Here is a 55,477-nt window from a genome sequence, read left to right as displayed (position 1 = left end):
CAAACCAACTTTGTAGGGTTGAAAGCATTTCTTGTGAAACAAGTGCTTGCCTAAAAACACTAGATCTTTGGTTGTTAACAGTAAATCCTTTTAAGTAAAAGGAGCAGAGAGCATCTTACATCTTCACAAGAACACTTAAACTAAATCCATAAAGCTGTGTGTCAGTTTCAATGGAGTTTGTTCCATTTTTTTGGGAGAACAAGTGTAAGTCAAGTACATTGTTAAAGAATTCCTGGAGAATTAGACGCTCACCTCCAAATCAAGACAACTGTAAGCACAAACAATACATAATTCCTGGCCCACATTTAACACTTCTGACACTGATGATTCAGTACCGTAAGAAGTGGATTTTAGACTTCTTCACTCTGAATTTTGTATTTTGTTTACACAGCCTTTAAATACATCTTTGTTGAGGACTGGCTCGCTGCGCGTAATCACATTGATATCATGCAGCTGCAAGATAAGGAAATGGCGGATTACCGCACCCAGCTGGTCTAGAGAAACAAGAGCAAAGACACGTACGCAAGGCTTGTCTGGGAACTCTTGTGAGAAATCCCAGGCAATTAGAAACAATGATAGTAGAGGGCATACTGCCCTGGGAGTTATAGTTAGATTAGAAATGGGAACTAGCGGATAGAAGAATGCGGAACTAACAGATAGGGCAGTAGATGACGCTTACCAATAAGGAGCTTGGCTTTTGCAATATGTATGAGCTAATTATTCTGTACACGATAAAAGACAATTGAGCTATCCATTAAAGCTGAAGCATACTTAACACTCATATTGAGCGTTTGTGTCTTCCCTCCGTCGACAACAGATGGCGCCCGAACAGGCCTTGCTGGACGAGAACCCTGAACGAGTAAGCCGGTATTAGGCGACGGAGTACAAGGGGAAAGCCGGTTCTGACTACGTAACCTGGAATCCGCGGAACATAAGATTGGGGCGAGCAGAAGGCGACTCGGGAAGAGCGCCCGGGACGAACCCATAGCGGGTCCCGCCGGAACGCCGCGAATGGAAGCTTTCTACGGGGGCAACGGCACCGTGAGTAAGCATGGAGAAACAAGCGGCAATTAATTTACTTAAGTGCTTTTTAGAAAAGCGTACGACACGCTTTGCACGGGGGCAACGGCACCGTGAGTAAGCATGGAGAAACAGGCGGCAATTGATTTACTTAAGTGCTTTTTAGAAAAGCGTAAGACGCCAGATATAGATTGTCATAAAGAATTACAGGGGTTAGTGGCCTATGGGGTGGCGAAGGGCTGCTTTGTTAACCCTGACACATTGTTTGAGGAGGATGAGTGGCGTAAGTTTGGTGATATATTGTTTGAGGAAATGATTAATGAGAATAAGACGGCTAAGAAGCTGGCAAAACCATGGCGGGCTGTTACGAACGCTTTAACGATATATCGGGTAGAGCAGAAAGTGGCAGCCGCTGCGACACAACGGCTGCGCAAAACGATGAGGGCAGATGAAGAGACCAATCCGTACCCCCTCCCTCCATCAGTCCGGCAATTCACTATGAAAGCCCCCGGGGGAGGGGAGGAGGGAGCACAACCCAGTGCGCCTCCTCTACCCCCGGCCCCCGGGGGAGGGGAGGAGGGAGCACAACCCAGTGCGCCTCCTCTACCCCCGGAAACTCCCGAGGAAGAGGCGACAGGGGAAGGGAGAAATAAGAATCCATTCTTAGAAGATATGAGGATCGAGTCAGGAGGGTCGGAGAGGGCAGGACTTTGGGCGAGGATTGCAGGGGAGGCGTTGCGTGAAGGCGATGTCGGGGCGGCGACAGAGCTTGTAGGCGCCTTCCCCGTAGTGTACTCTCCGCCCAACGCCCAGGGCCAGATAACTGTTACTATGACAAATCTGGACTGGAAAATACTGACCCAATTGCGTGCCACGGTAAATGAGTCAGGAATACGTGGGGAGCCAACGAAACAGATGTTAGACTATCTGTGGTCCACTAATATACTGCTCCCCGGTGACATTCGTAATATCATGAAGCTAATACTGACGCAGCATCAGATTCTGCTGTTTAATGCCCACTGGCATTCAGCTTGTCAGGAGGCAGTTGCGGTGCAGCGTCAGCCCGGAGATCCATTATACGGGGTCACGCTGGAGGAGCTTTTGGGGGTCGGTGCATACAATCGCTTGGAGGCCCAGGCCCTAATGGGGCCGGATAAGGCAAAAGCGACCATGACGCTAGCTAGGATGGCACTGGACCAAATTAGAGAGCCTGGAAGAATGCCCTCCTATATGTCCATCAAGCAAGGGCGAGACGAAGCGTTTGGAACATTTATTGATAGGGTTGCCGCAGCTATACAGGTAGCTGGGTTACCCGAATATCTCAAAGGCCCTATTCTTAAACAATGCGCCCTTCAAAATTGTAATCAAACCTCTCGAAATGTTCTAAATACGCTGCCCAGTACCTGGACTATAGAAGAGGCTCTTGATCGATTGTCGCGGATACCGATAGGCTCGCAGGCGCTATTGATTGACGCTATTCGAAAGGTAGGGGAAAGTATTACTCAGGGACTGCAGGCTAGTCAGTCGCAGGTATTCGCCGCCCTTGCCCCCCTGCAAAGTGGAAAAAGACCTCACTCGTCGAGAAGACCTGCACTACGCTGCTATCGGTGTGGCATCGCGGGTCATATGAAGAGGCAATGTGGGACGGCTAATGTGTGGTGTCCCTCTTGCCGATCTGATACGCATAATGAAACCGCTTGCCGGCGGAAGACCCAGGGAAACGGGAAGACCAGCGGGAACCGCCGCCCCGCGATGACACAAAAAGCGGCTTTCCCCTCAGCAGCGGCGGCAGCTACGGAGACTCCAACCGAGACGAATCCTTTCACCTCCAACCAGCCACCAGAGGGAGCCTGGGGATTGGATTTGGCAACCGCAGTAAATGTGACTTTGATGGACAATAAGCCTGTTGGGGTGAAAACAGGCGTTATGGGACCTGTAAAAATTAATAATGAGCCTGTTGGAGCACTTCTGATCGGAAGGTCATCGGCGACATTAAATGGGGCTTTAGTGTTAACAGGACTTATTGATAAGGACTTTACTGAGGAGATACAAATTATGGTATCAGCCATGTTCCCTCCGCTACATATACCGAAGGGAACTCGATTGGCTCAATTCTGCCTGTCTCTTGCCAAAGCGACTGATCCCTTCCGCACCTGTTTGTTCGGGGTCCCAATAGGGAACAAGGAGGAGCTGAAACAACTGTTAGCACCATATTCCGCAAGTACTGATTTGTTCGATCTTTCGTCCAACCTCTCCGACGCCGTTGTGGCGGCGCTAGTGGCTCTGAACACGAGCTTGCCATGGGATCCCCAAGAACTGGATTTGTTGGGATCAGTGGCGGTAGGGAACACCAGTAATAACTGGACACAGACGTGCTTTATGTGGAATAAAGGAAAACAAAGTATGACTCAATGGACTAATGTGACCTCTCACACAAGGGGGTTCGAAGCTAATAGCAGCTATTGCGGGTACAACGACACCACCAACACCACTATGGGGGCATACGGGAACGAGTCAAGCACATGGCCAAGGCAAACTGCTAAGGCCTTACCACCTGGTATATTCCTGATCTGTGGAGATCGAGCCTGGCAGGGGATTCCAGCAAATGCACACGGTGGGCCGTGCTATTTGGGACGCCTGACCCTGTTTGCCCCTGATCTACATAGTCAAGAGCTGCGAAACATTACTCGACAATGGAAACGCCGGACGAGACGCAGTCTAAAAACCTTGGGGAGTGACTGTGATGATCAGGTCGAGCTCTGGGGTCCTGCTGAAAGGTTCTTTTCGGCGGCACTTGTACCTGGAGTGGCGGTGGCTCATGCTATGGCTAGTCTTGGGAAACTAGCTTGTTGGGCTGTAAAACAAGCAAATGTAACCACGCAGATACTCACAGAAATGGCTCAGGACCTGGATAGCCTGAGACATGCTGTATTACAGAACAGAGCAGCGATTGATTTCCTGCTGCTGGCACAGGGCCACGGTTGTGAAGAGCTCGAAGGAATGTGCTGTTTTAATCTCTCGGACCATGGCGAGTCAATCCACGAGCAACTGAAATGGCTGAGAGACCACACCAAGAAGATAGTGGTCCAAGATAATTGGCTTGATGAACTGTTTGCAAATTGGTTTGGGAACATGGGGGGTTGGATATTGGGTCTGATAAAAGAAGGGCTACGCTTACTGCTAATAATTGTCCTAATTATAGTAGCGGCGCGAGTAGTATTTAGTTGCCTAATAAAAAGGCTCGAGCAGTTAACTAGTAGGGTTTTTCTAGCAACAGTAATAGCATGTGTAAGGTGTAATTGCCCGGATAGCTCAGTCGGTAGAGCATCAGACTTTATAAAAAAAAAAAAAAAAAAAAAAAAAAAAAAAAAAAAAAAAAAAAAAAAAAAAAAAAAGGGGGTCAATGCCACACGTGCTCCTTATTGCAATGCATCTCTTTGCTGTCATTATACAAACTATAATAGCATCCTTCCTTGCGCCAGGAGCCGCTCTGCTCGGCTGTGGGATCGACTGTGGAACGGACGCCCCTAGGTGCACCCCGAGCATTTTTTCCTCGGAGGGGTCTCCACTCTCAGCCGCTCACCACGGGAGCAGACAAGGACCTCCTGAAGCTGCACACAAATTATTTTAAGTGATATTGTCTTGTGGTATGAATGAGAAGTGCAAGAGGCCTCTCTGCATGATTGTGTGATTGTGTGATTGTGCTGTGCGAGTAAGAAGCAGTATCGCTGCGAAGCAACATTCCTAGCGCTTAGTGGCTTGCTGACTGATGTAGATTCTAGTAGGCACACTACTTTACAATCGTAGTTCTGCATGAGATTTTTTGACCCTGTTGCTTATTGTACCTTGCTTATTGCAGTGTGTGCGGTGATTGATAGAAAAATCTATAGAAAGCTTTTGGCACAAAATAAAAACGGGGGAATTGTTGAGGACTGGCTCGCTGCGCGTAATCACATTGATATCATGCAGCTGCAAGATAAGGAAATGGCGGATTACCGCACCCAGCTGGTCTAGAGAAACAAGAGCAAAGACACGTACGCAAGGCTTGTCTGGGAACTCTTGTGAGAAATCCCAGGCAATTAGAAACAATGATAGTAGAGGGCATACTGCCCTGGGAGTTATAGTTAGATTAGAAATGGGAACTAGCGGATAGAAGAATGCGGAACTAACAGATAGGGCAGTAGATGACGCTTACCAATAAGGAGCTTGGCTTTTGCAATATGTATGAGCTAATTATTCTGTACACGATAAAAGACAATTGAGCTATCCATTAAAGCTGAAGCATACTTAACACTCATATTGAGCGTTTGTGTCTTCCCTCCGTCGACAACACATCTTACTACTCACAATCAGTACTAAACACTGCCTGAACATCTATCAAAGAGCACACCATCTGTTCATTACATTGCTTATTCTAAACAGGCTTACTTACCACCACAGCACTTAAGATTAATTCCTAAAGCAATGCTTTGTTTTCAGTTTGTAAAGCTCAGCAGTTGTACTATTTGTGCAGGATATTAACTACAGGATAAAGTTAAGAAGAAATGCAGCCAAAATTCCACATGCCTGGGAGGAAAGATTCCCCCCCTCCTCATGTTAAGTTGGGCATGATAGCACAACATACCTGTTTTGACCATACCAATAAAACTATGCTGTCTTGGTAATAGGAGTAAGCACAGGGGGAGGACAGTGACAACAAAGGAATTGGTTCAGGAAAATCTTAGTTTTCCATTGTATGCGCTGGCAAGGATGACCAACTGCACTTACTTCAGAAGTTTGAGTTCAATGACACTGCCTGTTTTATCCAAAGGTTGGAAAGACTCCACCACTAGAACCGACCAGCACTGGGAAGCTTCCCAATTTACATACAAGACAGACTTCCCCAGGTGAGAGCAAGCAGTAGGCACTGTTGCTTGGAATCAGTGCTGAAAGGAGTGGAGAGATGAAGAAGTATGGGAAAGTGAAAGTCTAGGAAAAAAAAAAGATCAATAGCAGGGAAGTAGTAAGAAGATCAGAGAATCCAGAATTGACACCAAAAAGAAGGGTAGTAGTAAGATGAAGACAACATACGACAAGTCATATCATACGACAAACCATGTATAGAAGGGCACCAGCTCCAAACTGTTGACTCATAGCAAAGAGGTACACCAAAACAACTAATGAGTACAGCAAACAAACACTACAGATTTCCCCCATCCAGCATGACTGAGGCAATGTACAAAGCTACACAGACCCACATAAATGAAAACTTTCTCCAGGTTATGTAGGATAAAAGACATCTACTCGCAGATATTAAGGATTGGAGTACCTAATAATGAGACTTGGTGGTGTTCTGAATTAAGACAGCTCAAGTCTCTGCGCGTGTAAAACAGGCAACTGACAACCTGACATAATGCACAGATAATTAAAAATCGACTCTATTGAAGAGCTGTTCATTGTACCAGTTACTCTGCACTAAATGAAGGAGCCTGTGGGAAAAATAGTCCAATAGCATATTATGTGCAACAAGAATATTAAAACTGCACAGGGAACTTTATTACAGAACTGTTTTCAATGTTGATATTATCAACAGGCCTAAAAGCAAAATCCTAGAACACAATTCACGTAGAAAGAGCTAAATGTAAAAAGCTACAGATTTACTCTACAGTGAGAAGAGCTATGTGTTTTGAATAAACATTTTAAATGGAAACAAAATTATTTGCTATTGCCCATTTCCATGGATTTGCTTCGTTGCTGATTAGAAAAAACACTGCCAGGAAGGAACACAGAAACGCTGTCAAAGTGGCTTGATGGGTCCATGCATTTGTTTGCTGTGTAACCCAATGGAGTTCAGCAACACTTGGCTTAGAACAACATCATATTGACATAGCACATTTTTCCAAGGGGGAAAAACAACAAGCTCAATCAATATTTATATACCATGCCTAGTACTGTGGATTTTATAATGTAAACTCCGAAGATTCATTTAGCATTTTCTGGGGCCATGAACCTTATTACAATATAACCTTACTCCGGTGAGTAGCATGACATTTTTGCCCTTGCACTCTACCGTTTGAAAACAAAGTCAAACCAGCATTTATCAGTTTAATTAGTAACATGCTTGACATTTCCTACTTAAATTTCTTTTCTGGCAGAAAGTGAGTAGAAAACATTTACTTGCCCTTGCACCGTGACCAAGAGACTTAAATAGAAATGAATCCATGTCTGCAAACTTATCCTGACACTCAAATTTCTTAACTCATTACACTGAAGTAGAAATTTATAGTTAATGAGGCTTTATTTCCCCAATGAGTTTGCAAAACTAACAGAAACCCTCAACCCAGCAATTTTGTTGACACTTTCTGACCTTCCTAAGCAATAACTACATTTTATGCAAAAAGGCAGCCAAACTGCATGTATTCTGTACTGAGCTGGCAGTTATCCCTACAATATCCCTCACTTAACAAAATACGTAAGACACAGAAGATAGAGCAAATTTTTTTTTTTATTCCCCTAGTCTTCACAGAGACCAGAACAACGTCTGTAAATCTTACTTGGGCTTAATTCATAAAAATACATATGTTATAGGAACAGGTTAAAATAGATACAATTCATCTGATGTATAATTGCAACTGAATGTACAAGGCGATAGACATGAGTAGACATTTATTATACAACTGAAAACCTAAGGAAAGTCAGGTGTTTTAAGATCTAGCCATTACAAATTAGATAGAAATAAAGTCAGTAATGCTACAGAAGAGGATTTATATGAGATAACCCAAAACTCTTGTAGTTATACCAAAAAATATATATTAAGGAAGTAATTCTGCCAACTGCTAAAAGACATGTTATTCACGTCATATGTAAACTAATGAGAGGAAAGTGTTCTGCCACTCAAAAACTTCAGTTCTAGTCTTTCATATGAAAGTATACTTAAAAATTACCTAAATATTTATACTATGAACAGTATATGAAATCCCATTGGTGTACAGCAGAAAACAGCAATGCTGACAAGTATTGCATGTACCAGATTGGACTATTAAAAAAGTGCAGATCTTTTTAAAGAATGAATAAAACGATGTGGGCTTAGGAAAGTAGTATCTAATATTTACGAAGTATTTGTAGATTCATATATTTCATTATGAGCATGCTTTCCCTAATTGATGCTCCTTTTTGAAAAAACACTTTTCTACTTGCTCAGATTAATATCTCCTCAAAATTAGAAACACCTCCACATATTTACTACATGAAGTATTCACAATAATATGCTGATAAATACAGCTTGCAGTGTAATGTGTTCTAATTGATATAATCCATTTTATTTCTGTGTTTGTGCCTTAGACAGCAGGAAGCATCACTGCACAAAAGACAGATGGTATTTATAAGAGAAAGTGAACAAGATTAAGTGATGAAAGTGCTTAACATATAAAGCATACTTACCTGACTGCCAATAACAGAATAAACAGACAAAAAAGTTGAGCAACTCCCATTTTTCTATACATATTTTGGAAGGTTAATCACCAACAAAAAGGTGCATTCAGCTCCCAATACAGATGGACAGATGGATAGTATTTCTACCAAGACCACGAGAAGACCTTGTTGGTATACAGCAGTTCAGTGTTTTCAAACAACAGCCTTCACAATTAATTTTTTGTTCTCAATTGATTGTTAAGCTACTTCAGTTTTAGATGATTTTTAAGATGGATAGCATGCTAGCTTCAATTTTTTTTATTTTACATATTTATTCATATGTATTTTATACTAAAACTTTAAGAGACAGAGCCCTATAAACTGAGGTTCACTGTTTCTGCACTTAACTTGCCACCACTTAGACTGTGAATCATTGCAATCATATTGGAATGTTTGTTCAGTTCTTCCTTCTGTAATTTTACAAGTGCTTCTTTTTCTTCCAAGCGTACTTCCAATTGAGATTTTTGAACTTCCAGAGAAGATGCCTGCAGGAAAAAAAAAAAAACAAAATGTTACTATTTCCTCCATTGTTAACTGAAAAAAAACTGTACAGTATACAGCAAAAGCTAAGTGGACTGGCGGTGAATTTAAGCAAGCAATTAAAAAGCACAGTTTTAAAATTATAAGCTTGTTTCAGAAATTCTTTTCTCAGCTATACATTTGGTGCACATGAAAAGTTACAGCTACTGTTGCAATTCAAACATTAAATACCAAGGGGAAGAACCAACCCCCACATTATCATTGTTCTATTTAAGCAAGAGAAGTGGAGAAGTGCTAGTGGTTAAACTATCCATGTTTCATTTCAATCCACACACTGGTAAATATTTATTAAGAACAAGTGAAATATTTGCTATATACAGAATATCGTTCTAGGGATTAGACTTGGCTTCCAGAGAATGCCAATACTGGAAATACTTTGACAGACTACACACTTCGTTGCGATCACTGATTAGTTTGCATCGAAAATGAACCTCTCCGCATTGTGTGTTTACTGGGAGCCTTACCTATAGGCAAGGATATACCAGCTCTGCTGAAGTTTCTGGGATTTTAATTTATATATTTTAAAAATATTACCCTGTTAACTTTGTGGTATAGCCAAACTGGTCTGTCTCTCTCATGTTTTGTGAGAAGACATTGTTTTTAGAGATGAAAAATAGATATTTTATTAGAATTTCAAAGACCAAGAAAATCAGATGTATTTTGTTGTATATATACATACATACATAGCATCTTAATGCAAGGATGCAAGAAACAGGAGCAGGAAAAATAAAACAAGAAACTCCCCCCTGCATTTTACAGTAGCCAAAACTAGAAACTGAAGAGGAATGTTCTGTGTTCATTTATTTACATTTATTCACCACAGTTTTTCCTCCAAGTATTATGTACTCACACACCTTGACTTATACAATCCTCTTAAACCCTGACTGTGACTGTTCTCTTGAATTCAATTTCTTTTCTCAGCAATTCAAAACTAAAAAGGTACATAATTAAATCTGAGAGAGTTTGTTCTTCACCACCACAGGGACTGGTCTAGTTTCTTCGGTCACTTTACCACTGAAATATTGATTATCCAGCTCTATCAGAGATATAGATATCTAATACTCCAGTCTCCAGAGTGCAGATGCAAATAATGTCTTACCTTAATACTCAGTTCTTTCCTTGCTTGTTCTGTTTTACTTAATTCCTTTCTAAGAATATCTACAGTTTCTTCCACGTTGTTTTTTTCTTTCTGTTGAGCTCTCAGTTTTTCTTCCAGAACTTTTATTTTCTGTTGCAAGCCTAAAGAAAATCAACACATTAAAAGAGGGATTGTCAGACTTAAAAAAGACATACAGCACTGCCTAGGAAACAAGTATATACATATATTTTTAATACTCAATATTGCTGCTAATAAGTGAAGTACTGAGTAGTGCCACCTATTGCTAAGTTCTAGTAGCTGTTTTCCAGCATTTGCTGAAGAGTTGAAGTGAACTCTTGTAATTTGCAGTTCCTACAGAAAATAGGTTTAGTGAACATGCTGTGAAGAGATACTGAAAGAACATACGATGCTGTGCACAGATTCGGTGAAATCCATATAGTCTGGGAAATCACATTTTTATATCCTTTCAAAGATGTGTATATATACACATTTGTTTAATTCAACTGTTAAATTGCATGTCCCTGGCTACCTTTAAGATCTACAAGTTACTAAGAAAAATATAGCTGCTTATCTATAGCACAAAACATCTATTTAAACCAGTTAGTTCTTTAGGTTCAGTGATCTTTACATAAGTGACTTACTTGCTATTTTGCCATCTTTATCCTGTAGCTGTTGCTGTAATTCTTTTCTGTGATCTTCAGCTTCAACCAACTGTGCAGCAGTCCTAGAATTACAGGAGAAATTTTACTTATCAAAGTGATATATATTACCATTTCTTTGTTCTAAGAAGCTAGAATGATTTTTGTCTAACTTCTAACTGCTGTCAGGAGCTTCAAATCAAATCAACAAAATTATGAAGGGTGTTAGCACAAGTTCTCTCCTTTTTTTCCCCTCATGAAACCGTTATTTCCCTCCTTTGATCAAAGACATACAGTGAAAGCTACTGAAAATGTTCATTCCTAAAGCCTAGACACCAGAAATTGGTGCTCTTGATTACAGCCACAAAGCATTCAAGATACCTCAAAGAGATAGAACTGAAGGTAATAGAACTGAAGTTGTCTTTCAGCCAGAGTCAGAATTCACTGACATTAGTGATTGATGTATGGGGCTTTTAGCTCTTAGTATGTTCCTGATTTGACAATATCATTGCTAACACCCGTTTCATGCAAGTGTTATCATCTATGCAAACACATCTATGCGCAAAGATTTTCTAATAACATTCTGAACATCTACAGACTGTCATGTAACACTCAGCAAAAACTGAATTTTGTAAGACTTCACTGTAATCCATATATAGGTTATCTGCAGTCCTCACTAGTTAAGACTGCAGGAACTAAATATTATCCTAATTACCCTAATATATAGGTGCTCTCATCCATCCATTATAGCTGTAACCCAAGTACTTCGAACTCCACAAAGTCAATTTCCTTTCACCATTACTAACAAGCATATATCCTCTCTCATTTGCCTCACCTACATGACACCTATTGTCACTCTTGCTTACTTTATCTGCTTACTATATCACAATTTCTAAACTGCAGCCTCTGGCAATAAAGGGGTAAGAGGGATATTTCCGTAGTCTGTTTTATTTGTGGTGTTTTATTTGTGGTAGTTCAAGAATATCTATGCAGCAACCAGTAACTGATCCTCCCCATTTGCCTTTAAAAAGGAGCTCCCCCCAATTACACTGAGCTGCATACTGCACCAATAAGAGTTAGTGTCCACATTTATTCAGAAGCAAATAAATCCATCTGTACGAAAAATTTTCCATTTGAATCAGAACTCAAGGCAGTAATCAAAGCAGTCCGAGTCACTGACTAGGCAAGAGCCTGGAAGGATAAAGTGAACTTTGCAAGTCAAACCAAGAAAAGCGTTTTATTTCTGCAGTGAATTTCAGGCTTGCCTGTAAGCATATTTTAAAGATACCTTCTGCAAAATTAAGTATTAAATAAAATTTCTCCAATAGAAGCCCTATTCTTTAGATACATGGGTGAAAATTACATCAGACCTCTAATCTTAAGCCATTGAAAATAAAACTTATGATTTGTCCTCAAGGTAGAAGTAGTGCTAATTTTATGGTCAAGGAATAAAGTTTTGCACCAGAGACAGAATACCAAATCAACACTATTTCTAATATAATTTTTAATTTAGTAGGTTCTCTCCCCCCCACCCCCCCTCCCTTCTTCAGTATCTTAAAGAAGCACTTAAATCCTCAAGTACTTCTGCTGATATCTCACAACATTCTGCAGGCTAAAAGGGCATACGTGAAAACCTTGGGTGACAGTAGCATTCAACAATTCAGCAACCACCAAAAGAACCCCTATCCCTCAAAAAAACACAAAAAATCCACCCCCAAATTGTGTTATCATTAGTTCTTTTAAATTATTACTGTTGCTGTAGTCTGTAGGGATTCCCTCCTGCCCCCAACCAATATAGTAGAAAACAAAATTGAAGTCCCTACTACAGATTTTCATCTAATATACACATACAAAACAACCCTGAAGGATCTTTTACTTCTAGTTCTACTTCTCAGATGTTACTTAAAGCATAGAGAATTGAAAAATTGAATGCTGAAGCACTACTTAGTTTCACTGTCTACTTAAAGGACTGAATCAAACTTACCTGTCATTCTGCTGCTTGAGTGATTCATTTAGTTTTTTCATTGCTTCCATTTCTTTATTTAGGGAATTGCATGTAATCTGTAGATCTTTATGTTGTCTTTCAATTGTTTCATACCTACAAATAAATTAGAGTGTTATGGTTGAAGAGGATAAATGCTTCTGAAGAGCTTTTACTTTAATAGTTTGTCAAAAAAAAACTTGACATCTTCTGCGCAATCATCCCACGCAAGCTAAAAGATATATATTTTAAAAGAAAATACTTGAAAAAACAAGCTTCCCTAATTATTAAGAAAACTCCCTCCAGTAGAAAACTCTTAGAGACTGACAAAACACCGGATATCTGTGTTTAGATATCTGACATAAACAAACTGTTATAAATAAGGTTTTTGTAGTCATCTTTGAAGGGACCCTTTGAGACAGTTTATGACCTCCAGTTATCTAGTGATACTAAAAAAATGAACATAATGGAGACAGTGCAAAGTAATTAATAACAGTTTGAGGCAAATCTCATGCTTGAAGCAAATTGCTCTGCTACTTTCCTACCAAAAGGAAAATTCTCACCCCCTATGGTAGTTATCTTGTTATTTTTAAGGAACAGCATTTAAAGTCTACAGATTGTTTAGAAAGTATGTTTTTACTTTATAAAAACAGTATAACAATCAGTCAGTTATTTTATTCCAACTTTAGGAAAATTATAGCTGTTAGGTAACAGATTGAAGATGCTTTATTCTACACAGATTAGTCAAATGCATGCTCATAAAGGATATAGCTACATACAACTCAGGCAAAAAAGTAGGTACTTCCACACTGACAACACTAGATACTTATTCAAGAAAAGCCATAATGGACAAATTGCGTACATTTTTCCTCCTTCAATTACTTCCCTTACTGGCAGTGATATACCTTCAAGATTTCTGACATAATTTCTGCCTCTGTTATTAAACAACCAACTTGCTCTCAATTTTATCAGCTTCTTTGTCTTGCTGACACCTAGTGACAAAACTGATGCATGTGAATTGAAACACTACGGATATTTTAAGCCTTTATTCTTCCAAAGAATGTTTGTTTTCTTCCATAAGTAATTTCTATCCCTACGTACTTTTTATGTCTCACATGCCCTATGTGGTTTTTCATTTTATTTTAACTTTAAGAGCCTAAAGAAATAATGCTTGTAAATAATTTGGAACACATAAGGCACTTCCTTTCCCCCTACATGGATTTAACCTCATTTCAGTCATTTGCTACAAAAGTGATCAAAGATGCAAGCTCAAGAAAGACAGCATATAAGATCAAAGAAAGAAGCTGAGAGTATGGTGTAACACCATCTGAAATTAAGCACTGTCACTTTGTTTTAGAGAACAACGCTCAAAGTTCTTGCCATTTCCTGAGCTGGGCCTTCAACAACTACATTTTCACTTCTCACTCCATTTAACATATTAACTTCTTGAATGACATACTGTAACCTGCTCTGCAAGTATACAGAGAAAAGAGTACTTTTTACTTAAAACCATGAAGTATCATGTAATGTTGCCCTTCTAACATGCTTAGCTAACCCAGAACAGGGTTTCGTCACTTTGACTGACTATGAAGTATTTGCTTACAAATCCTAAGCTTTTTACCTCTGAAGAAGATCAACAGATGATTTTTTCAGTATTTCATGTTCCTCAGCAACTGTTTGCAGTTTCCTGTTGTGTTGAAAGAGCTGCTCAATATCAGTCTGTGCCCTTTCAGATTCTATCTGCTGAGCTTTCAGCAAAGCATTAAGTTCTTCATTTTTTCGTTCCGCATCCTTCAACATTGCAGCAAGAGTTCTTGCCTTTGAGGGGAAAACCCCCACCAAAAAAAAAAAAAAAAGCAATCACAAGAAATTCTGTCTTATAAGTCATGTTTTAATAGGAATATTAAAAGACATTAAAGAAACTGTTCCAAAGAAACGTCCTGTTTTCCTTTGGATTGTTATCATGAAAATTAATACTGTCCTCATTTGTAAGCATAGGTTAGCTAAGCAGGATAAAGTTTCCACATGTGCAAATACAGTTAAAGCTGCCCAGACAATTATTACTCTGCCCTATCCCAAAGTCCCAGAAAGAGACTCCTGTTACTCACCTCGGACTCAGCCTGGGCCCTCTGGCATCGGTACTGGGCCATCAGCCGATCAGCCTGAGCCAGAGCCTGAGCTTTCGCTTCCAAAAGGTCTTGTAGCCTAGATTCTTTAGACTGTGCATAGGAAGAACACTCATTTATTAACATTCCCTGAATCTACAGACAGCATTGTACCCCTACATATTAGGTTGTACTCACAGCTAACGATGCAAGCTTCTGTTCATAGACATCCATTAGTTCAGATATCCTCATATCAGTGATTGGCTCCTTCATCTGTGGAAAAGTTTTGCAATTACTGCTACTGTAAATTTGTATTTACTTGGTCAGATAACGCGTCTAAAAGAGCTTGGTAGTTTTGTGAGCTTTCTGTCCTTTTTCTGTTTACTTAGCATATATGGCCCTACAGATCTTAATTGTTCATTAAACTATGTTTGAGTCAAGTAAGAATGTTACTTGATGATTTCAGGATACATTTCTTAGGCAGTACCGCTTTTGTAATGTCAGTTTTGAACAGTTGTTCATATATGCTGATGCATTACTAAGTGCAAGTTCTCTCTGCTGTTCATACAATAAACAATTATTAAAAAGGTACCATCTCTGCACCATTTTGAACCATTATGTAAGATTTTTTTTGGCTTATTAACAACACCCACATAGCTAGCTCCAGTTCCCAGCTTGCTTTCCTGTCCCTAAAACAGGAAACCAGTAGTTTCTTTTCCTGCTTGCAAAGTTGCAGTAATATCTAGGACACAGAGAAAACTATAAGAAAAGCTTCTGTAAGCTCCCTCTGCTTTCTCTGTACAGTAATACTATTAATAGTGTTCAAAATGTTTTTGCACACAGCTGAGCTTCACACAACATATGGAATGTACAGAGATGAAGTACTACATGTTTTAGGTGATTGTGTATACGGATTTTTAACTAATGCATTTTTAAAGGAAAATTCTACTTACTAGAAGGTCTAACAAAAGACTCACTGAATATTAGTAATGTTTTCCCTCCCTCAAAAATCCAAAGAGCTGCACCAACTGTCACATTACCGGAAGCTGCTGCACTAGTGCTGTTAGGCACTGCTGCTGCTTTGACTTACATTACTAGATACGCAGCAGCGTACTTACACACTGTCACATGCAGTCCTGAAGAGGATGATCAACACGAGTATCCAGTGGCAGAGTAAGAATGAAACCAATGAAGTGTCACTTGACTTTTTTTTTTTTTTTAATATTATTCTAGCAGCTGATTGGTGGCTTGCTGAATTTTATTCTTTTCAGTTGCGACAGAGAGGAGGGTTGCAAAGCTAAGGCTGGAGGCAATGCCACTAATATAGCTGGTGAGCCATTATCAGGTACATTCTGTTCATTTTTTGCTGTTTGCGTACTGTTCTTCTGAGTCAAAAGAAAACATAGGCAACAACCCTTCACTCAGTCTGAAGTGGCTACAGAACAACTACTACCTTGCATTGAGCAGAAAAGAGAAAAAGGAAATATGTTCAGTATCTCACAGTATGGCGCCCAAAGAGGCGCACCATATGTGGTTCCTGTTTGAGTGTCTCATTTACAATGCACATTGCTGCACAGAAAAGCTTCCTTCTGAAGTAGTAATACCGCCTTTCCAAGAAGGCCACAAAAACTAAACTTGAAATGCTCGAGATATAGCTACAGGCAAGAAAATGTAAATGTTTGTGCGCCTGTTTAGACATACAAGACATGCACTGTACCCTTATAAAGCAACATAATCATCTTTATTTCATCACAGGTTACTTACAAAGAGGTAAGGGAGCTCCTTGTACATGTCTCAGCAAGTCTAGTAATTTACAACTATATCTGACATCTGCCTCCACCTCTGACAGAGGGAAGAACAAGGAAAACCCAACCAGAAGAAGGGATTTAAACAAGGAGCCCAGCTTCTGATACTGCACAAAGAATCATCGTTGAATTTCTCTCAGGAACTCAGTAAAAGGAGCAAATTTTTATTAGGTAGGAAAGTAAATTGAGCTCAACTGATACAAGGCACTGTAGCCTGACACTTGGAGGTTAAGGTTTTTATTTTTCCTTAATAACTGAAAAAGTCAATTATTTAGGAAAGGTATGTAAATTTTACTAACCTCTAGTCCAGAATGAAGTTTCTGTATTAATTCCTGAATATTTGAAGTTGTGGATTCATCACCTTTAGAACAAGACAAAGAACTTCTCGGTGTAACGCTGGTCACGGGTGACTGCATTTGGATTCTTTTTGATGCGTGCTCTGTTTCTTGTTGTCTGTAAGCATTATTTGCAGCAATACTTTCACCGAGTCTGTATAAACATAAATGATATTAATGAAACAATCTGCTACAAGGATTGTTGCAAGGACTGAAGATGAAAACAGTTTCACAGCATAATTAACTTTTTTCATTGAAAAGACAGACTACTGGAACAGTTACATTTGCATTATCACACAACATTAAGATGTGGTTCCAAATACGTGCCCATACTGTCTAGAGATACTGAAAGCTGAAGGAAAAACTTAAAAGCCTATTAAGGCTAACTGTTGGAAACAAGTGCAGTACCTCACCAGAAAATGCATGTTGTTCAGCTCTCTTGAGCAAAACAGATCATCTGTGTCTTATTAGCCCAAGAAATAAGTTGAATAATGACATGTGAAACAGCATAACTATGCCACTGTTTGTAAGTAGGAGGATCGAGAAGATATTTAGTAGGAATGATTTTGTTTTTATCAGGCATAAATATAAGACTGAATCATCAAAACGCAGAGTGCTACCAATAAATTTTAGTTTTTCCCTCTGTGATAGTATTTCACAATATTATATTGAATACAGCACATTTCACATTTCACTTTTTAAGTTTTAACCATAATTTAAACATGCAGATAGAAGTCTAATAAATTCATATTCATTCGTACAAGGAAGAGAAGACAAAAGCTGAGACTTAAGTAATTACTGTACATATATCCCAGTGTCTGCATGTAACTTGTGGCTGGTATTTGCAAGGCAATTACTTGGGACATGTTCCAAATCAGAGCTTATTTTTAAGTCACCAGTCAATTTTTTTTTCCTTTCAATAAATTCCTTAATTACTAAGTTAACCCTAAGACTTCACTGAAGTGCTGTCTCAATTGCTTAAGTGAACAGAGCCAATTTCTGACTTGCATTTAGAGGCATGTTATTTGCCTATTCCTTTGTGCAATGCCAGGCATATTGAATTGTACAGATCCTTTGTTCCTCCACCCAGACAGTTTGTCACTGTCCATTACGAGAGTGTTTTACCTACACTAAATCATGCAATCATAGTATAGTTGAGGTTGAAAGGGATTGCAAATATTATCTAGAACAAGAGGGTTGAACTAAGCAGGTTGCCCAGAACTACATTTAGTAGTTTTGAATATCTTAAAGGATGGAGACCGCACAACCTCTGGACAACCTTTTTCAGTGTTTGATTGCCCTTACTGCCTTAAGAGAGTTTATTTTGTATATTTAAACAAATTTGCTTGTTTGAATTTGTGCCCCTTACCTCATGTTCTGCTAACGGCTATCACCAAGATGACTCTGGCTCAGTCTTCTTTGTTCCCTCCCATCATTTATATACATCAATGAGATCCCTCTGAGTCTTCTCAAAACTAAACAATCCCAGCTCTCTCAGCCTCGCTTTCTATTATGACACATGCTCCAGCCCCTCAAACACTGTAATGGCCCTTCACTAGACTCACTTTGATAAGTTTATCTCTCACGTTGGGAAGCCCAGACCTGGACACACCACCCCAGATGTAGTCTGACCAGAGGGGAAGGATTGCCTCCCCTAAAACTCCTAGCAATGCTCTTCCTAATGCACTCTAGGATGCTATTGGTCATCTTGGTCATCCTTGAAGACAGAAGTCACATTTGCTTTCTTCTAGTCCTCAAGAACCTCTCCCAGTCACCAAGACCTTTCAAGGATGATATAGGGTGGCCTCACATTGATATCAGCCAATTCCTTAAGTACTCTTGGTTGCATCCTGTCAGTTCTCTCAGATTTGTATATGTCCATTTTGTTTACATGTTCCAAAACGTGATCCAGTCTTCCTCCAGACTTGCCCATTGATCTCAGAGACCTGGGATTCCCAAATGCAAAGCATACCAGTGAAGACCAAGCTGAATGAGTCATTGAGTTCAACAGCCTGTAGCACATCCTGCCCTCCTTCTGCACCAATCTTGGTGTCTGCAAGACTGATTCTCACTCCTCACTCTCCCAGCTGCTGCTGTGCAGCAGTTTTTTTTCTTCCTTTTTTCCTTCTCTTAAATCTGCTCTCACAGAAGCACAAACAACATTGCTTATTGGCTCAGCTCTGGGCAGCAGTAAGTCTCTTTGGGGCCAGCTGAAACTAGCCCTTATGTAACATGGGGCAGCTGCTGGCCTCTTCTCACACAGGCCACCCCGGCAGCCCACTGCTACCAAAACCTTGCCATGTAAATCCAATACAGTGCCTTACTGCGTTATATCCGCAGCAGACACTAGGGTGCTTGGACACCACAAGGACCACAGATCAGAGCCCTGTAACAGCAAGCAGGCCTCCAGTTTCTTCTGCTGCTTCCTAGCGCTGCATACAGGTACCTCACAGAAGCATCCTGTATTGCTGATTTCCCAGAATAAGTATGAGGGCTTTTCCCCCCACAGCATCTTGCTGTAGACAATCCCTTACTTATGTGCATATTAGGGTGACCCTGATTTAGCACTGCTGTTTTTATGGCTGTAAGGTACCTCCTGTTCACATATACCCACGCCCTTTGCCTTCCAACCCAGTATACCGCTTCTTCACTTGATCGACTGTGGTCATCCCTTCCCCTGTTGTTTTTAGTTTAAAGCTTTCCTCATCATGTTAGCTAGTCCTTGATCCTGAGTCTCTTGGTCATGGAAACCACATCTGCTTGACAGGGTTTACACGACCAATTGTTGACCAACAAAATCTGTCCGCTCCTCCTCAAGCCCTTCCATTCTCACCCACAGGAAGAGGTGGAACACCACCATTGTTCCCCATGCCACAGGAGCCAGGTAACCATGCTTGATAATATCCAGGTCTCCTCTGCCATAGCATTTTTGCCCTTGTGGAAGGCTAGCAGATGGTAATAGCCTGAGGGCTAGAGAATCCTCTGTAATTTTTCCAAAAACTTCCTAAGGCTAGTCTCCCAGAAAGTAGCAAGCCTCCCTGAATGGTAAGTCAGGTTGCCACATTTTGAAGCTGCAAGGCCTTGAAGGAGGATCTGGTCTCTCTCTTTTTCATCATCTCTGTTGATGAGTCTGCTAATTTCCTTACAGCTCCTTCACTTGGCACCACAGGTCCTCAGCAGCTGCACACCTCCTGCAGGTTAGGAGACCACCTCCTGCTACCCCAGCTTAGGGAGAGGTCCAGAACACTCCCTGCAGCCTGAGCCCACCAGAGTTGCATACCTGTTCTGAAATTTCATTAGAGTTGCTGCCTCAGCTTTCAAAATTTATTTTGTAGCTCTTTTGATGGTGTTACAGACCTTCTTCTACTTACAAAATAACAACCCCTCACCCTGATTGCCCTTTTGAAGTCTATATCTAATTAGACATATGGATATTATTGATAAATAGTACTGTCATAATCATAAAAACAGCACTTATGTTTTTGGGATGAACAGTTTTAAGCTGTTATCACCATATTTTTATTTAAAAAAAGAAATAACCTTCTGTACATGCCACCATCTCTCTGAGCTTTCTCAAAAGAAAAAACAACTCAAAAAACACAACGAAGCAAGTTACCATGATTAATCCATTTGATCATCCTTCCTCCCCATATAAAAAGCAATTCAGACGCTGTTCCAAGTTAAATTTCTGTCAGAGCACTCTGACAGAACATCAGATGCAGTCCAAGTATAAAGCTCCAAGCACAGACTTCAGAAAAGTGAACCCTGAGGGATGGAAGTCACTATTATGCTCTCTAGAATCTGATATTAATTAAATAACTGTCAGTATTTCAAGTAATTCCCCTGGCCTCTAAAACCACTTCTTTCTCTTAAGTGCAGATTAAGAGGAAATGACAATTTTTCTAAAGTTACTTTCAGTTCATTTGAGGTAGTAATATGTCAAGAAACACAAGCATCACTAAGGCCATAAAAATTTCAAATCCTACCAGACTACCTCAAAAATAAACTTACACAATGGCAGGAAAATCGGGTAAGGGTGCAGCCTCAAACAGTATTCCAAGTCCCACTTGGACTTGTTCTCTGTATTCGGATGTTAAAGCAAACGTCAAAGGTGTAATCAGGCGTTGATCCTAAAAAAGAAACTACTTTAGTCAAAATATATGAGTAAAGAACAAAACCAAAAATAATACCAATGCCCATGAGCACAGAAAATTTTTATTCAAAGCTGCCTTTTTAAATTCTGCCCTTCTAAGTTTCTGAAGCCCAAAATTAATGAAACAGAACTGATTTGAAAAACAGTTCACACTTGGATGTATTTAAAATTTTGTTTTCCCAGTTAGAGTTGACATAAAAGGCAAAGAAACTACTTAATTCCTTCGAGTTTTTAAGTGCTTGATTTCCATCATAAAGGATCACAAGTGTTAAGTTTTATTAGGATTTCCTGATAGCTGTGGGACTACGATTGCTACCTATTAAGTTACACAATTCCCATTCTCCAAAGAAAACCCTCCAAAATAGCATGAAGTGTTTGTTTGACTGTCTGGTTTATTTTCCATCTACAAAGTAAGCAGCTAATGTACTATCCAGCCAACAGTGTTTTGTCTATGTAGAGTTACATCATAGATGTATACATTTAATAGTAAATAACCTCACAAACTATGTGATTACATAGTTGTGATAACTTTGTTTGCTACTTTCAAACTGTAATCCTAATGGAGTCTTAAAAGGATAATCCTTACCATGCATTATTGAAATAAGAAGTATAAAATCAAACTGCTCTTGTTTTAGAAGAATTAACAGTGAAATGGTGTTTAAGAACGGTACCCGGGGGACTATTTCCCTAACAGCTTTACTACCTCAGAGACGAGCATGCAAATGCATTTAGAACTAAAATTGCTGCAGTGCTATTATAAAGTGTATGTGTGAAGAAAAGTATATGACATTTTAAATTCATACCTGCAGAATTTTGTAGAAGCTGACTTCCATACTAGGTACGTCCTGTTTCAGTCTGCTCATAAGATCAAGTGTTTTCAAAATAGTATCAGCAGCAAGTTTGCTTTTCAACATACGAATGCAAAAGCAAAGTGGGGAAAAAAAGCAGAGAGATCTGTCAAACCAGCACTGATAAATTCAGTCAATTTACAAAATGAATAAATACCTTCATGAAGATGTTAAACATGTCTAGCAAGACATCAATGCCAACAGCACAAGAAATCACTCAGTTCCTTGGACATGCTGTTGATTTTTTCCAGTGTACCAAGGACAGCAGCGAAGCTCAAAAACACTTTCAACTTGAAAGTGAAGTGGGTTTAATCACTGGTCAATTTTATTGGGCATATAACTCAGTTATATTGATATTCAAGTCAATGACACTGAGTTGAAGGAATCCATGTTCTTTGTTAGTACAATCATTGGTTCCCCTCTTCCCATAGTATTGATGTGTGATATCACTTCACCTCAAATGAGCTTAAATTAACAGATGCTTAAAATCATTGTCCCACATCAGTGGAACTCCAGCTTACACACAAAACAGTACCAGAACGTTTAAGCCAGGTTTTATATATTGAACTGACCAATGTTACATTCTATTGCCACAGAAATACTAAATCTGATTTAAAAATAGTACTGACTTACTTCAATTTGAATGGTAATTTCAACTACAGTATATTTTCTGTTGGAACAATATCAAAACTCACACAGGTCTAGCTAAATTAGATATCAGAAAAAACTGTGTGCTTACCACATTTTAGAGTCCACTACCTTTGCCCCAAAACCAGCATCAATTCCGCTATAGGTAAATTGGTGTTCGATTAGAGACACACATTGGCTGGCAGTCAGTACCTTTGAGGCATGCGTTTTCAATATGTCATCTCTACAGAGCAGTAGACTGAGTTAAGTTTTATTCTTAATATATCTATGCTTAGGTATTGTCACCATAAGGAAATATTTTTAATAAGACAGTTGCTACATCCAAGCATGACGTACTCCAAAATACTTTTAAAGCCCAACTACATAAACCACTTAAGTCACACTTAACTGACAATCCAAGAAAACTCTGCTGTTCAACTAAAAAAAAAAAGTACTTGGAAACAGACAGCTACAGGAAAATCACAATAAAATGAGGCGGCATAAAAAAAGATGAACAAAAGGGATTGAACAACCAGTGCCTAACACAAGAACTAGTTAGCTAGGGGAGAACTAGCCAATGAACTTCTTCACAGACTTCAGCTGAGATGCCGGACTACATCCTGCTGTCACATTCTCCTTACTTCAGGATACCAAGTTCAAAAAGGCAACAAAACAAAAATCAGAAGCAGAAGAAAGCAAGCTTCAAGTACTTTAGAGCTGTAGGCTTGAAGATGACATGATAGATCAGCATTCTCACCGAACTCCTTGACAAATCTGGCCCAAATCCTGTCAGAGACAGGATGTTACACTAGGTGGACTAGAAAAGCTGTTCTGAAATTCTAATGAAGGAAACCCCTTAAAAAAAAAAAAGTAAAATGGTATCATTTTGCATTATTTTTACTCTTATTTCACAAGTCTAAGTTTTTATTGTATTTGGCTGGGCACTGCATTAGACTTAGCTAGGCCAAAATACTCTGATTAAGATGGCCACCCATCCTCCTCCTTACAACTTCACCAAAAACACTCATCATTTTTGATCTGCAAAGCGCTTCTACACTGTTGAACAGCCACCACATTTTATTCTGAATCCCTGTACTACAAAATAATTTCACAACAATTAGAAAGCTACTTAAGATCTTTCAAAATGACAATGCTAAGTAAAATTAGTGCAGTTATCGCCATTGAATGCTATCAGTGTGACCCAAAACGGACATTTCTTCTAATACCTTGGAACAGATCATAGTGGAAAAATCATAAATTAACTGCCAATAGGCACGTAAAAAGGATATCTATGAGGACATTAATAGCCTTGACCATTCTTTCACACTTTCTCTTCACTAACAGCTCATCCACAATCTGTTCTGGCATCTGAAGATGATCAAGAAGAACAGGCAGCAAAAGATCCACAAAGTGTTCAGCGGAGGCACTGTTCCCACTATTAATAGCATCCTGTAATAAATTTTATGTCAATGTTTAGAGCTACTGAGAAAGGAAGACAAGCCTACTCTACCTCTTCCTCCACCAGCTTGTAATCAAGCTTTCCCAGGCTCTTGCTATTTTAGGTTTAAGACTGTTGATCAGTATCACACTGGAGAAGGAAGTTTAACAAATAACAGTGAAAGAGTAGAAACTCTCAATTCTACAAGTCCTAGAAAACAAGTCTTGTATAGCTCTGTATCTGCCATCTGGCCATCTGGCAGGTAGATATGGACAGACAGATACGGAACTGCCATATCTTCCATTTTACTTTCAGAACAGATATATTTTTGAAATACATGTCTTTAAAAGAAAAGCTGAGTGTTAAAGTATGAAATTTTAGAACAAAAGAAGTCAGGTATATTTTTACATGCTACCTTCCAAGTAAAATGTTATTAGATGTTTAAAAATTGAAACAAAAATATAGCTGCTAAGAAGCACTTTAAACTCAATTATCAGCTCTGGTACCTCAAAAACCTCTTTGAATAGCTGCAATGCTAGAACAGAACAGTCTTCAGAGCTTTCCAATGGTTGGTTTGACAAGTGTACCAATGCAACAGATGGTTCAAAAGTCTTTGAGCGAGTCACAAATCTGGTATTTCCAGAGACTGGCAAGCCAGATGGTTCCAGTATCGCCTGCCGCAGGGTATGACGCAGTTCAACCACAGAACAGAAGGCGAGCAGCAGTTCTAAGATCTGTATGAAGTGAATGAAAGAGTTCAATCGCTTTTAAAGCGATTACTCATACAGCAACTGCAACTCCCATAGCCCAAATCTAAAGAGATATTTAAGTTCTAATCAACTATTCTTGGCATTTTGAAGTTCTATGAACGATATTTTTCCCTCCATAAAGTCAAGTGAGCAGCAGCAATACAGTCCACTAGACCAAAGAAAACCATTGAGTGGTGAAGGCTTGCAACAGTTGGCATTCAGTGTACTGCTTTCCTTTCTTAAGCAAGAAAAGAAAGAGACAACTGCTGTCTACTGATCTACCAGCAGTAGAAATGCTTTGGTATGCACTGAATTAAAAAAAAAAATATGGAAGGGAAAAATATTCTGAGATATTAATGAATGCCCATGTGCAAACTCAGATGAAAATCAACCCCCCCCCAAAAAAGCACCATGTCAACATGTTTCTAAATAATAACCAATAAACAACAAAAGTCACGTACATGGAAACATGAGCATTTATTTACTGTGATGTGAAATGCACTCTTAGAAAAAGTTTAAGATTTGTTTCAAAGATATACTTTGCCCAAGCATTTTCATGACATACTGTATTTTAGTCTTTAGCACCAGATAGCCGATGTTTCATTTATTTAAGGTGGTAGTGAGACAAAGCTGAATAGAACCCAATTTGGCATCAATTTGTTCAATTACTGTGAAAGCACATACTCCCTACTTTGAAACTAGTGTCATGGTTCCCTGACCATCAGTTCAAAATCTGAGTAGCATTAATTCAAGTCTTGGTATGTGAAGTGGGGCACACACTGCATTTCTGGTGCAGTAAACCACACTTCTTACTAGCCAAAGCATGAAAGGTATTTATGTTTGCTTTTTGCCTTTATATCTGTTGCCTGAAAACAGGCACACAAAACCTGGCAAAACAAACAAAACCCAACAAAAACAACACACCAAGCAAATACAACCTGACAGGCTTTTGAATAACTACAAGACAAACTGATAAACACTAAGTCACTAAAGAGTCTTGAAATCAATTTATTTAATCAATCCTCATACACAAAGAACCTATTTATGGCTACAGACGTGGAACCAGGTTATGAGTTGTACCCTCTTAGCCTTAAGCTGACTAAGTATAAATACCTTAGATGATGAATTGGGATCCTTTCCATGAAGAAGATCTAATACTTGACCAAGGCATGAGGTGAAGTGTTCATACCTATAGCATACATGAGGGGGAAGGGGGCATAGAAAAAAAGCATTTGGAATTTAAACTTTCTTAAAGATTTATACCAAGGGATGAAACGTGACCTATTTCCTTTTTACCCCCAAGCATTTCAAGTACAGTGATAGCTTTGATGGCGTAATTTTGCTAAAAGACAAGCCCAACTCCAAAAATATCCCAAGAATAAAAAAAATAAATCCCTAAAATACACCAAGATTTTCCAGCTATTCTTATTGCTAGAAGATTCAGATGGAATTTCAGAACTAAATTCTACTAGCTGAATTTGCAGGAGCAATAGACAAGCACTCTGCACAATTACTACGTAGTGCCCTACAGTAAAATTATCACAACTTCGACAATACTATTCCACCTCAGATTAATGTAGGCCTGCAAAAAGGCACAGTAGCTGTTCATGAAGTTGTCTGACCAGTGATACTGTTGAGACAAAAAATTACTGAAAACAAGCATTAAATATTCCTTAATCAACAAGGAAAGGACATGTTTTGATTTACACTTCTGTGTGAAACAGGTAACACAAGAATCCTTGAGTTTCAGGCAGGATAGTTATAATCAACTAGTAACATACGAGAAGCATCTACAGATTTTTTCCAGGGTGTGGTTCACAATACAAATGGCATATAGCAAAAGAGCTGAACAAAAGTTTATAAAAAAAATCTGCAATACTTTTGGTAAAGTCAGGCCATACCTGGTAAGATAATCTGCAACTTTGGGGTTTTTCAGAAGATCCATGAGTAGATCAACAGAATATTTTCTTGTTAGAGTACCATCTCCATTTACAACAATATTGAATATTAACTGAAAAGTCTGATGGATATTCCGAGCATGAAAGAGCTAAAAGAAAAAGGAAAACTATGTTCGAGAACATACTTAACTTGCTCAGGTCTCTTGCACATTAAAGTTAGCTGGAATTAGAACTCGATTTTGCCAGTGTGGCCAATAGATTTATGAACAACTTGAGAAGAGAACTGATTTCAAAGTATCACTTACTTTTTCTCCTACTTCTTCATTTAAAGTAAGGCTTGATAATATTGAAAGTGCAAACACAACCACAGTCAAACTACTGTGGGCCAGGAAACTTATCAAGGTACGATAAAAACTCTTCACATTATTCTATAACAAAAAAGAGACAGGTATTATAAGCTTTATTTTGTTCTGTAAGAGCACCAAACTTACATCTTGCTCATATTTTAAAATAAGAAACAAATCATGAATGATACAAAAATGTTAGAACGACAAACTTTCTCTAGGAAATCTCTTTTAGCATTCTTCTACTGCACAACTACTGGAGTTGACATCGATGACTAAATTCTTTGTTGAATTTGCATAAGGTAGAACAATAAAAAGAGAGGAAGGAATTTCATCACTATTTTAAAGACAAATAAGAAAGTCATTTTGCTAAGACTTCAAAGAAAAAAAAAACCACTGAAAATGGAACCTATCTCCTCTCTGATCAGATTTGAAAATAGTTCTTTCTTCCACCTCCCCTTCCTTTCAAGGTAAGCAGTACAACATTCACGGTCATGTAGATGAAATTTTATTTCTCCATCAAGAAATGTTACATTCGTACTGATTGATGAAGAGACATGAACTGGAATGGTTCGGATATGGATGTGTATTTGAGGATTCAAAGGCCCTGACCTGACATTGTTGTATTTAAAAAAAATAAAAAAATTAAAATATTAAAAGATTTATCTTTTGAAAATAAAGTCTTTTTTGGCAAGCTGCAGTAAGTTTTGCCTGAAATTCAACTACAGTCTTTATATTTTAACATTTAGTTTTTCTACAGAAGATATGTTCAAATTTTAAATTCACTTTTCCTTTGCAGAGAACGGTTACAATAACTGAATGTGTAATGCAAGCCTGTGCAACAGCAGAGCAATAAAAGAAAACCCAGCTTCCAGTTCTACTGATTGTTTTCTCCAAGTTGAGAGAAACAACCACCAACACTGGACACAACACTGAACAAAAAGGTCAGGATTATTTCTTATGCATGGAAAACATGCTTAAGAAATAGAAAGGTAATTCCTCATAGTCAAGTAACTCTTGTCCTCAAGCCAGAGAGCCATGCCACAAAAACAAAACACTTACCAAAGATTTTATCTGAGTTTGAATAGATAAGTTGTGACGACAGAGATTCGCCAGAAGCCCTAAACATGGTATCGTTAACTCATCTTCAGTGGATTGACTGGAAAGAAAAGTCCAGAAGTTTAAACAAAGATGTTTTCATTAAAGCATCCTAAATCTAGTTACAATTTTTTTTTTTTTGAGTAAGATACCATTCCTCCAAGCAAAGCAAAACTAAGATCTGCAGGCCTCAGACTATGGGCAGCTTTTAACTGAGCTAAACAGCAATAACAGGAATTGGAGACGAACACTATCAAAGGTCCTTTATTTCAGGTGTTTTTAATAGTCATTAGACTTGCACAAAATTCATATTATTCTAAAGGAAGTCTGCTCATAACAGCAAGCATAAATATTTCCCATGGCTTTTGTGTTTGTTAGCTTCCCCTTCCTGGGGGATGGGCTAAGAAGCCAATTAGCATTCAGCCACCCACAACACTACATTTGACAAACTCTAAAAACATGGTTTTTAAGTAAAAATCCCTGGTAAATTCACAGCAAAAATGTCACTGCTTACTCTGAAGACCAGAAAGTTAGTGCAATGTGCAAATCATCTTCAGGAAGTTTAGAAACCTAGCTAGGGATTTCCCATGAAGAAAAATAAATGAGTACAAACTTACATGTGGTGCATTAGAAATGAAATCAATTCATCGAGGTTGGCACCGGCGCAAAAGACTGGAATGTTGTAGGTTAGCCTCTGAAGCAGCTGAATACTCTGAGGAAATAAAAAACTATTCATATATGTCTTCCCTATAGCATCTCACTGAAGAACATAACAAGTACAAAAGGCTTTTCCTACCGCTGAAACTGAAAGGAGAAATAAACAAAGACTACAAATGAATTCATTTTCCAACTGTAATGTTAACATAATAGTTACACAAGCTGCTGCAAGTACTTGAAATAAAATATCCTACCACACTGATTACTGTGTACTTACTAAAAGCCCAGACAGGTTAGTAAAGATTTATTTTAACAGAGGAGTTAACTTTTTAGCCTATCAATTCTTCCCTTTTCCATCATCAGCCAATTCTCCATTCTGTCACTGAGAAAGGGGTTTTGTACCAAAAGTTTCACCAAAATCTAAAAGCACTTTGTAGCCTCTTGCAGAAAGCATGTTTATAGTAAAACATACCTGCTGTAAAAACCGCCAACAGACCTCAAAAACTGCCAACAGACGGTGATAGTACTGTCCTTTATACAACATTCTTCTGGCATATAACTGAGTTAATGTGACATGAATACACTTGGACATGACAAGAATCACAGCATAGCTAAGGAAAGCAGCTGATATGAAGTCTCACCCTGTAGAATACCTAACATAAGAGCTTAAAAATCTTATAACTGTATCTATTTGATGACTACAAAACCTTTTCCATTGACTGATAAATCACCTGGATCCCCAAGTCATCTTGTACTCCCTAGTATTTTGAGAAATACGCAAAACATTAGGAAAGTGTTTGTACTGGCCACTTGATTAATTTCCAACAGATCAAGGGCAACGTAACTGCTAGTAAATTCATTTTTCTGCTTTCCCTCTTCTGAAAAGAAAATTGTGACCACAGATAGCCAGCAAGTGCATGCTGAAATCTCAAAGCCACATATGAGAAATCCTGTACATATTTTCTAAAAAAAAAGCCCAACATTACTGTTCAGTGCACAGAAAGGACAGGTGTAAGTTGGTGTAGTCAGACTGGGAGATGTCATGTGTTCACTAAAAATAACTAAAGCAATAATGTCACAATGCCTACACTTGGCTCCTAAAAATGAGCTTCTATTAGCACAGCCCCTTATATTCACTAGTAAAATAGCAATGACCAGAGGGAAGGAGGCATACACGCCCTGCAAGCCTTCAGTGAGAACCAGCAACCACAGCTTTCCCTTCACTCATTCCCATTTACCTGTCAAAGTACTGATTAGCCAAAACAATATCCAGGTTTTTGTTAGGAACATTAGAATAAATTAACAAGTTTACCTCAGCTGAAAAATAAGCTTCCAAGCTCTCATACAGTGATGTTATGCAATAGAAATTTCCAGTTTCAAGAAGCATTTTTTTTTGTAACTTAATTAGAAAAGGTGAGAAGCACAAGCAATCTTAAAGAGAATATGCAGAAATCTACATAGTGCTAAAATCCTGTCATATTAGACTCACACAGCAAATAACGTACACAGCTAATGTCAACTTTCCCTCAACACACACTGTAGGTGTATATAACAATTCTTAAAAAGCTCTATCTGAAATAATGTATACTTCATAAAAGTAACTAAATATAAGCATTAATAAGCATTAGATCCTGTTACCTGTAGTAATACTGGATCGTTAAGATTAGTAGAGCTTCGATGAACCACACCTGCCAGGACACTGGTCAGATTGTAGGTATCCTGAAGAGCTTCTCTAGTGTCATTGTCTAAAACTAGAATTTAAGTATTATTAACAAAAACACCCTATGTAACAGCAAAAGCATCATTGTGTTAGCAACTTGTCTAAGCATAAGCCCTAGTCTTTGGCCATTTTTTCGAAGTAGATTTCACAAATAACTACAAATCACAGCTCCTACACACTTGAATCTCTACCTTAGTTCTGAGCTTACGGTGAATTGAAATGCTAATACTTTTCTTTGGGATGTTTCAACACTGAAGAAACTGCCTACCTCCAAAGTATAAGCTCTAACTGATATTTTATATCCCGCAGTTAAAAAGCTTTACAGCTTAAAATTAATGACCTTAGTTTCTTGCTTCATGCTAAGGTGGCAAGTAGACTAAAACTGATACCTTGATAAGGTTATCTAGCAACAGTAGTACAAAAGTCCAATTCTGCTTAGGCAGTCCTGGAAAAGGCATAGTGAACAAGGATGACAGGTAAAGCAACAGATCAGCTGGAGGAGGACTGACTCTTAAAATTATCCAGACTGCACAGGTTGTGAAAAATAATTATGAACCCCAGCAACAAGTTTTACAATATTTTACAACATTTTAAAATAACCATTAAAAAAAAAGAAAGACGAATAAGGGGTCATCCTAAAGGTCCCAAAACACCAAGAACCACCCACACCTAAGGGAAAAACTCTAAGCAGAGAGCAAAGGGATAATTTTTCCCTCTATATGTAACCTAAATACATAGGTTATGGTGAACACAGAGCTCCCTAGACAGTTAAGTCCCACTTTTTATGGGAAAAGGGAAAAAAAATCCATCCCAACAAACAAGAGGCTCCAGAACCTGTTTTCTAATTTGGAAACTTGAAGTACCTGGGCCCAGGACATCGTAGAATCCACACTGCTGCCTAGCAAGCACTCCAATAGGAGAACTAAACTGAGGCAAAGACAATCATTGATATAATATTGTTCTTCCCTCCTTTCACATCCCCATGGCAGGTTTCTTAACTTAGGAAATATTTTCAAGCTCTCAAGTCAATGCCCCTACAAGGAAATAATTTCTCACACAGCCCAGTGAGGAAAAAAAAAATCTGACAAGCATGATCATTGTCATTTCACGTTAATGACTTGAACTCTGTTTCTAATAGTGATTTAAAATCTTATTTGGCCTTGTATATACAGTTGGGTTGCTCAGCCAAGCACTCCATCATGATGAAAAATACTTAGAACATAAGGTGTGAAAAATGAAGTTCAACACATGCCACAATCAGCATCTACCTTGTCTTTCCTTTCTCAGACCCAAAATTAGAAATTAAAATGCAAGCTTTACCTAGCTGTGATAGTAAAGTAACCAAAGCCAAGGTTAGAGAAGGGTCTATATTAGCATCCTCAAGGAGTTCTACTAAGCAATTAAGACATTCACTTGGTAGAATCTGTTTTGAAGCAAATAATCGTGTAAGCTTCAGTCCCGAGATAACCTGGAGATGAAAGGAGAAAAACAACCTCAATTACTTAACTGCAGCAAAGTATTTAATAGAGAAGTCAAAGCACAAAGTTACATTAACTATATTTTGCCATGTTTGACAAACTGAGAATGTATCCGCCACTCTAATAGGACATCCATATTTGAATTTGCTGCATACACACAAAAAAGTTTTTTTTTTTTTTTTTTTTTTTTATTCCTCTGTACGCACCTCCTTTACTCTTTGAAAATACCAAGTTTATGTTGCGGTCAGTTATGACATTTTGGGACTTGTTTTGTTTGCTTGCCTTTTGACAGCATTCATTGTAACAACACATTCTTGTTAAAATGTAGCAGAACAACACTTACTATTTCTTCGCATATTGAAAAGAATTAATACCAGGTTGTTCTTCATACAGATTTTAGCATAAATAAAAGACAGGATTTATTTGCTCTTAAAGAACGATCATACATACTGCTCTTTACAAACGTTTATTGATTAGCCTTCAGCTCAACCCAATAACCTATTTTCTGAAGAAGTGGACAGAAATACAAAGGTATTACTCTGCTTGAAGGTAAAATGTAATAGTGCTGTTTTGTGAGTACTCTATGCTTAAGATGAAAAAGGGAACTTGTTTTCTGGAAAGCCCATATGTTGAAAATGATACACCTGCACATCAACACAGGTAGACATGAGTTATATGTGGATAATAGTGCAACAAAGCATTGTTTTTGCACATCCCCTGTGTGCCTCTCTACAGCGGATATGGAGAAGGAAGTTAAGCCAAGTACCAGTTTTTATATTAATGTTTTAGTATTAGCAATAAAAATAATGTATTTGGAAAAGATACTTCACAGAGTAAGCAATTAAGCCAGCGTGTTAGTCTCTGATCTCACCAAACAAGCCCCCCTGAAGAGGCTCTACACGAGGTCAGGGAAATAAACAAGACTACTCCTTAGGGGCAAACCCATCTGTTTACAAGTTGCATGAAAAAGAGAGAGGCCAGACACAAGAGCGGTCCATCATTTAGACTGTATTCTTAAGTCACAAAACTGAATGATTCTTGCTGGGAAGAATTCAGGGGATCTGGAAAAACGTCCTTTATATGCTTAGCATATATGCATGTAAGAGTACAGCACACATCTGTAGGAATATACACACAGAAAAAGCATACAATTGTACAATAAAGGATGAAGTAAGAGCAGAGGAACAGAACTAAACATTGAAACGTTTCTTCTGCCCTGGCCATCCGGCACCGGGAGGGTTTCCCCTTCCACACCGGACACCTGGGGCCGCTGCGGGGCCGAGCCCACCATGGCCCCAGAGCCCAAAACGATGGTGGCGGAGAGAGGCCAGCCGCGGCCGGGCACCGTGGCGGTGCGAGAGGAGCCGCCCAGCTCCGCGATCCTGAGGGAACCCCACTGCCAACCCCTCACCCCGAGCCGTGCCGCTCCTCCGCCGCTCCTCCGCCCCTCCCACCGCAGCCTGAAGCCCCAGCACCGGCGCCATCCTCACCTCCAGGCTACGCTGGACGAGCGCCGCGTTGCACGGCGTCTTAGCAGCCTTATACTGCGTGGCTGCCAGGAGCAGCGACTTCATGCAGCCCGAGACATCCATGGCACCCCCCGGCTACCCCCTCAGAGGAGGGAGCAACAAAACCCGTTCGTATTTCCCGCCGCCGCAGCCATTTTGGCGGCAGCATCCACTGAGCAGGAGCGCCCGCCTACCGCGCGGGGCACGGCGGGAGGCGCCGCCACCGCCATTTTCCTGCCGGGAGCGGGGTGGATGGGGGGGGGCTGGCAGCAGGCGTGTGTGGTGCCGCTTTGGTGCTGAGGGAAAAGAGGGGAAGAGCCGGGACGTGGAGCCCCTTGGGTGGGCGCTTCCGCCGGGATGTTCCTTCCCGTACGACTGCGGTGTTAGGAAGTTGCTACTGGGGGCTGAAACTTTTGAGCGTGCCTTTTTGGAAGCATGCCCACGATTTTTTTTTTCCCGTGTACTAGGCATGCTGATCGTTTGGAGATGTGCATATTAATCACTTCCGCTCATACTGTTAACAGAATATTTTATTCGTACAAAATACAGCTGTGTATTGTACATCGTTTTCCTTTTCTTCAGGGCCTTTGCTCCAAACTTTAAGTAGTTGATTTGTCGCAGGGTCTGTGCTTCAGCTGCCTGGCACAGTGCTCTAGGCATCGGAGGGAAGTCGTGGGTGTACGGGCCTGGATGTACCACTGGATATAGATGCAGTGTCTGGAGCCTCAGCCACTGTAACACTATCTCAGTGCTTGAAGCGCCGTGGCATGCAGTACAGCATGTGAAACAGCAATTGCCAGCTAAAAAGCACCACAGACCAGTCCATTGTCACGGTCAGCTCTTCAGGCATCAGGAGTCATGCCGTCAGGATCATGAGGCGCAGTCCTGGATCTGGTGTCGCTTGGCCTTTTCCTAAGGCTGATCATAAGTCCGACTGATATAGCCCATGGAGGACTCCTGAGACTCTCATTACAGAAAAACTGCAGTGTTTATACCGTTGAAGACCAAGGTGCACTAGTTTGGATATCAGCATGGCAGCTGCTTAGTCTGATACGTGTGATAACCAAGTATTGGGCAAGTTGTTGAATTCTCCAAGTAGGGAAGACACACCAGTGTACGTGCTTCTAGAGAGGGAAGGATTTCCCCCACCTCCAATAGTACTGTTTTTTAAGGACAATTGCTTTATTTTCAATTCCTTTTTTGGGACACATATTAGTACTTTTCACAATGTGAAAATTAGTTTTTCTTCTTAGTTTTTGTTTCCTTCATGCAACAAGTACCACTTTATCCTGGCACCAAAAACTATTAGTAAGGTCACAATGAAGTCCAAAGCACTGAAGGATCTAAAAGTCTTTCAACGAACAGTGGTGGAAAAGATGTATAATAAGAAACAAGTCTACTAAAATGAGTGCATAAATCATTTGTGAAAGATCTTAAACATACAGAAAATAAAAATGTCTTCTGCAAGATTACTGACCGTGGGGGAGTTGGTGCTAGCAACAGGAAGAATCAGGACATACACTCCAGTTATGTCTTTAGCTGGCAGTTACAGGCCACCTTCAGAACACACACATACATTAAATATTTAAAGCAAGGGGTTAAAGATTAAAGGAAGTACTTGCATTAAAACATAACAAAACCCATACACATAACAGTAATGGCAGCTAATGGCAGTGGTAAATGAAATGTAAGCATTCTCATGTATGCAGTACCTATTGGAAAAAAAAAAGAATATGTGCATAACTACACAGATGTTGAACTTGCACTCCTCTAGTTATAAACCAGAACCATTCATCAATATGAAAAATATTTCAAATCATTTTCATGTTACTGATTAATTTTGTAAGGCATGAATTTACAACAACCTTTTTTGTTTTAATTTAGATTATTCCAACCTACGGGATAATACTAGTATTCCTTAACACAGCTGAACTACTACCCATATATCCAACAATGAAGTAACATGAATCACAAACAAAAGAACAGTTTTTAAGCATCATATGATGCAAATAAAATTTTTAGCATATATCATTTTTATCAACATATATCATTTTTGCCATAAACTAGGACTTCAAGCACATTCATTTATTGTCTTCACATTGCTGGCTTTCTAAAAGATTATTCATTTCAGCAGTTGATACCTTGGAGAGTTTGCTAAAAAAAAAAAAAACAAACAAAAACACAAAATGCACAAACACACACAACCCCCTTTCCCCTCATATATATGTATATGTATGCATGTGTCAAAAAAATAATTCTCTTAATAATGCACAAAAATATACAGTATTTTGTACTGGATCTACTGAGGCAGAATACAGTTGCTCTGACAGTCTCCAAAAGGCACTAATTCCAGAGGTGTAGATCCACTGCTGTGAATATCCAACCATTAACTCTCCCCAGCTGTCCTGTTTTGCTGTGGTGCTGCCTAGAAAGGTGGCTTTTCAAATCATCAGATCACAGATCATTCAGGGTAAGACAGCAACGTAGTCACTTTCATCAATTTCTGTAAAGAAATCAATCAATAAATTAAAAAACAAACAAACAAAACTTGTGGCTGGAAACTGCTCTTCTGAAAGACTTCTCTAAGCAGGATGGCATGTTGCCATGTTGATAGACGGATATTATTAATTCAGTTTGATTTCTTAGTATTCTGTCTGCTATTGCAGGGCCAACTTTTTAAGCTTAGTGTCTTATGGACTGGGTCATCCAGTCCATAAGTCCATGAATTGCCTTTTCTGAATCAGCAAGCTCTGTTATTAAACAGTTGTATCCACAAGACCTCTTCTTCCTGAGAAAGTCAAGTGCAGTGAATAACTGATAGTCAATAAATCAATAAATCAGGTCAATAGCACAGGTATTGATCTGATTGGAACTCTCTGGTACCAAGGCTGTGATCCTGAGCACAAGGCTATGTATTTCTTATTTTTAACGTGCTAACTAAATGTAAGTCGTGTTTTAACACAAATCACAAGAAGGGACAAATTAGATGGCTTTTTTTTTTTCCCCTCCAACGTCTCCAACATCAGACCTGTCAATGCAGTTGCCTTAATAAAAAGACAGAGACTGAACTAAATTTCTCACCATCATAAATATCATCCTTTCCTAACTTGAGCCTCTGGCTTCTTTGTAGGGGCTTTGTTTTCTTGACTGGGTAGCGAAGATTTGTTACTAGTCCTTGGTTTGGTTTCTCATAGTTGTATATTAAATCCTTTAATGTTCTGAATACCTTTTCTGGAATACCTTCAGAAGTCTGCAAGGAAAGGAAAATAAAGTTAGTTTGCAAGTCTATTTCACATGAGGTACCTTAAGCAAGAGGAACTGTGCCTAATTTGTTGTTCACCAAGGGACTATTTTGTAAACCTGTTTGGTGACAATATTGTTATATCACAGAGGTACCTGTATGGTGGTGTGGTATGGTACTAAGCATAACCTCCCTCACCATCCCTGCTTGAATGCACTGCAGCCTAGGGGAAGCTGTTTAGTGCTCCCTGTCTGGGTTCAGATCACAGGCTTCCCATCCTAGTACAAAGAAATTTTACCTCCTTCAGTCCAATAGTCACTGCTTCTAACCAAACCCCTTCACAGCTCTGCATGCCTGGCTACATCTGTCTAAGTTCCTCCCTTCAGGAATCCCTGACCAGGGATATAGGACCAGCCAGCTACTGAGAACAAAATTCACATAGTTTCACATTCATATTTAGCTGTTTAAACAAAACATTAAAAGGGATTTCAGTCAACAACAGTCCACGTGCTACTGATTTTCACTCTCTTCATGAGTCAAATCTTGTTTTCTTACATCGCAAAAGAACAGAACCAGTTCCTGTCAATCAAATGTTTCACTCCCTGAGTCTGCCCTCCAAGACTTGCAAAGGCAGCTAACATGTCTGGGGACCCATGTGAATGTTCCAGGCACCAGCTTGTGCTTTTAGGCAGGAGTTTATTATTTGTCTCAGATTTGTCCAAGTTTATAACCAGCATCAGAGACTCCTGAGGCCAAACATGGATGACACTCTAAATGTAGGAGAACAGGGTTCTCACAACTGCCTTTAAACACATGGACTGAAATGCTTCCACAGCACAACCCCTGAGTAATCCGTACAGAGGCTTTTGCAACACCGGCAGCTCAAGGATAGTAATGTCAGAGAGTAAGCACATTAATTATCTCTACCAAAGTGAGGGTCCCACTCTCCCTACTAGTCATTGAAAGAGAATGGACCTTTGGATTCATTTCATCACTATCTGGCAGAGATACCTTTTTTTTTTCTTTTTTCTTTTTTTTTTTCTATCCTCTGTCTTTTCTTCAGTTCACTATGGACTGGATGCCTCCGCCTGTTTGTACTGGTTTTGGCTGGGATGGAGTTATCTTTCTTCATAGTAGCCCGTATGGTGCTGTGTTGTGATTTTATGATTAGAACAGTGTTGATAACACATTAGTGTTTTGTCTTTTGCTAAGAGCAGTGCTTGCACAGCATTGAGGCTGTCTCTGATCTTTGAGGGGATTGAGTGCACCCTCAGTAAGTTTGCAGATGACACCAAGTTAGGTGCGTGTGTCGATCTGCTCGAGGGTAGGAAGGCTCTGCAGGAGGATCTGGATAGGCTGGAGCGATGGGCTGAGGTCAACTGCATGAAGTTCAACAAGGCCAAGTGCCGGGTCCTGCACCGGGGGCAAGACAACCCCAAGCAGCGCTACAGGCTGGGAGATGAGTGGCTGGAAAGCTGCCTGGCAGAAAAGGACCTGGGAGTATTGGTTGATAGTCGGCTGAATATGAGCCAGCAGTGTGCCCAGGTGGCCAAGAAGGCCAACAGCATCCTGGCTTGTATAAGAAGCAGTGTGGCCAGCAGGTCTAGGGAAGTGGTTGTCCCCCTGTACTCGGCTCTGGTGAGGCCACACCTCGAGTATTGTGTTCAGTTTTGGGCCCCTCACTACAAGAAAGACATGGAGGTGCTCGAGAGTGTCCAGAGAAGGGCAACAAAGCTGGTGAGGGGTCTGGAGAACAAGTCTTACGAGGAGCAGCTGAGGGAGCTGGGGTTGTTCAGCCTGGAGAAGAGGAGGCTCAGGGGCGACCTTATCGCTCTCTATAGGTACCTTAAAGGAGGCTGTAGAGAGGTGGGGGTTGGTCTGTTCTCCCACATGCCTGGTGACAGGACGAGGGGGAATGGGCGAAAGTTGCGACAGGGGAGTTTTAGGTTGGATGTTAGGAAGTACTTCTTTACTGAAAGGGTTGTTAGGCATTGGAATGGGCTGCCCAGGGAAGTGGTTGAGTCACCATCCCTGGAGGTCTTTAAGAGACGTTTAGATGTTGAGCTTGGTGATATGGTTTAGTGGAGGACTTGTTAGTGTTAGGTCAGAGGTTGGACTAGGTGATCTTGGAGGTCTCTTCCAACCTAGATGATTCCGTGATTCTTTTTACTACTCTGCTCCCACATCAAACAGGCTGGGGGTGTACAAGAAGCTGTGAGGGGACACAGCCAGGAGAGCTCACCTGAATTGACCAGAGGGGTATCCTGACATTATGCTGATATTATGCTCAGCATTAAAAGCTTCAGGAAAGTGGGGATGCTTATGGTTACAGTATTTGTCTTCCCAAATAATCATTATGTCTGCTGAGACCCTGCTTTCCAGGAAGCAGGTAAACATCTGATTGCTGATGGAAAGTAGTGACTAAATTCCTTCTTTGCTTTGCTTGCACACATGACTTCACTTCACCTAATAAACCGTCTTTTGTCTTCATCAAAGTTTTCTCGCTTTTGCTTTTCTCTTCCCTATCACCAACTTGTCCTGCTGTGGCGATGCTTAGCTGTTGGTCACGGTCAACCTACTACACTCCAGAAAGGCCATGGCTGGACCTGGCCTTCCCCATCACCATATTATTTCAGTATATTATTTTAGTAATCCAAAACAGTCTGACTTAAAAAGGAGAAGAATGGAAGTCTTCTTTCATATTTGTGGCAAAACCCTGTAAGGAAAATTGTGTTTGAAAAAACAATGTTTATTATCTACTGATAGGCAAAACCTAGAAGAGTAGCTATAATCTCTCTATTATATATATATATACACACACATATATATGTTTTATATATATATATTTTTCAACAAACCATTAAATTCTGCATGGGAAATTGTATTTTTCATACTCGGCCCAAAACACTAATAAGCAAGAGTGACCAGCATGTGACAGCTTGGTGTGTCCTTTATGAAGTGAGTTTTGTTGCCTCATTCCACTTAAATGTTACCTGAATATTGTCAGTCCTGTTGTCTATCCTATTACCAGCAAAGGGTTGAGCCAGCTTATTAAGTGTCCTCTCTACTTGCCTATAAATTGAATCTTTCTTTGTGTAGGGTTCTGATTCATGGAATCACAGAATCACCTTATCTCCAGAATCACACAGAATTATAGGTCGTGTAGTCATTTCACACTGATGGGCAGGTATTTTAAAATCAAAGATCATTCCATTATTCAAAACCCTACAAGATTCTGGGTGCCATGGCAGAGCTTTCAAACAGAAAAAGCTAATTAGGAACAGGAGTAAGTAATGAAAGTGATAGATTTTTCTTCAGTACTATGAAAAAGAACTGGTCAAATCAGGCAGTAGCTGGTCAACAAAAAACAGATTCACTTAGGTTATTAGGGATTTCTGTGAAGATAATAACTACTTGTAAGCTCATATGTAATAAGTATAACATTAAAAAGTCAAGAATTGAATAGAATATAAAATAAACTTGGAAATATATTCATAGAATCAGAATATCTGAGTTGGAAGGGACCCACAGGATCATCGAGTCCAACTCCTGGGTCCCATGCATTTTATTTATTTTTTTCAGGAAAATTGTCTTTAGTGCAATCTGTACTGATGAAATGAGGGTTACTTACCTGTATTTTATAATATCCTTGCTTTTCCCTGAAGATACGGTAAGTGTAGATGAGTTCTTCAAAGCTGTGAAAAACATTGTGTACGTTATGTTTTTCATCAACTGTCAGACTACAGCAAATTGCTTAGACTGCCACAGCTGAACTTGACAGTAAGGTTTTGGTTTTGTTGGCTTGTTTTTAAAGTAAACTGCAATGCTATGAAAGACTAAACCCAAAGAGACACATCTAAAGGAATGTCTAATGCTAAATACCATCAATTACATATATATTCATTCACTTTTCCATTTCGTTCATATATGATGGCCTTAAAAATACTTCAGATTTTCTAAGTCCTGTTTATTCATCTATTAGAAAAAATTAATCATGCATGTTGTTTTCGTATGACTCAGAAACCCAAATATTACTTTCTCCCACCTTGCCATTTCAGATTTAGCCCTCCATACATGACAATGCAGAGCTGTTTGATTTTTGGAACAAATGTATTACTCTCTTTTTTGCCCTGTGGAGTTAGACCAGGTATGGTAAACCTACCTAAGAGTGCTGTGTCCAATCTGCACTCACTGCACTTTCTTTAGGATAGACTTTGACCAAGCATGGCCAGTTAGCTCATAGACCTCCACATCAGCTAGCTGCCTGAGCTCTCCTCCAGCTTCTTAGGTCCATTTCCTGTGCTGTGTTTTGTACTTCTACAGCTCCGTTAGAATAGATCTGGTAAGTCAAAGCAATGAAAATGCTTCAGGTTTACACAACCAGACAGGGCTGGATGTCACTGCTACTTGTTCTTGGGCAGTAAAACACAAAATAGAGCCTAGAACTCCATGCTGAGGTGCCATATATGTATAAGAAATCTTTGCTTCTGTAGGATGCCTGATTCCTTACTCACCGTCAGCAGAATTGCTTCATTGCACTAGAAACCATTTTGTGCAAATGTCAGCATGGGAATAAAATGGAGGCAAAGAGCAGACACGTGCATCATTGATAACTGCAGTGTCTCCATTAGCAGTGAGGAGAAGGGGGAGCTGTGTCCTTGTTGACTCTCAGACTCCAACCATGTTGGACATACTGTCAGACATCCTTTCCATGCTGGAAAGACGGTGTTAACATGTACCCTTACTTCAAAAATGGAGCTACAGCAAAGACCCAAATAGCTACAGAGAAAAGTGAGGTTCCTTTCTTTCTCTGATGTCATACACCAGGGGAAAATGGGCTGCCTTCAAACTACTTAGCAACACCACAGGAGAAACCATCACCTTTCAAAAGACTGATCTACACCATAAAACACGGTTGAGAGAATTACCCAGGTTATGACAGAAGATTGCAATGTTGTATAGAAAACACACACATTGGCCTGAAATGACACTAGAAGGCTGTCTTAGGAAATGTATCCTATTGTACTGATAGAAGTTGGGAAGGATGAGAGAAGACAGAGAAGGAAAACCACATTAATCAAAGTAAGGGTAAAGAACGATTCTGTAGAAAACTTGCAATTCACCTTTCACATGAGATCTGCTGGCATTCCTCTGAAGAAAACAAATGTAGAAGTCTCCATGGCATACACAGAAGTATGAAGTTGTAGAATACTTTTCATGTAAACTGCTTTCCTTGTGAGAGCCCTCAAGTAATTGTAGCAGCATAAATTCATACTCTTAATTTCCCCACAGTTACCCCTTGAACTGTTCATACTTCCACATATACCAGATGTGATCGTGTACCAGGCTACTTCAACCTCGAATGTGTTTGTTTTGACCAGATGTGCATGATACTGGATATTTAACAGTGAGCACATAAAAAAGAGCACACATGATATTTGGGTCTCAACACTGGGCTGAGTCTGACCCACAATGTTGAAAGCAGACACAATGGAGGAAGGAAGGGAAACCGCATTTTTAACAGACATTGGGACTGGAAATATCTGCCAATAGCAGGTGATATTAGAGACACAAGAGGTTGTACAGTAAGATTGACTTGAGACTAAGGTAGAAAAGCAAGACAATGGGGAGTCCAGAGTTCAAAAACTGAGAGAAGGTTTTAAATTTTGAAATATGTTTGCCCCAACTAAGGCTTTCAAAGAATTCATGAACAAAACCTAACACGTGCCTTTATATGAGAATAGTTTGATACCATAAGCTTCCCATCCTCTTGTCTATCCTCTTCTCCCCATGTGATACCTCCCTAAACTTCAGTTTGCAGTTGTATCACAAGACGAATGTTGAATTCTTGGAGAGATGTTAGTAGAAAATGGCTTCCCGTCACCAACACGCAGAAAATGACTGCACAAGTTCTACTTCTAGAAAATTATTTGTCCTTCAGATTTCCCATGGTTTTGCTTACTCCTTTTTTTCTTAAAAAAAACTCTTTAAAAAAATTATAAACATAGTTTGAACACTCAGGGTACTGATGGCTTTGGATATCTTTTATCAACTGAAACAAAAGCTTTATCAAATATAGCAATGGCAGCTGTTCAGAAGATGAACTGCAGATCATGATCAAAAAAGGCAGTAAAGTTGCAGAGAGATGTAAACCACAACAAAGCAACAACAACAAAAAAGCAATATCTGAAGACAAGTTCTCTTAATTGGTATGTATGTTCAATGGAAGGATTTCAGCTATAGCTAAATCAATTAAGTTGTCCTGAAAGGGAGAATCTTAGGGCAAAAACCTAGTTTAGGCGACTTGCATGTAAATGGCTGGTTACTCTGAAGAAGTTACTATGGACTGGGACCAGTATAAAACTTCCAGTTAGAAGAGATTTACTTTGATTCAAAGAGTTACATCCCAGGGCTACATCTTTTTTCATTTTTTTCCCCTTCTTGAGATACCTGTGGAAATTCATGGGTATCTATCTGGCTTATGAGTTTTTTATAATGTTAGTATTCATTCTTTGAACATAATTTGCAAGTAAAAGTAAGACATAAAGGTGAAGAATAATAACCTAAACTGATTTTTTTGAAACTTATTCTTTACCTGTCAAACGTTGAAAGGTTAGTGCCTGTTAGTACCTACTTTGACTGCGGTAGTTATGACAAAATAAACATGAAACTGCCATTACAATGAAAACTTCTTATTCCAAATCAACTACTAAATGCATTTCAACAGCTGCATATTATATTTCAAGTTAACAAACTGCCTGGTCTGGGCACAAGGAAGATCCAGAGGCAGATGAACAGGATGAGATGAGTTTGTTTTGGTAGGCTGACATGTTGAACCATGAGAACAGCAGCAAGTGCAATAGGTCTGGACTCCGGGAATGTCAGAGACCTGCGAAAGCTTGGGATGAGAACAGCAGTACACAATGGAGGAAGAGCTGTGCATTGTGCCTGATTAGTGATGAGATGTTTTTGAACTGGTGCCACCATTCTGACCCTCAGGTCCTCTGTGGGCATGTCACCTCCCCTCAGTCAGTGGGAAGGACCAAAAATTTTGGTTGTTCTATGTAGCATGTGAATTGCTATCTATGTCTATTGACCAGCTAAGCTGAGAACAACATTTTATTTTTATTTTTTTTTTAAACACAGGTGAGCATCAGTTTGTTTATCAACCCTGTTAGGTGCTAAGCAATGCCTTAAGATGTAATTCTAATCCAGAAGTTGTCTTGAAACAACACTGAAAGTTTTAGTGTTGATACCTCCAATTTCAGAACAAATGCATTCCCCTCGAACAGTTTCTCTCCCTACTCAGTCACTGACAGTCTCTCAGTTTCTGAGCCAATCCTCTATCACCCTCCCATTTGCTATCTGTAGACAATCCTTTCACCTCTACAAGCCCAGTACCTGTTATACCATTGCTGCTACTCCTGCAGTTTAACTGTTATTTTTGTTAATGCACAAACTAAATTCAAATACGCTGCCTTCTTTCAGCATTAAAAATTCAGAGGCTAGCTGGAAGCCACATGCTTTTGTATGTGCTTGCCCAGAACACTGTAGATAGACAAATTCACAACTGCAGACTATCACAAAGTGGATCTGCTTTTCCCTTAGCAAAATAAAAAAAGACCCCCCCCCCCCCCCCAAAAAAAAAGGAAAACAAAAAGAAAAAAGGGAGGGAATGCAACTGTGCTAGTGCAGCACTGCACTTAACCTTTATGTCAGCTTGCATCTGCCCATGATGTACTCAGTAGATGTGCACTTTGTTACGTCAGTAGTTCAAACTCATTACACACACAAGTATATCTTCGCTTTCTTATCTACCTCTACTGCATAAGATCCAAAGCCATCCTCCCAGGTCAGGGACTTAATATTGTCATTTCTCCTCTGTGCCAGGATCTCCATTTGTCCATTCTGACAGGGTATATATATCTTTTCCCTCATACGCTCCCTTTGCTCTGAACATTGTCTCCTTCCACACCACACCGCAGGCAGGTTCCTGCAGTTCCCTCCCCAAGTACTCTGTTTGCTCCCCACTTGCCATTGCACTTCTTACTCCATTTCTCTGTCATTTCCCGATCCTTCTTTCTTTTATCCACCAACACAATACTCCATTTCCCCCTCCTTTTTCTCCCTTCTTCTTTGATTTGTTTCAAAAGCAACAAGATTTTGCCTATTGACAAAAAATGCCCTGATATTTCTGAATTAATTAATTAAATGTGGTGTTGATTTTTTTTTCCCCACATCACACTCAAATACACCCTCAAGGAGAGCGTAGAATCTTTTAGGTTCAAACAGAAAAGACTCAAGAGTTATTAGCTTATAAACCATGAGCGCATTAGGAACAGATCAATTATATATGAAAAAATGTAAAACAGGCATCATGAAAGGAAAATAAAAGTACTATTCCCTACAGGAAAAGAAAATCATAAGATTTTAATTGTGGTAAGTTAGGGACTAGTGGTAGTAATTTTCTATGTTCATCTTGTTCATGGGTTTGCCATATGAATTTGAACAATACATTACAGCTTTCAGTCTTAGCTTATATTCAGACACTTATATCAGACACTGTGTGAGAAACACAAGGCTAAGGTTTCACCAGATAGTCAGAAAGCATGTGAAGAAGGACGTGCTTTATATCATACTATGAGACTTTTCAGGGTCTCGATAGTGTTAAAATGCTATTTACTCATCATTACAGAGGCAGTAACTTTGAGTGACTTTCTTCTCACCATGTTTTGGCAGGCTGAGATATTTCCTCTGGGCTCCCTCTATTGTCTGTAGAGAGAGACCAGCATCAGCAGAGAACAATTAATCAATCCTGTGTTGTATGAATTGTCTTTTGCAAATGCCACGCTCTCACCACTCACTACAAAGGAAGCCCAAGGCAACCAGCATTGCTTGAGTACACCTACACCAATGCTTTGAATCTGTTAATGTTAGGGAAAGAATTAGTAACATTAGAGAATATGAACCCTGGGTTTTGAATCTATCTGAAAACTCATAAGAAATTTAATATTGAAGTACTTACAAAACACACAGACACAAGGCTCCTTCCACGCTTTCGCTTTCTCGTATTAAATAGCTACCATTCTTTCCATTCTTGCACAGCAGTTCTTCACAGGCTTTCCTTGTTATCTTTCCATGAAAAAATGGGAACTCCATGGACAAACAGGAATGAGCTTCCTTGTCCTTCAGGCCAATTCCAGGAACAGTCAGAAGACTGGCGTTAAAAGAAGACTTACTCCAAATGCAGCTGTTGAGAAACAATTGAAACTGGAAGTTTGAAGTACATACATGAGTTCATCCGTGTTGCTGCCACCAGTCTGTCGGTAATGCAGTTATAGTTACCAACTTAATGCTTGTGACAGCAGGCAGGAAATGGGAAACGGTTTGTCTACACTAGTCACAGTCCACATCAGAAGATTGTTCTGTCATGCCACAGAGTTGACATTTGAGTTGTGTATCATGCTCTAAGCAATACAATAGCTACGTACAGTAGGGTAGCTAAGACACCTTAGCATAGTTATATTTTAAAGTCAACTTTTACCTTTAAAGTTGCTCAAAGCCTTGCCAGACTCACCTTATAACACAATTGTTGATTGTTGTTATTTTTGTGGTTTAATCAAATTTTCAAGTTTCATTGAAAGATGATCAGCAATATTTGAGAATTAGATTTTTTCAAAACAGGCCCTGCTCCCTTCTTAATTTTAAAGTATAATAACTTTTTAAGGTATAACAACTTTATCAAGAAGTTCCACTGTACCTATGCCATGACTTAGAAAACGTGGCAGGAAGGAAAAGGGAGTCAGTGTCTTTTGGCACCCCAGGAGGCTGCTGTGAGATCCACCAGGGCAGGATACAGCCACGTGTAGAACTGCTGCTCCCTGACTGAGGAAATGCTGCCCAGCTCCATAGCAGATGCTCTCCCAGGCATTTCATAGTTTCCCTGCTGGAAGGCAAGGACTTGGGGCTGGGGGGACCACACAGACCTGCAGAAGCAGGGGGTAGGAACTAGGCTGGACTGTGTTTCTGAAAGAAAGGAAATTGACAGAGGACCTAATGATGTGAGGGAAGCTAGATTCAGAAGGTGAGACTGAAAAGAAAACAAGCACTGGTCATGCAGATAGAGTGAGGCTGGGTTTCCAGGGGAGAGGGATGGAACAGAGAAAGCAGGAGACAGAGTCCTCCAAGCTGGGGAGAAGGATCTGGGCCTGCTGCAACACAGCCTGCTGTTGAGGTCAAAACAGAATCCAGATCCATGAGTGCTGGCACTGGCAAAGGCCTTCCCAATTTTAAAGCTCACCATTTGCATGTTCACCTCCCAGCTCTGTCACCTGAGGACAACTCTGAAGTCATCTCATAAATGTGAAATTTCCATGAGGCAGCGTGGTGTGGATGACTCACCCAGAAGGCCAGCTCTGAACACGAACAAGAGCAGCTGCCTATCGCTGCCCAGATTGAGGCACTTTATTTTTCCTCTGCAGTGACAGGAAAACTAACATTCAACAACAGCAAATTTCTCTTTCAGGAGCGTAATGACTGTTCTTCACATTTTTTTCCGTAAAGACTTTATTAGCTAGAAACAGAAGACGGTAAATGCAGTAGAACTTGTGGGTCTGCATCTAAATGCATTTAAATGGAAATGGCAGCCACACATTATATTATGGCTAATATTGTACCAGTATAACATCTAAGGATTATCAGAAAATTAATGATTTTTTTTTTTCCATTTCTGAAATGAAGAGTCAGAACTGGGAGAAGGCCTTAAGTATGTAAAAGGGGCTGGAGTAACACCAAACTTTAACAGATTTTGTAATAAATAACTGAATATAATTAAAGACAGTAACAATCAGCTGTGTTCTTTAGCATATATAACCTCATTCCTTGTTTCAAGGTCTGGGCAGTTACTGAACTCATGTAGTATCAGAGCAATGGTACTTACACTGGTGAAAATGGCAGATTTTGAGCTTGGTATTCAACTCTCAAGTGGCATCAGATGTTGATGAACTGCTCCTGTTGTGTCTAAGGAAGCCAACTACTCTACCTGCTTCTTAAAGAATTAGTTCTGATCTGGACACAGAAAAATTAAGGCAAAACCAACAACGTCTTTTCAAGAGAAAGTGCAACGGGCTCAGAGGCTTCCCCCTTCCAAGAAAGGCAGCAATTCCCCCTTATTGAAACAAGTGTTGGCTTCCCTTCTCTTTAGAAACACTTCTGTTTTGCTTTTCAGGAGAAAAAGGTGTCTGTTTCTTTCCCATTAGTGGCAGATCTGGGTGAGAACATGGGACCCTGTACTTTAGTTGTGTACTACTGTCAAGCCAGCTTTTTTAAGCTTAAAAAAACTTAAAATTTTCAGCCATCACAGTAAGTTTCTGTTAGGAAGTGAAGAAATTTGTTGTGCCACTGGTCAGGTGTATAACACCCTTCACGTGTTTATGAGCACAGTCCCATTTCCGATTTATTTCTTTCAGCTGGAGATGGGGCCAACAACATGCTTGAGATTGGAAGCAAGATTGGAACTGCCCTCTAGTCAGATCATTGTTTGGAAAACCTCTTTCCTTTTAGGGTTTCCCTGTTTTTTATTCAAATGAAGTAATAATCCCAGACAGAAGTTCTCACTGTGAAACGGAAACTTCAAACATACAAAATCTTCCTGTGGTTCAGCGTGCATGTTGCAAGTTTGGTAGAGCTCAGAATTTAAAGAATACATCAAGGCAATATGGTTCCGCAGCTCCTTGACAGTGTTCAATAGAAGAGGGTTACCCAGGGTTTGATGTGATCCTTTTACCTTACCTAGCTGTAGTATTCAAGTGGAGTTGAAAATAGGAATTTGATTTAACAGCAAAAATCAGAAAAATAGAACAGAAGAAAGTCTGGGAGGCTGTAAATACCATCTGGTCTGTCACTAAACCACAAACATGATTCACTGACCGGACACAGACTCGTCGCTGTCTCTTGCATGCATACCTACGTGTACATACACTTTGCTCTGGCACTGGTGGGCTAGTCCATGGTGAAAATGCAAACCACTGGCAAAGACAAAACAGGACTTTCAGGTCACAGCTGGGGGTACCTGTTGACAGACACTGCATAAATACCTGGAAGGTGGTGGGAGATGCCCTTGTTAGCCACCTCAGAGCTGTGCCACGAGCCTCTACCTCATTGAATTTCCACCATGTACCTTTGGGTCACATAATGACCTACTTCCACGGGCCAAATTTGCCAATAAATTTAGACCAAGTATTTCCTAATAAGTATTTCTGGCTTAACAAATTTAGCAAGTATTTTTGACTTACGCAAGCCTGCATATGCAGGCTGCTCTCTCTACATAGTCTGAGAAGTGGTCAGAAACATGAGCTGATGGTATTGACTGCAATGAAACCTGAAAGTATTTCACGTTATGGGCCAGGGAAGTTCACAGAGAGCACAATACTTGGGCTTCTTCACAATTGTTCACTGACAGAAATTCTTAGCTGGTGTAATGTCTGAGAGGGTCTCATCTGAAATCTGAAAGGGGTGTTGCCTACGTGACAGTGAGGAGCAGAGTCTTTCCTGGTGAATTCAGGAGAGTAATGATTCAGGATTCATAGTAATTTTTGTGCATCCAGACTTGAGCCTGGGCTTCTGATCAGTGCAGAGGAGAACTGCTGTAAACTACAGTGGACAAAGCTGTTCTTGTTTCTCAGCCACAGCTAGTTCTTGAGCTACCTGTGATCACAGTGGTGGTGGGGCCTGAAGCCGCGCTAGTTCATGCTAAGGACAGTTTGTGGCAACAGTGGCTTTTCGTTTCAGAAGAGAAGTCTGAGAACTGCTCAGTCCTGGGTAATTTGTGACAAGAAGCCTGGGAAAGTAATGGAAATGATGCCTCAAAACAATGTGCTGAGGAATCCATTGCACAAAATTGCCTGGTCAGAGGGCAGGGAAAGGTGCAAGAAAGGCACCATGCACCAGCTGGGTCCCTCCAAGCCTGCTGTGGGCTTGCATGATGGAGGCAGTCATGCTTAAACGAGCCTCTGGGCATTATGATTCACATTTTAGCAACACTAAACCAGGCTGTGGCTGGTGTGAATGTGCTCTTAAAATCATGTTGCTCCACTTCAGAATAGGACTGGGTTGCATTTTTTTTTTTCCATCGTCCACTGAAGGACGGAAAGTTCCTAGCATAGCCTCCTACAGTGATTAGCTGGCCTTTTAAATGTTAGAGAAAAAAAAAAAATACTTTTTCCAAAGAGAAAGACTGCTTACTCTCAACCTTACATGGAAAATCACTCCCTAAATATCTCGTATATCAGAATAATCATTATTCTATATTCTTAAATAAATGCAACCATTTCCTTCAGTCTTTCCCCAGAGGTTTTCTAACCCTGCAATAGTTCTGTTTTTCTCAGACACAACTTTGGCCACTACTTCTATAAAATTTGGTGCCTCTGGCTGAACGAAGTCTTTTGACTAGAGGAGCAAGATAGGTAGCTAGTATTCCTCGCACAGAACAGCTGGTACTGAAACAAGACCTGCAACGTTTTTTGCAGCAGTGCCAAGGCCCAGTTGCCTTTAACTCCAATTTTCTTTCTGCCATATTGCTGCCTTCACCCATTTTCAGTTTTTCCTTCTGTTCACGTAAAACCTAAAACTTACTTTTCATAGTAACACCTCATATTAGCTTGCATATTTGGCATTCGGGTTCTTCCCCCTATACAGGCTGCAGCTTTAACACAGCAAAGCTCGTAATAGTGGCTCTGGTAAGAAAAGGAAAGCTAAGGAAAAGCTAGGTTGCTTGACATGAAAAGTTGTTTTCAGTAAGTAATTGTAGGGCACAGGTTGGAGTTAAATTGAAAGCTGTGGTCAAAAGATGCTAAAGGCAAAGTCAGTGTACTTGAAAACTGCTAAAGTTGTGAATAAAACAGGAAGCTGAAGGATCATTTGTAATTTGACCAGGTAGCAAAAAGCACAACATATGAAAACAGAAAAAAAGATGACTTCTAGCTAAGTCTCATGAAAATTTGACACGTTCTTGGGCTGTGCTGGCAGACAGTTGTGTTACTGGGCCTTAACTTCACAACCGAACCAATAAAGGATTTACAAGTAGTTAATATTCTATAGTAACAAATTACTTTTAATTTTGAAAACCTCACAACTGTTACGAAACCGGAGACTGATGTAAAAATCACGTTATGTATTGCACCAGAGCACAAAGCTTTTTGTGATGTTGATGGCAAGATTTCCTTCAGATTGAAAGTAGTAGTTATGGTGTAAATTCAGTAAGAAAATTTCAGTCGTGTCTATCACTTATTGTTTGCTGTTGCAGTTGATTGTGAAATGTTAGAATATTTCCCTAATGCTCCAGAGTTTTTCCATTAGCATTCTAATCAAATGTAAACCTAGGAGGAAAAGCCTGATTTATAATCCTCTTAACAGATTGACTATTTTTCAAAATACATTTTTTTAAAAAATACAAGTAAATTTCAAACTTCTCTGTGCTAGATTAGAATTAAACGGTCATAGAGCTGAATAATTAAAAACATTGTACACCTATAAAACATACACATATGTGTAAGCAGGGGGTTTGCTTATAATTCAGTATCATGATAGAATACAAAAAAAAAATTCCTTTTCAGTGGCAACCCGGTCATCAGGGTTGTCAGAGACCCATATTCAATTATTCCCTGAAGCTACAATATTTCTGATTTTTGTATTTCAGCTAACATATTTCTTGCAGAAAACGTCAGAAAAAAAAAGAGATTAAGTTTTTTGTTACATAAGTGTCTTCAATATTTTTAAATTGAGGAAACTGGTGGCATAAAGTGACCTCTCCAAGAGACCATGATGTCTTCTAAAAGACTTTGGCCAGCCAGAGGTTTTATGAGGGCTATAGAATCCCACTTGCACCAGAACATTTCAGTTGCTGAGCCTGACCTGAAACACGCTCCAGGTGTTAGATTCCAACAAGTTTCCTCTTACAATTTAGTGAAACACCATTTCCACAAAGAATAAAAGGCCTTGGGGGATGATACGAAGGGAAATTATATATAAAGACTATTTAAGCTTAACTTAAAAAAAAAAAGACCTATGTGCAAGCATTGATCATACAACAAGTAATTCACTAGAGCAGAGTAAACTGCATTTGAATCACTGAAGCAGACAGGTATATTTTTTCTCATCCCCCCTTGCTCATGGAGTTCTCAGATCTGGTTCATTTTTACTCAGTTTGGCAGATAAAGCCTCCTGCTGCTGCTGTTGCTGCTATCAAATTCATATTCAAACCAAATGCTCCATCTCGCAGCATGCAAGCTGTGTGAAATGATTCTCTGACTTGTTACCTCTTTTGGTGGTTTTACTTACCCTGATGGGCAGCCAAGCTCCACCACAACCACTCTCTTACTCCCCCTCAAAAGGAGAGGAAGAGAAAAAAGTATGCTGGAAAGAAAAAGGCTCATGGCTTGAGATAAGGATGATTCCATTAAAGTGGAAAGAAAGAGGCAAACAAACAAATAAGCAAAGGCCATGCAGAAGCAAAAAGGGTAGGAAAAGAACAACCATGCTGTACTTCCCATCAACGAGCAATGCTTTCACAAGAACTGGTTTTCTCACCCGTGAAGGAAAAATTTGTCATGAGATACCACTTAAAGTATATGCAAAAAAAAAAAAACAAAAATCACAAAAACAAACAAACAACAAACAAACATGGCACTGGGAGCTGCTTTCAGTCATGGCCCAGCAGGAGCTCTGGCTACTGCTGGAACACAGCCCTGCCTGGTCCCAGCCCATTGCCAGCACCAGGGTAAAAGCCCTAAACATGGCTCCAAAAACTTACAGGAAGAGATCTGAATTTACAGAAAAAAAACAGCTTTTACCGATGGGCTTCCTTGCAAATTTGAAGATAATCAGTCCCAAACGAGATATCAATTTTTAACATGGCTTTCAGCAAGCTCTCAAACAGACCCGGTTTGCTGTGTGCCCTCTCAGGGAGCCCAATTAGACCCCTCTGCTCCACAGCCTTAGGTCTTTACTACATGCTGGGCATTTTGTGTTAGCTTGGAGTTATTTCCTGACTGCCAAAAAATAAGGAAGGCCTGTCATGCTGATTTGTCACATTGAAGTGATTCAACAAATTGCCCCGTTAAACTTAAAGGAGCTCTGTTGGCTTCCTCAAGATCTCTCATAAAATAACAGCTCACTTTGCTTGTTACAGACAAATATGCTATGGTTACATTTAATATTGGGCAACCAGCAGGTAGACTTTGGCTGTTTGAGTGGCTTTAGAAAGGTACTCAAACATTAAAAACTTAAAAACCCCCCAAACATGCAAGAAATTCCTTTCATAGCAGGAATGAAAACAGATTTCTGGATAATGTTTCAGAATTCCTCCAGTTCTTTGTTTTAAACTATGACTAAATTATGTACAGAAACTAAGAAGGAACGAGCAAAGTAACTGATACAAAACAATGAAACAAAAAGATCTCCTGCCTGCATTACTCTATTGTAAAAAAACAATACACATCCATCTATCTAAAGAAAGACACAGAGTGAGTTTTCTGCCATTCTGGGCCTAGTCCTACAAAGGGATATGAAGGAATGACATCTATAATTAAGACCAAGCTCAAGAGACTTCCTAAGGGCTCTCTTGCCTAAATATTTTTGGTGGATTAGGACATGCTGCCATTTTCTTTCCCTATTTTAATGTTTCACTTAGCTGAGTGAAAAGAAAGGGAAGGCTGCAGATCCAGGGGAGACCCACCTCTTTTTCCTCACAGTAGGAAACAGCGAGGCTGATGGGTGCATAGCACCTCTTTTGTTTTGATGCTACCCCTGGACTGAGGACCACAGCAGGATACTTAGGTCAGCCCCCAAATTTTCATATATGCCTTATTTTAATCGACCCATTCCTTTCTTATTTAAGGCAGAAAAAAAATATAATTTTTTAGGTGTTAAGAAACAGAAACAGAAAACAGCAAGGAAGGATTTTGCATACCCACCTCAGCATGGATCTACCCTGTTTTTTTAAGGGACATTGCTATGAAGGTGCAGGAAGAGTACATTGGAGCTGTGCCCCAATAGCTGCACAGCAAGTGCATGAGCAAAAAGCAGTGGTGTGTCCTTTAGCAAGGACTTCCTTTGGCCGCCAAATTCTACGTTACCCCAACGCAGACACTATCAGTTGTCTCAGGAAAGGTCAAGACTTACTTTACGTGATGATCACCTGGAAGACCCTTGATAAATATATGCACAGTTGCTCTTCCAGCAGAACAGTAATCCTGGGCTGGTTGTAGTAGTCATTAAGCTCAATGCACCATTCCTCCTTCATCTCCAGCAGACAAAACCCTTTCACTAGACAAAAACAACACAGTGAGATCAGAATGTAGTAGCTAAAAACACTCATACTCTCATTGCAGGAGCAATAAAAATCAGGGTCTCCCTGTGTCAGGGGAAGAGCATTTTCTTCAAGATGTAGAGACGTACCTTTGAAGACTTGAGGGTCCAGCATAGACCTGCTGCCCACCAGTGACTCTTCTGCAACCCACACAGTATTTATTATTACTGAGATACCCAGTTTCCATTTACATTCTGTTAAAGAGAAAGAAGAGCTTAAACTTGCATGGCATACAAACAAGACATGCATCTTCAAGCATCTAGTATTAAGTAAGAAAGTGGGATGGGGTACAGGGAGGCATCATCTCAGTTTTCAAATAGTTTTACTTGGACTAAGAAGAGCTGAGGAAGCAGGACTGCAAGTCCAGTGAAGTTGCTGGTCTTCCTTAAATTATTTTTACAACACCCCAAGCCTCCAAATCTTCCTCTTCCTTCTCCTTCAAGTCACCAAGGATGTGAAGTGCAAGCACAAATGGCAGCACCTGTGTGTCCTGACTGACTGATTTAATCCCCAAAAGGGATTAAGTGAATGATTGTAACTTCCTCCACAGAGACAATATACATGTAACCCAACTTTTTTTTTTTTTTTTGGATGTCTGACTGAATTAAACAAACTACAGCCATGGAAAATATATACGGACCTGTTGCCCAGCTCCTGATGGTGGCTCTTCACCCTGAGGCCACTTCAATCCCGAGTTTTCCATCACAGCTGCAGGTGGCTGTTTACAAGGGCAGTTCTCACTTTATGCTTCAAGTCTCAGGAAAATTCAGACTCGCTTCTTGGATGTTAATTAAATCTCTTATGTTTAATTAAAAAAATCAATATGTATTACTTCTTAATATTTCTCATCCCAGATTGTTTACCTTGATCCTTCTGGTAAGTGGCTTTTGCCAAGCATTTGTTCCCTGCAGGTTACAGAGTGGGGCAGAAGCAATGCTCCCCAGGCATCTGCTCAGCTTGAAAGTGTTATGTTGCCCAACACCAAGCAGACACAATTCCCAACATAACTTGTACCAGGAAGGCTAGAAAAACTGAAACATTTCCTATCTGTGCCTTAACCTCCCCCTCCTTTCCATAAACACAGCAAGGGAAAGCATATGCTACCACAATTAGCTTGGAAGTTCGCAGGGATAATCTTACAAGTGCTTGGTGCCTTCTGCAACTGAGATGATGTTTTTAACAGCTGCAGTTCAGGCTGCAATTACTTCAGGGGCTGAGCTTGATTGTTAGGTTAGTTTCGTTTAAGCCTGCTTCCCCTCCAGCCCCCAGTCTTCTTTGTATTGTTGTTTTTAACATCAGATCTCAAAAAGAAACAAAGGAAGCAATAGATCCATATTGCAGCTGACTACCTTAAACAGCAGCAAAGAAAGCCACTGCTTCG

At 39.8% G+C, this 55,477-nt stretch overlaps 2 protein-coding genes across 3 annotated transcripts; both read right to left on the bottom strand.

Annotated features, from left to right (window-relative positions):
• Nucleotides 1-7,488: 7,488 nt before the first annotated feature.
• CIP2A (cellular inhibitor of PP2A) lies at nucleotides 7,489-33,869 on the bottom strand. Its single transcript, XM_080576464.1, has 21 exons — nucleotides 33,473-33,869; nucleotides 31,825-31,972; nucleotides 30,423-30,535; nucleotides 28,745-28,839; nucleotides 28,092-28,188; nucleotides 26,991-27,113; nucleotides 26,689-26,834; nucleotides 25,901-25,976; nucleotides 24,545-24,772; nucleotides 23,890-24,049; nucleotides 22,713-22,854; nucleotides 21,929-22,028; nucleotides 20,984-21,102; nucleotides 16,937-17,126; nucleotides 15,031-15,105; nucleotides 14,836-14,946; nucleotides 14,349-14,545; nucleotides 12,731-12,844; nucleotides 10,750-10,832; nucleotides 10,109-10,248; nucleotides 7,489-8,954 (listed from the first exon to the last, which is right to left on the bottom strand). The coding sequence occupies exons 1-21, from the start codon at nucleotides 33,572-33,574 to the stop codon at nucleotides 8,784-8,786; spliced, it is 2,730 nt and encodes a 909-aa protein (XP_080432590.1). The 5' UTR covers nucleotides 33,575-33,869; the 3' UTR covers nucleotides 7,489-8,783.
• Nucleotides 33,870-34,003: 134 nt separating this feature from the next.
• Nucleotides 34,004-55,274, bottom strand: SH2D1B (SH2 domain containing 1B). Of its 2 annotated transcripts, XM_080576467.1 has the most exons (7): nucleotides 54,737-55,274; nucleotides 54,186-54,290; nucleotides 53,910-54,053; nucleotides 45,757-45,981; nucleotides 40,363-40,426; nucleotides 36,572-36,740; nucleotides 34,004-35,993 (listed from the first exon to the last, which is right to left on the bottom strand). In XM_080576467.1, exons 4-7 carry the CDS (start codon nucleotides 45,888-45,890, stop codon nucleotides 35,956-35,958), a joined length of 405 nt encoding a protein of 134 aa, XP_080432593.1. In that variant the 5' UTR covers nucleotides 45,891-45,981; nucleotides 53,910-54,053; nucleotides 54,186-54,290; nucleotides 54,737-55,274; the 3' UTR covers nucleotides 34,004-35,955. The 2 variants fall into 2 exon arrangements, with proteins under 2 accessions (XP_080432593.1, XP_080432594.1); XM_080576468.1 differs by lacking the exons at nucleotides 53,910-54,053; nucleotides 54,186-54,290; nucleotides 54,737-55,274 and having other exon boundaries at nucleotides 45,757-46,184.
• Nucleotides 55,275-55,477: the final 203 nt, after the last annotated feature.

Source organism: Anser brachyrhynchus (assembly GCF_964034855.1).
Source record: "Anser brachyrhynchus genome assembly, chromosome: 1".
Classification (NCBI taxonomy): Eukaryota; Metazoa; Chordata; class Aves; order Anseriformes; family Anatidae; genus Anser; species Anser brachyrhynchus.
This window is presented reverse-complemented; position numbering and strand designations above follow the sequence as displayed.

Bases quoted from the DNA above. Each gene is read 5' to 3' on its own strand.
- CIP2A (XM_080576464.1), bottom strand. From the start codon at position 33,574: ATGGATGTCTCGGGCTGCATGAAGTCGCTGCTCCTGGCAGCCACGCAG. The intron at 24,050-24,544 runs GTACCAGAGCTG...AATTTATTACAG, and splicing joins TATTCAAAGAGGTTTTTGAG to GATGCTATTAATAGTGGGAA. The intron at 21,103-21,928 runs GTATGAATTTAA...TTTCTTTTTTAG, and splicing joins GCTTCTACAAAATTCTGCAG to GATCAACGCCTGATTACACC.
- SH2D1B (XM_080576467.1), bottom strand. From the start codon at position 45,890: ATGGAGTTCCCATTTTTTCATGGAAAGATAACAAGGAAAGCCTGTGAA. The intron at 40,427-45,756 runs GTAAGTACTTCA...TGTTTTTCACAG, and splicing joins GCCTTGTGTCTGTGTGTTTT to CTTTGAAGAACTCATCTACA. The intron at 35,994-36,571 runs GTGAGAAATTTA...ATTTCTTTACAG, and splicing joins AAAGGATGATATTTATGATG to AAATTGATGAAAGTGACTAC.